Genomic DNA, 71,401 nt, shown 5'->3' on the forward strand with positions numbered 1-71,401 from the left:
CAGGGAGCTCTTCTTGTGCGTGTGTGTTGGTCTTTGGGCTGGACTTATAATTGGGTTTGTTACTGAATATTATACTAGCAATGCGTACAGGTATTAAAATATTAACATGACCATAATTCCATCCCTTTGCTTCTAACCTTCATATATTGACCCAAGAATTTCCTTGCAGCCCCGTGCAAGATGTTGCTGATTCCTGCAGGACTGGAGCTGCCACCAATGTTATATTTGGCCTTGCTCTGGGATACAAATCTGTCATTATTCCAATTTTTGCCATTGCAGTGAGCATTTTTGTTAGTTTTAGCTTTGCTGCAATGTATGGCATTGCAGTGGCTGCTCTTGGGATGCTGAGCACCATTGCTACTGGGTTGGCCATTGATGCTTATGGACCTATCAGTGACAACGCTGGAGGCATTGCTGAGATGGCAGGCATGAGCCACAGAATCCGTGAGAGAACTGATGCCCTTGATGCTGCTGGGAACACGACTGCGGCCATTGGCAAGGTGCTGTGATACCCTTTAGAATGCGCTTTGGCCTTGTCTAGCATTCATGCTATGATTGTCATGAGAATTAGTTGTTAACATAAACTATTTAGGCAAAACTCAAAAGTCTTCCACCACTTCTCTTGTCTCCACGAATGTCTGTTATTTGAAGGATTACAATGTCTCAATTCTTTTGAGTAAAATTATAGTAGTTGGGATGTAGTGCCCATGTTACTCCCAAATGACTAGAGTTTAGCAGTTTCATTTTAATGGAACTAGTCTCATATAGCCTGGGAAGATTGCCTTGGTGCCACTTCCAACATGACTAGGGAGACTCATTTATGCAGCTTCCTGTCTCCCACAAGGGTAAAGGAGTTTTACCAATTTACATAAGCTAGGGTGAATGCTTTCGTTTCGTCTTGTTTGTTCTTTTACCTTGATCAGTTATTTTTAATTTGTTATGAGCTTCAAACTACAATTGTATCCCTTTATCATGCTTTTCTTCTCTTAAATGGATGTCACTGAGCTTCTTCAATTCTCATTTACTTATAGGGATTTGCCATTGGATCTGCTGCACTTGTGTCTTTGGCCCTATTTGGTGCCTTTGTGAGTCGCTCCGCTATTTCAACTGTTGATGTATTGACCCCCAAGGTCTTCATTGGACTGATAGTGGGTGCCATGCTTCCTTACTGGTTCTCTGCCATGACCATGAAGAGTGTAGGAAGTGCAGCCTTGAAAATGGTTGAGGAGGTTCGCAGGCAATTCAACACTATTCCAGGTATCATGGAGGGTCTTGCCAAGCCTGATTATGCTACCTGTGTCAAGATCTCTACTGATGCATCCATCAAGGAAATGATTCCTCCTGGAGCCCTTGTCATGCTTACCCCTCTTATTGTTGGAACCTTCTTTGGCGTCGAGACGCTGTCTGGTGTTCTGGCTGGTTCCCTTGTTTCTGGTGTTCAGGTAATGTTACAATAATTGTCCGAATCTCAAATTGTCACACAGATATTATAAATTGCCCAATAGAGCTTCTTGTGTTCATTATGGTTTGTGTATTTGTTTGGTGAGTTCATGTTGCTTTTTGGATTTGTTGTTTTACAGATAGCAATATCTGCATCTAACACTGGTGGTGCATGGGATAATGCTAAGAAGTATATTGAGGTAAACATCAAAGTCATAATATCTGAAGTTGGTAGTATCATTATTTGAGCAATATTGTGTAGCAATGGGATCAATTGTCATAATTTGTTTGGGATCCTGTTGTCAGGCTGGTGCTTCAGAGCATGCAAGGAGTCTTGGGCCAAAGGGGTCTGAGCCACACAAGGCAGCTGTGATTGGTGACACCATTGGAGACCCGCTCAAGGACACCTCAGGTCCATCACTCAACATCCTTATTAAGCTCATGGCAGTGGAGTCCCTTGTGTTCGCTCCTTTCTTTGCCACTCATGGTGGCCTGCTTTTCAAGATCTTCTAAGAAGGGGGATGGCAAACAACACTTGGGGGGAAGACGTTTATTTCCATTTATCTCTTTTTTGTCCGATGGAAGAGGTTTATTAACTTTTTTTTCCTTGTATCATTATCCTACTCCGCCCTTAGGTAGTGTTTGGATTCAATCGCGAACTTGAGTATTAATTTTGGGAAATGATTTCCCCAAATATGAGGGTCTTGTAGTCTTGAAAACTGAGCTTGATATTGGCTTTGCTAATTACATTTTGGAAAAAGTTCGCCTTCCTTCCTCAATCTATAATTTGCGTCAATGTCTCCCTTCCCACAAAAACAGAAAAAGTAGAAGTGTCAGCTTTCCCAACATCTCTCAAGTGATTAGGCGCGGATAGGATTTGAACCTGCAGTCTTCTGGTCAATGGGCTCGATGACTCAACCAATTTTTCCATTCTCAATATTTTTTGAATAAGACAAAAATATTTTTATAAATTTGAAAAAAAAAAACTAAAAAATCTAAAAACTAATCTATCTTTTTTTAAAGGGAAAAATGGAAGTTGGATCAGCAGTTGGTTGAAACTTGAGTCACCGTCCCAGCCAAATGGGAGCCACTGGCCATGAGGTAACTGAAGTTTATTGACAAGGCCATGCAGTCTCTGTGGCAGCATACTTCCACAATCTTCTCAAACTTTTGTAGCACTGATTGATTATTTGTTCAAGAAGAACAATGAACAATGGCCTTAGAGGCTAGTTGTATTGTTTCTAAATTTTCTCATATCTTCTTTATCCTCCCTAGTGTCTCCTCTCATAATCTGGCACACCTTAAACAAAAAAGTAAATATACTTAGACACTCACAAAACAATAATACCAACAATTTGAAAAAAATAAAAGATACAAGAAAAAATTATTAAAATTTTCTTTTCTTTTCTATTTTTTTTTTCTTCTTTTTCAAAAAAAAAAATAAATAAAAATGGGAAGAACTAGCACCAAAAATTGGGGGAAAAAAAAAGGTCAATAAATAAAAAAAGAACAAATATTTAATTCCTCTTATCTTTTTTTCTTCTTTTTCAAAAATGAAAATATTAATGAGAGAACTTGGCTAGTCCATTTCCTTTGAAATGGAGAGGATCCTTTTGGATCTGTTTGATCCTCTCTAGTGTCTCCTTACATTTGATGAATATCAAGGTTTATAGACTTGACAGATGGTGATGCGCCTATATGCCTCACCAAGTTGCCTTTTGGAGATTTGTGTGGGTCAAGTAAGTTTATTTGGAGGGGCCTTAGAAGGCTTGAAGCTATCTTTTTGGATGTTTTTGGCTTAATTTATCAGAAATTGAATAATTGTCTCTTCATTTCTGGGATTCTTTTAGTTTGGAAGCTATTTTCCTGGCAAAGTAAGGATCAACATTACATTGTTCCACACTAGATCCACATAACATAGAAGCATCTCCAAACCTGCAGCCTAAGCCACAAGTAAAGGAGTATACAAATGAATAATGCTAAAACGTCTCTCTTATGTCTTCCCTTTGTTTCCTTAAAACTAACTTAATTATCACAAATTTAATGATAATTTTAAAAACTACATCAATTTAAAAAACACAAAAAGGACGTTTAGCATTACTCGTCTACAAATTATTTACATAAAGCACAGATTATCAGAGAAGTATTATAGGCAAGAGAGATGGTAAAAACCCTAAACTTTTGCCACGTGGAGTGCTCTGGTTCCTCGCTGGTAGTATTCCCAGTGTATATCAGCGTAGTCTTTCACCTTGTTGAAAATCTTTGGTCTCTCCTGGTTGACCAGGCCATCTTCTGGTCCAATCTCTTTGTTTGGTTCGGGCGTATAAAACATAGCCACAGAAATCCTCTCCCTCTCCGAGTTGGTCACCACCCTGTGCACCGGGCTCTGGAACACTCCATTAGTCATTATCTGTATCATAGAAAACCAATTATAATTGCCACCATATATAGGTGCAAATGAGAGAGTAGAAGTAGATTCATTTCCCCTAGCTAATAGGCCTTCGCCTTCCTATGCTATTGACTTACCATTTTGGATTTTTTTTTTGGGGAAAGTTTTACTAAACTCGATGTCCCACATGCCACAGGTGACATCTATTGCAATGTTAATCTCGAATTATCAAAAATTACGATGTAGGTATCCTATTTTTCAGCCCCTTTTACTTTTACCACTCGTTAGCGTTTTTGCAGCTAACATGTGAAATGTCTCTTATACGATCTGCAATTTTTGATAATTCGAAATTAAAACTGCAAAATCTGTGACACATGGGAGTGTAAAATATCCAGCTGCATTAGTAACAGAAACAGATGTAGCATATATACCTCCATTTGATCGCCCATAAGGACAAGGAGAGCATCAGAAATGGTGGGAACTGTAAACCATTGATTATCTTTGAGGATTTGAAGGCCTTCTACATCATCCTGCAAGATAACGGTGTATCCTGATCCGTCTGCATGGGACTTCAGCCCCAGAACAAGATCCGGCCTTTCACTGCACGAGTAGTAGTTAAAACGCGCTTGCAGCGGGCCTCGTTCCCCAAATTGATTCAAGAAACAATTTTCTTCTAAGCTCAGTGACTTTGCCATGGCTTTAGAGACTGTCTCTGTGAACTTCTTCATCTTCACGGTGTATTCTTCCAGAACATTTCTGCACAATTGCTTGCAAGTAGCTCAACATATTGATCATATTCTCAAATATGTCACATAGAGGTTGCATTTTATAACAAACAGGAAAATAATAATAATAATAATAATAATAAAATACACATACCATTTGAAATATCATGCAATTTTTAATATACCTTCAAACTTTCAAATGAAGTACCGTTTTTTCCAAATTATCAAAACATTGCAATGTTAACCCCTTTTGTCCCACAAAAAGATAAGAATGTCCTTAAAATGATCAAAAAGACAAATACTCATATAAATTTGAAAATAAAGCACAAACAAAACCATGGTCGTGGACGGCTCGGGTGATGACCCACAGTTGCAAGAATATTGCTTTAATTGAAAGTTTGAAAGGATATTATAAATATTGGGAGATAATTTGAGATGGTACGTTGTAATTTTTTCATAAAAAAAAAATACATGATGGAAGTGTATCTACAAGTATTTCAGTATAGTATAATTGTTTGTTTAACTAATAGTTGATCACATTGATAACTTATGAACACTTATTATAGCAAAACAACTTGATGTAAGGGCAGGTTTATTTGAACTGGATAATATCTACTTAGTTATATTGGTAGAGTATTTTTGTTCTTTTCACTTTTTGAGGGGACAAAAATATTCTTCCAATATAACTAACTAGAGAGGATCCTAATTTTCTCATGATTTGATTTTCCTTACTACTTTTTTTTTTAGCTTAATTGGACAATATCTTGGTCTTTCTCTCCAATTAAAGGGGTAGAGTGGAAGCACCTGAAGGATGGCGGGCTTTCAGGCCAGAGTTTTGGCTTCCTTCGATCTTCTGGGTACGCATCAAGGAACAAGCGATCAGACCAATCAAGGGGCTGCCCTTCTTCAGGGACCGGATCAGCCCCATACCCTTCAAAATCTGCAACTCCTTTAGCATACTTCTTCTTCTCTTCCATTGGCTGCTGGAAGAATTCCCTTGCAACTTGACGTATCTCGTCTAGAAGTGAACTTGAAATGCCATGGCCTATTGCCTGCAAAACCAATTAAGTACTACCGAAAGAGTTTCAAATTCGTAGCATGAACCATGAACAACTCAAATCAAATATTTGAACTGCGAACCGATACAAAATTAACTAGTTAGGGTTGAGGAGTTTGACTCGTTTAATTAAATGGGTCGGGTTAAGGTTAACCTATATAATCTTATACTCTTGTCTTGACACGACCCGAACTTGAACCCAACACACGGCATTTCGGGCTATCAATTTTTTACTCGATTTGCGAAATCGACATAAACCCATCTCGAATTTAGCAGGTTAGAGTTGATTGGTCTGATCCATTTCATCAAAAAAAATGTTATGTTAGGGTTAACTTATATAGTCTTATACCCATACTTTGACATGATTTGAACCCGACAACAACACTTAAGACTAATAATTTTTAACATGACCAGCAAATCCAACATGAACCCAAAACGATTTTAGCAAATTAGGATTAATGAATCTGACCTGTTTAATTAAATTGGTCAAATTATAATTGACCTATATAGTTTACACCCATGACTCGACTCGACACGACCCAAACTCACAACCAAACACAAATTGTTACCCCTAATTTAGACATAGGACTAATGAAACCTCATGACACATCTAGTCATCTCTGATTACTTTTCTGGACTTGCTATCAGTTGAATTGCTTTCTGCTACACTGAACATATATAAAGGGAAAGTAAAATGGAAACCATATTGCAAACTTCAAATTTTGTATTTGATAATCTGATCAGGCATAAGATCTTTTTATTTATAACCTTCCAGTTTCCATCACCATCCAAACAAGATCTAATTATACAACCAGTAAACACCCATACGATTGCAAACTTGAAGATTGTTTTAGATTATTCTGAAGGAGAAGTAAAAATAAAAATTGAGTTGAGACCTGAAAACAGCCCCATGAACAGAGTGCTGATCTAAGCTGCTCTAGTACTTCTTCTTCTTCTTGTTTACTGCTTGGTGCTGAAGTTGAGAGGAGACTAAAGTCGATGATGGGAATCGAAGATAATGTAGAAGAAACCTCTTGGGTTGCATCACCCTCTCTACAAACATATAGATGTGGTGGTTCCTCACCGTTGAGGACCATTTCCTGGACACGCTTTGATAGCAGTACATCCGCCGGGAGAAGCGGAACTCCGGCCATGTTTTCAGTTCAAGACTAGGATTCAGGCTGAAATTATCTTTCTGAGAACTTGAAAATGTTACTAGGCACTTAAGCTTATCACTTACATGTGAATGGTAGTTGGGAAAGTTTGGACACTTCTGCTGCTAATGGTCATAACAAGACACACACTTGTAGGACTGCATGTCAAGCAATTTGTTAATATTTGAGTGGTCTTTTTTAGTTGAAATAAGATTCCGTACAATAAGTTTATTCTATTATATTATACTAAAGTCAGTCTTATGTCAGAGTTTGTTTGGATAGCAATCGGAGCAAGTGGAGCCCGGACGGGCTCTTAGGCATACATGAAGGGATCTAAGTCCACTTGTCAACTAACAAACTAACCTGCTTAGAAAAATGCACTGAGGATTTTAGTAGCAATTGTATTGTTAGTTATGTGTGTGATATACAGCTAATTGGAATTGATATGCAGGCATAAAAATTCCTGAAATCCCTTTGAATATATGATATATCCCTTCATGTGTTCTTGAGGATTGTTGGTCTTATAGTATTAATACCAGGGTTGGATAAGGTTAGACTCGGCACTTTTGGGATAAAGCTTAAAAGATAAGCTGTATGCTTGGCTTATTTTAGTTGGTGGCAAGGTGAGCTTCATCAAGCTTGCAAAATTTTTCCCTACCTTCTTGGACAAATATCCTTTTCGTTTCACTTAAAATGATAATGAGTCATGGTCAGAATTTAATGTAATTTCATCTAATAGTATAAATAATGTTACATTATTAAAAAAAAATTGAATGAAGTGTCAATATAATTATCACATATACTATTAAATATAATAAAATTAAATTTTGACCATAAAATAATTCATCTTTATTTTACGGGCGGGGTAGAAGATATTTTGAAACAGGCAAAGTGGAAATTAATGAAGGAGTAGAATGATGGTAAGTAGTGGTGAAAACCTATCCCATTTCTCGATTATTGGCTGTTAGTTCTTGTGTTGGCTTAATTCAGTTCTAAAATGCAGAGGTTACTGTTTACGGACTCAAACACTGATATAGAATGCTCAGAATCAAATCTCCACCATTCATAATGTAGATTCATGTGTCATGAACGTCTCTGCAAAATTTAAGCTCAATTGGACTACAAACGCCCATCGATCGGAGCTGTTGATCAAGACTGGACAACATTTTCAGAATACTGTTTTCTCCCCACTGCAGGCCATGTCCGGACAGGGTGTTAGGTTGTCCAGATAGGCTTTCCAACAAGCATATTTGCTTTGCAAGGCCCTGTCCGGGCAGCCCATTAACCTGTTCGGACACCCTGTACCTATTATGCCCAAAAACGTGTTTTTTGTAGGCCTAAGTCTAAGGTTTGATGTACTGATATATATATATATATATCATTATAGAAGAGAGATGCACGAATTTTCGCCCCCAGAGAGTTCGTTGGAGGCTGTGCTAAGAGAAATCATACGTGGTGAGCGTTAAATTGAATCTCTTAGAGTTTTAGTTATTCATTTGATAAATCTACGGTTGAAAAGTTTATCGAAAGGGTCCGGTAAAGGAGAATCACGTTGAATAAGATTGTGAGAAAGGAAACGAGTTGTAGGCTTGTCGATCTTATAGAGCCAAGGTCTTGCAAATGATTGTAAGTGTTCCTAATGTCTGTAATCTCTGGATAATCTTTTGATAGTGATTTCCTGGGTTTGGCTGCCCCGGAAAGGTTTTACTTTTAAATCGGTTTCTAAAAGGTTTCCTCTTCGTAACCAAAATATGTGTGTCTGTCTCTTTATTGCTTTATATATTTGAAGTGATTGAATTGTTTATTGCTTCATAGTATTAATTCCGTATAAATTGTGATAAACAAGTTTTTGGAGTTGGCATAGCGTTTTTCATTGGCCAAAACCGGGAACCAGAACAGGGGTAACTGGTTTTTTATTTTTGAAAACTGAAACCGGAACCAGGTACTCGATTAATCGGATATACAATAACCGGCCAGTTTCGGTCCGTACCCAGGTAACTGGTTTTTTTATTTTTATTTTTGTATTTTGGGCTTATTTTAGGGTATTTGGCCTAACTTTTAAGCTTAATTTAACTATTTTGTACCCATTAGAAAAAAAAAAAACAATTCAAAAATATTAATAAATATATTAAATTCAAAAATATAAAGGTGATTTATGATTTTTGTGAACCTTAGAGTAAAAAATAATAATAATAACTATACTAAATTCGAATATATATACCCAGTTATAACTGGGTATTAAAAAACCCCAAAACCGATAACTGGAACCGGACACCCCGGTTATCTGTTCTTTCCAATGAATTTTCCCCCCCTTTTTTTTTTTACACCCCTAATGATAAGTGACATCACAGAGTAGGTCTTATTAAAGACAAGCTAACAGAAGCTGGTTTTGATATCTGACTCAGCAATCCATAGAAAGAAATAATATTTCAATTATTTTGACCGTAACACGATAAGGATTTTCTTGCAAAATTTTTTCCAAAAACTCTCATATTCTCTTTTGAGATCATTGGCTAAGACTTTATGAGTCATCTATGGACAAAGACATGTGATGCATATTATTCATGAGTAGTAAATTACTAAGGCCCAGAAAGCAGTGGCCACTTAAGAATTACTTGTCAACTTCAAGAGGTGAATATGCCAAGTATTTATGACCTGTGCTTCAATCAGAAAATGCTATTATAGATAAAGAATGCCATCAACTCCCACATGTAGAAATGCATTATTAAATTTCATTCATTCTTTCTATATTGGGAAGATGATTAGTTGGTGTAGAGTCAATAGATTAATTATTAAGGAGTTTATAGGTGTTAACTCTTACATTAATTTTTGGTAAAATGTATAATAAGTCTCAGAATCAACTCTCCAAAATTTAAAACTCCATGAGGTTTTTTTTCTTTCGAAAATTTACTCTTTAGGTCACTTAAAATGACAATAAAATTCATGCTGTCAAAAATTTTTAACAGCCATTAAGGCCACTCAAAACGCACCGTTTTATCTAATTAAAATATTAATTTTTTTTATTAATTTAATTTAAAAAATTAAATCTAAAAATTAAAAAAATAATAATAATTGAAAGGTGGTCAGGGGTGGCGCCACCCCAGGGTGTTTGGGGTGGCCGTGAGCCACCCTAAACCACCCATGGGGTGGCCGCTGGCTACCCCATGGGTGGAAGGGTGGCTCGTGGGCCACCCCAAACCCCCAATGGGGTGGTCACCAGCCACCCCATGGCAACCCCATAGGGGTTGATGGTGGCCAGGCTTCCACTCTTGGGCGCCCTTCAATTTTTTTGGAAAAATCATATATAAAATCTTTAGGTCAACGCGCTTTTATTAAAAACTTTTTGGGTATTTTTTTTTTGAAAATTTAGTCTCTGGGTAACTCGAAACTTCCTACCGTCAATTTTTGTTAACTACCGTTAGTCCACTCAAAACTCCCCGTTTTATCTTATTAAAATATTAATTTTTTATTAATTTAATTTTAAAAATAAAATATTAAAAAAATAAATAAAAAATTGAAGGGTGGACAGGGGTGGCGGTGCCACCCCTGGCCACCCCCCAACCCCTATGGGGTGGCCGTAAGCCACCCCAGGGGTGGATTGCCCACCCTTAGGGTGGCTCGCGGCCACCTCTTTCCACCCATGGGGTGGCCGCGAGCCACCCCATGGGTGGAGGGGTGGCCCGCAGGCCACCCCAAACCCACAATGGGGTGGCCACGGGCCACCCCAAGCCACCCAAGGGGTGGCTCGCGGCCACCCCATTGGGGGTTGGGGGTGGCCCGCAGGCCACCCCAAACCTATGGGGTGGCTCGCGGCCAACCCATGCGGGCCACCCCCTTGGAGGTTTGGGGCGGCCTCCAAACCACCTGGGGGTGGCCACAAGCCACCCTAGGGGTGGGCAAACCACCCCTGAGTTGGCTTACGGCCACCCCATAGGGGTTCGGTGCCACCCCTAGCCACCCTTCAATTTTTTTTTTAAGATATAATTTTTTAAATTAAATTAATAAAAAATGAATATTTTAATCAGATAAAATGGGGAGTTTTGAGTAGACTAATGGCAGTTAACAAAAATTGACGGTATGGAGTTTTCTAGTAGTTTCGAGTTACTCAGGGACTAAATTTCCAAAAAAAAAATACCCAGGGAGTTTTTAATAAAAGCGCGTTGACCTAAGGATTTTATATATGATTTCCCATTTTTTTTTAAAAAAAATTAGATTTAATTTTTTAAATTAAATTAATTAAAAAATAATAATATTTTAATAAAGTAAAATGGTGCATTTTGAGTGGCCCTAACAACTATTAAAAAATTTTTATGGTAGGAATTTTATTGTCATTTCAATTGACTTAGAGAGTAAATTTTCGAAAAAAAAAAAAAAAAAAAAAAACTCTAAGAGTTTTAAATTTTGGAGGGTTGACTCAAGGACTTATTATATATTTCTCCTTATTTTTTTACTAAAAGATATTGAACTTTATACGATATCTTTTGGAATAATAGCATAGACGTACATAGCTAGCATTTTTTTTTCTGATTTGTTACACTATAGGTATCTATTTTCAGGTTTCAAGATTTTTTTATCTATTTAGGGTTGTGCAAAATCACCATGTATTGCTTGCCGTCCAAAAACTGATTGTTACCACCCATCACCGCCTAACCGACTGTTGGTAAGCGGTAGGTTGTTTCATTTCCGACAAAGTTGGTTCGGTAGGGGAAATGCTGTTCAAGAAGTCGGTATTTTGCCCGACACTAAACCGACCTTACCTTTTTTTTTTTGTGTTTTTTTTTTTAACAGCATTTACACTTCCCTTTGTCTCTGACATTTGAGAAGTTTAGGGGCGCTATACAGAATAACAAAAAAGAAAAACACATAACTTGTGTTATACTCTGATCGACAAACCTATTGTTGTGTACGAGAAACAACTGTCATACCACCATGAATTGAGATTCACTCAAATTTTTAAATTTGAGCTATCCATTGTAACTGTCTAAATAAATATTGAAGTTTGTGTGTTATCGATGTGAGAAATTTTAGTTTTCAATATATCAGACTAACTTGGCTCGATAACACATTAATTTTTATATTTGTTTAGACAGTTAGATATAATAAAATGCTTAAATTTTAAAATCTTTTCATATTTTATAAAATAGAATCCAAATCCTACCAGCATTTGTTTTGTTATGCAGAAGTTATTGTTACGAGTTTTTTATTTTTTTTTATTCAGTTGTTACAAGTTATTTACTGCTTCCTTCATCCACTTCCCCAGAATTCGCGTCTCATTTTCTCTTCCCTACTCTTCTCATCTCCACCGTCCATAAATTCTTCTTCATCTCCACCGTCCACTCTTTCCTGCAAAAGTCACCTTTCACACGCCTCTTGCTAAGCTATATTCTGCCACTCGTGAACTGTGAAGGAGGATGGGATGTGAAATTTCACTGACAAACCTACAATGATTGTGGGACTATAATCGCATATTGTTGCTTTTGAATTTACATAATAATATAGAAAATGCTATATATACGTATGCTCTCAGCAAATTTGTTTGTCATGTTTCATCCCGACAAACTACAAAGAAAGAACTTGGTCATCACTCATCAGGGTGGTCAGAGGATAAGACTTCCACTCTAAAAGAGGCACTTGAAGGTTCATTTCCATTAGCGGTTATTAGAGCACTAGTAGTAATTTTTCTTTAATTTATTTTTTAAGTTTAGGGTATAAAATTAATTTTTGTTTTTATATGAAAAATATATTTCACAATAATTTTTTTCATCTTTTCATATATTATTTTTTTACAAAATACAAGTTTCCTACCTATCATCACTTTTTTTCACATAATCCCAACATAATCTCTAATTAAAGATAAAAAGATGAAATAGGAGGAAGAAAAGATAAATGTTTATATTAAAATAATGTATAAGGAACAATTTTTGGTTCCCTATACATTGGGAAACACTGTAGCAACTATTGAGAGTTGATTAAATGTAGAATTTAATGTGAGTAGGTTTTTGTTTTAAAATTTTCCTAAACATAAGGAAGTAAATGACATATAAGGCATCTGCTGCTAGTACTTTACTAAAATCATTAATCGAAATCGGGATAGTCAGTTGGTCAATTTTAAAACATGAACCAGTAACCGACTACCAGTTACCCGGTTATGTAATAATCACGGGTTACATGTTGGTAGCTGGTTATCCGGATCAGTAATTGGGTCTTTTAAATAATTATGTATTTTTGGTATTTGGCCTTTTTTTTTTTTTTTTTTTTAGCTTAATTTAGCTATTTTTTAAAAACAATTATAACTTTTTTAGCCCAATAAGCTACGCTTTATTGTGGTTGTTCCAAAAAAATAAAAAACTTAAAGTAAACGACATTGTTTTACATTTATATACATCCAGTTACCAATTATAATCTCGTGTATATAAATACAAAAATTGGTAACCGAACCAGTAGGACAGGTTACCGGTTATTTCCAACTCCTTTTAAAAGCGGTCAACTGGTTATCAGTTTCTGATTACCGGTTGGTGACCAATTATAACATGTCAAAGTTACACTCCTACTTGAAATTAAAGAAGTTTAAAATATATATTATAACTAAATAATTAAACTTATCCATTTTTAAGCTTTTAGGAAACACGTATAGTTCCCTATTCCATTGAGCAAGGAGTGATACCTCCATTAACGTTGTTTTATCCACGAATTCAACTTCAATTTTTTTTTTTTTTTAAAAAAAAAAAATCCTCAAAATCTAGACGAAAAAACAACTTTTGAGAATCTTTGAACTTATCTCCACGCAAAGAAGATATTGTAAGAATTCCATTACAAATATATTTGAACACACAAAAAAACCTGGCCTCCACAAGATAAGTACATAAGAAATGAACAAATTTTAGTGGACAATGCTGCTACTGTTTCAACTTGCACCGGAAAGATGAAGTAATAGGTAACATGGAAAAATGGAGTTTTTGCACACAATTTTTTTTTTTCAGTTGTGAAATATGATATCCATCCTTTTCGAATTGACAGCTGGGCATTTGGACAATTTTGATGATTTCTCTAAGTGGGTCGGCCAAGACTATAAAAAGAACGAGTACGTTAGAAGGAGGATTAGAGTTTTTCTTGTGTCTTTCAAATGTGATGTGCCTTTTAAAATTATTAATAGATCAAAATTTAATAATGATCATCTTAAATTCAATTGTAATTTTAAAAGCCACATTACACTTGAGAGAATATAAGCGAATATTACTCGTGCAAGGAACTAGGGCCAAAGGGAGAGCATCCAATACTTAACTTAAGATAATTTTTTTGTTCTTTTCCTAATTTAAAAAGAGAGACTTAATAGAGTGTCTTTTAGGCTATTGGATGCCATGCCTTTTTGGAGTTTGATGATATCTTTCTTATGCGAATTCTTTGAGGAGTTCCTGGATGATTATTTCTAATTTTCTGCAACACAGTGTTAAAGATTTAAAATTAATATGTATATATATTGAGAAATGCAACTCAGCATTCTTAAGCAATATTTTCTTAGCATTATTGTCTGTGTGGCACAAACAATAAAAAAGACAAAGAGAATGTTACTTAAAAAGAGAAATACTATTTCTCGAGGTACTAATTCTTTTACTAATAGATATTGGAAATAATTTTGGATAGTGCACAAATTCTCATTGATATAAAATAATTACAATTTGAATATTAACAATAAAATAAATAAAATACAAGAGATGAAAAGTAGAGTATAGAAATATCTCACAATATCCTATAGAATCACATAAGAGCGTTGTCCTTAGAGATTGATTCGTGCCTCCCGGAGTTTATTATTCGGTGCGATCGGATCCTTTGACAAGCAACCTCCCAGGATTAGATTATAGCGTCTACCTTCGTTAAAGACACACTTCCAAGAATAAAGACTAATAGAACAACTCAAATCTTTTCTTGCAGAAGAACAATTCCATTATATATATATATATCAAGTGCTCTTTTTTTGTATGTTTTATAGACAAGAAGGTTGGCTTAATATATAAAAATGAAGTCCCTAAGGGGTAGTTCAATCGACTGGAAATCATGCCTCATAAAGCGGATGTCACTTGTTCAAATCTCCCCTCCCTATTTTGTGTGGACATGTCAAAATATATATATATAGCTCACGTTTTCCTTCCTTCTTAAAGAGAATCTTTTAGTATCCAAAGCTTTGAATGACTTCATGACCAAATGGTCAAAATGCTTGAAAACCATAAAAGCTTGTTAATGTCAAAGGTCAAAACTGTCGAAAAATTAAAACTCATGGAATTGTTAATGGCAATGGTTAGAAACAATAAAAATGAAAATCAATAGATTTGATGACTAAGGGTCAAAACGTATGGAGAAACTCAATGCCCTTAATGACCAAACCGTCACAAAAATTATTTCTCAAAAAAACCACTAGCAAATATCAAACAAGGAATAAAAGGGCTTATAAAGAAAGAAAAGAAGAAAACAATTAATTTGTTTGTAACACACACATATTACAACAACATAGTATTAACATGATATGGAGTTTATTTATTGGTATTCGTAGCATTTTTATTTATTAATTGTTTTGATCATCTTCAATGAATAAGCTCTACATCATGTTAGTAAAAAAGTCAGTATCCTTAGCTTTTCTCACTTAAAAATGCTCAGTAGCATTTCTCATTTTTTTTCTTTATTCTCCTACAAATTCAATAGATAAATCATTAAGGTTAAACCATTGATTTGTGTGGAGTCCGCAAATCTAATGGTTAATTTATAAGATGAGATGAGAAAAATATTGAAACCAAGGATTTATCTTTCTTATATTTGTTTAAGAATGTTTTAAATGGAAGGTAGACTAGGATCCTCTCCCATTATGGAGAAAATATGAGACCCTCATATTTTCAATCATAGCCCTTAGATTAATCTAAGAGTCCACATTATCTCAATCTCAAACTCTCAAAATAAACACAACCACATTCAATTGTATGTCAAATTTGAATAAAAAAAATTAATTAATTTTTTTTTTTTTTTTTTTTTTGAAGAGAAGCCACCAAGGGGCGGCTCGCCCGCCCACTAGGGGTGGTGCGAGGCCACCCTATGGGTAGCTAGGGGTGGCCACGCAGCCACCCCATGGCCTAGGGGTGGCCTTGCGCCACTCCCATGGGTGGCTAGGGTGGCGCAAAGCCACACCTAAGCCATGGGAGTGGCCGTGCACCACCCCCATGGGTGGCTGGGGGTAGCCTCGCGCCACCCCCAGTGGGCGGGGGTGGCAGCTCGCTGCCCTTGGGTGGCTTCTCTTAAAAAAAAAAAATTAATTAATTAAATTTATTATTCAAATTTGATATATAATTGAATGTGGTTATGTTTATTTTGAGAGTTTGAGATTGAGATAATGTGGACTCTTAGATTAATCTAAGGGCTAGGACTGAAAATATGAGGCTTTCCCGTAATGGGAGGGGAGGGGATCCGGATCCGTATTAAAAAAGAGAGTTCACATGAAAAAAGAGAAAGTCAAATTGGCATTTATGAGGTATTAGCTTCTCCATCAAACTCTTTATATTTAACATTTCTCTAAATTTTTAATAAAATCCACAAAAAACATCATTTATCAAACTCTTTATGCAAAGTTAAATTTAACATTTATTTTAATTCCTCTCCAAATATAAAGACACCAAAAGCAAAAGCTATTTATTTTTTAATATTATTTTGGTTGTTGTGGTGGCATTTTCGGTAAATCTCTTACATGGAATCAAAGTGAGTGAGTTTCATGGCAATTACATTTATTAATAAAAAATAATATTTAGTTAAAGTAGAGAAATATTCAGAGAGTTTGATATTTGGTAGTTTTTAAAAGTGGCTAGTTAAATAAATAAAAATACAATTTCAAAGTTAAATTTAAATTTTTTTTAAAGAGTTTGATATGAATGCTCTAAAAACACACTGAGCAATAACTTTGAAGTAATACTTGGTTGTATGCAGTTGTATACTTTAATACGGTCCTAAGCATCGGACTCGTACGTACACACCCATGTGGACATGTGGTAGTGAGCTATAGTGCACTTAGCATGAAGCATCAAAGCTCAGATCGATCAGATCATAACCATTTAGTTTTTGGCAGTCATGATCGTATGATCTGATGGTTTGCTTTGAACCATAGAATGCTTCTAGGGTAGATCTAATGACTGGACCGTTATTAGAGTCAACTATAAGGTTAAATTAACTTTAATATAGTACTTAAGATTAAGTGATCATTATTAACAATTATGATCTAATGGTTATAATAAAAGATAAATAATATAGTTCATTTTATTTTTAATCATTTCCATGGTAAATGGATGAATTTACCATTGAAATTGTGTGGGGTCTACAAATCTAATTGTTGATATATTAAATTTGTAGAATGAGAGGTAGAAAAAAATGAGAAAAATATTGATGCAAAGCATTCCTCATAATAAAATAATCGTTAGTAATAATTTAATCTAATTGTCAAGATTAAGAGCCTATTTGGAATTGCGTTTAAGAAATAGAACTTTTGGTTAAAAACTTCATTTTTAAGCTTTTGCCAAAAATGCGTTTTGGTCATTTTTAGGCTATTTGGACTTTTAAAAGCGCTTTTAATTTTTTTATCAAATGTGTATTTTTTTTTCTTCTTTCAAACAGACTTTTTGAGTGTTAAAAGTACTTTTAGACCTATCAAATGTAATCTTAAACAAGCGCTAATTGTCTATTAAGATTTGACTGTCAGATTTTAATGCTGGTTAGAATAGCACAGTAACCCTAGAGATGATAATATATATATATATTTTCAAATAATGTTGAAAGAACTTTTAGCGTAGTTTACAAAAATGTCAAGTGTTTATTTACATGTGAGAAATACTTTTTTTTTTTTAATAAAATTTCTTTAAATTTTATCATTGCAAAAAAAGTAATTATTTTTCACATGTTTATAAACTAAATTAGAAAAAATTCAATGTCGAGAAAATCTTTGTCTAGAATAACACCCTGCACATGTTTCAAAGGCACATTTTGTTTCCAACAATTCAAAGAACAAAAGTTTTTTCTATTTCGACAAAATATTCTCTTTTATATGTTGTTTCCAGCCCAGTCTTTTGACTGGGCCAAAATCTGCCGTCCCGGGTCCAAACACTCCAACTCACCAAAACTCCTGGTCCACCAATCAATTCTTCATCTGACGGCAGAGGAAACCGGAAGAGCATACAGTTCTGAAGTGCAGCGAAGCATGTGATAATCAGCCTCCCATTTGGGAATAAAGCTAAAAAAAAGAAGCATTCCGTCGCGCCCTATATCCAAAAAATGTCTTTACTTTAATGCTTCGATGATGACAAGGGAAGCCCATGTCTATATTATCTTCTGCTCTTGAACCATTGCCGCCCGCATAGCAGCTCGGATTCTCAGGTGCCTTTCCCTTCTTTACTTTCCCTTTGTTTTTCTTTCTGTCTGCTTAGAGACCCTGTTGTTTCCCATGTTTATGTGCTGAATCGTTTTCCAAGAAATGAATGAATATATTCGACAGAACTATGCCTGATGGTTGTGTTGACTTTAGTTGACTGAAGCTTTTTCTTTTTCTTTTTCTCAATAATGAGAGTTTAAAGATTAGAAGGGAATTCAGGGTTTTTTTTCCTTCCTTATTATGGTTTCTCTGCAACCAAGCTTTATGTAATTGTGTGATTTGGGAATGAAAACTTTGTGTAATTTTGATTTTTGAGTTACGGGTATTGTCTTATTTGGGTAGATGATTAGTGGGTATTTACAGTTTGTGGGAATTTGTTGTTATATAGTGAAAGCCAATGGGGAGCGCATCATCTACGCTAACTCAATATGATATTGAGGAAGTGAAGGGGCACTGCAATAATCTATGTGGGTTGTCTTTATCCTTATATATTTTTGAGTTTTTTTTTTTTTTTTTGGTTTTGTTGTATAGTTTTGAGTTTAATGTGTTTTCTGTGTGAAATTCAGTTTCCCAGCAAGAAATAGTGTCATTATATCAAAGATTTTGCCAACTTGATCGCAATGCAAAGGGTTTTATCTCAGCTGATGAGTTCTTATCAGTTCCTGAGTTTGCGATGAATCCGCTTTCTCAGGTATTTCATCAGAATGTTTAAGACTAATTGATGGATAATACTTATTGGGTCCTTCTTATGCTTTTGTTGTTTCTTAGTGATGCATGATGAGATGTGTCTTACTTTGAGAGCTTGAATTTGTGATAATTAGCAGAGGCTCCTTAAGATGGCGGATGGTTTGAATTTTAAGGACTTCGTGGCTTTCTTGTCAGCATTTAGTGCTAAGGCTAGTATGCAGCATAAAATTGAGTGTAAGTGCTTGTTACTTTACAATTTAACAGGATTATTTCCGCTTCTTATTAAATTTTGTAAAAAGGTGTTTGATGAACTATATAGGTTGTAGCAAGTGCATGATAAACTATATAGGCTGCACAGATTAACATTCCTTAATAGTTTACTGAGAAATGCCGCGGCTTGAACTCTGAGAGAGTGAAAATGTTTGGTTCTTAATTTAATATCATTGTTCGTCTCTTTGTCTAGTTATTTTCAGAGTATATGATTCAGACAGTAATGGAAAGGTGTCTTTCAATGACATGTTGGAAGTGCTTCGGGATTTGTCTGGTTCATTCATGTCTGATGAGCAAAGAGAGGTATTAACAAGGATCCCACATTCTCCCTTTTTGTTTCATCATTGAGTCATACTGGCACGGATAAAAGTTGATGACTTTGAAGAGGAATGTGTAAGAAATGGGATTGTTACATGAGTTGTAAATGAAGACATTAATGCAAAGACATCATGATTGGGTGACAAATAATTGTAGGAGTGGTGTTATATGAATAAAGAAACTTGTCATCAAGGGATGAAGTGATCCAGTTAGGTATACTAGTATTGAAGGAAAATATTCATAAAAAATAATTCTAGATTGAGGAGATTGACCACATGTTTTAAACTTCAAAATGTTGAGGTGGCTGTCCTATAAAATTTCTTGCTAATTCATATGAGCTGGTCCTACATTAGTTATCAATAATTTCTAAATATTTAAATAATCTGTTAACATGTCTTGAGTTTTGTTTTCAAACTGTATGTTGATGGCTATAGATTTGATACTGATTAAATCAAGCCCCTTGGTCTGATATTTATACTAGTACAACCCATGGGAAGTATTGTAAGTGGTATTTTTCTTCAAAAAAAAAAAAAAAAAAAAAATTTGAAGTTCGTTGGAGATCACTTTTTATACCTTGTTGTTGCTTGGTATGCTACATAGAACCCGGTATATGTGTATGCTTGGGTGTATCTGTAGGCGCGTGCCTTGATGTGGGATTTATCTGATCGTATGATATTTGAGATGGATAAAGTATTGTTGTCTAGTTTTCTAATTTCCTACTCTCCTAATGTAGCAATAATGGCTTCATTTGGCTTGTTTGAAGTGGATTTACTCAATTGAAATAATTCTAGTAAACCGGAATATCTTTTTCTTAATTTGTTGAACACTCTTGCTGAGTATGCTTTCTGCATTGGGATATTGAAGAGACTTTTATTGTACTAGTACCCATGTTACGTGGGACATTTCCTAAGCAGTTATTGACACATTTTAAATCCTATGTACTGTTTTTTTGCTGCTTTCAAATCAAATTCAAAGTGCTTGAGTATTTCTCCATGCATGGTTTGGAGTTGAATGTCTTGTGATAGTCGGAAATTTCATATATTTTTATTAAAGAGAGGAATCACCTGGACAAAAGTGAAGTATGTTATACTGGAAAAGATAAGAGCAGAAGAGAGGTTTGTACCATGGATTGACGTGATTGTGATTCCGATTAATTGCAGTGGTTAAGGTGTACGAAGATAATCCAAAGATTAAAAGTGTTAATGAATGGAGAACCTTTAAATATAGGTAGCTTGATGTGATGTCAATTACTTGGAATTTCTAAATAGACAGATTATGTAAGTCTATTTTACATTTATTAAATGGCTGATATCTTCTGGGCACTTGCAAATTTTGGTGCCCAATCTAAGATTCTTGAAACTATTCCAGTTGTTGCATTCGCCCTATGGTCTATAATAACAGATTCACATTCTACTTGAAATATCTGATTGATTAAATCCAGTGGTTCCCAGTTATCCTTTTGGGTCCTTTAATTTCAAGTTTCTGCAATATGATTTTTGGGTAAATGAGATAATTTTCCTAAAGCTGAATGAAATATTCTCCATTTGCTTCAATTACCTATCAGAAAAAGAAGTCCAGTAATTACTTCAATGAAAGCAGCATTTATTGTCTCCTTTCTTTTACAATCACCACTGTATTGTTTGCGCATAACATCACTTGATTATCTGTATCCAAATGTAAAATTATACTATTTGGTTTAAGTTGTACTAAAGCATAACGTGGCTTGCACACGCTGTTCTTTGTTCTGCAGCAAGTATTGAGCCAAGTTTTGAAAGAAGCAGGTTACACTCGGGAATCTTATTTAATGTTGGATGACTTCATTAAGGTACTTTGCATTCTTTACATATTTCTTGTAATGATTCAAACCTTTGTAGCATAGGAAAGTAGAAAGTGGAAGAAAATGAATACACTAGAGTTTACTCTATACAATCCAAAGTGGTCTTCAATGTGTTGTCCTGCCTAACCATTAGATGGCCCTTGATATTAGGATTTTATTCATTTTTCCCTTGCTAGCAGCTACTCTACTTGAGATTCGGAAAAAGAAAGGAATACCAATCCAGTGTCTCAAACATTTCAATGCATCTTGCAGTAAGCATAATTGAAACTCCATGGGACACCTTGCCCTCCTTCATAATAAGTATCATGGAGAGGCTTGAGCAATGATAGTAAGAATCTTCTTCTTCTCATCTAAATTGCCCTTCACAGTCTACGAGGGGGCCTGATTTCATTTGGTATGAATTGTTTAGTATCAGCCCAAAAAGATGTTGATTAGTCTTATGAAATATATCTTGTTGCCCATCTATTTGTAGCGAGAATCGATGGTTCACATATCCCCCAAACCAACACAATTACACAGGAGAAAAAAGGAAAAAGACATATTGAATCATCCTTCTAAACATTGTAATGGGTGAGCAAACGAATTTCATTTTTTCTCTAATCTGGGCCATTTCACAAAATTTACTTGGACAAGGTCAATCATCTTAACATAGACTAACAGATATTGAATTTATACGTGACTGTTCCCCTTGCTATTATATTAGCTTTACCGTAAATCTACATAGTGAACCTCCCAAGCCAGTAGTCCTAAACTACAAAGAGCTTGTGGGTCATAATTATTTGAAATATTAGGAGCTTCCTCTTTGAATAAGGTGATGAGAAATGCCAAGGGTGCTAAATCTTTTACTAACAAAGACTTATTAAACTATGTGTAGCTTATTTATTAGTACTCATTACATTTTTCTTAATTAATTGTTTTGTTTTTCTCTAATAAATGAGTTAAACATTAGGTTAGTAAACCTTTGTTGGTAAACGATTTAGTACCTCTAGCATTTCTCTAAGGTGATACATCATAGAATCCTTCTGCCAAAAGAAACAATTCTGGTCAAAAAAGTGTCTTTGTCTCAATTGCTGAGGCCTTTAATAATTTAAATGAGGATTATGTAGTAATTTGTTAAAGAAGGCCGCCACTGCCACCGTGCCTGGAAGATAAGCAATTACCTCTTAAAACTAAGAGATAAGCCTTGACCATGTTTTTTTTTTATAAGTAATAATCAAGTTTTATTAAAAGCGTAAGGCACCTCTACGTACATTGGAAATATACAAGCGAAAATACCTAACTAGAAAAAGAAAAAGAAACAAAAAAATCAGCATAACTAATCGACTATGTTAGCAACAAGTTCCCATACTTCTTTCTATATGAAGGCCAATGATATCATTCCACCAAAAGCTTTAGAATGGACCCCAGGGCATTGTCATCCATATAAAAATTTATACACAAACTAATATTTAGTGCCATGAACCAATCCAAAACATTTTATTTCTCACTGCTAGTTTTTGGCCACCAAGATTACATTTTAGGGTTTTACAGCCTTTTAGTAGTGGTGATTTTTCCCCGGTTTTTCCAGAGCTTGTGCTCCTCTCCTTGCCTTCCAGTATATCTTTAGGCTCTTTTCTGTATTAGTTCCATTATTGAACGAAAAAGGGAGAAGTCCGAGATTAGATGATGCAAGCGACTATATATTCTGTAATTTCTGATAGATGGAATGAGTTCATTTAATCATTTAGTTTAGATTCTTTTACGTGATCAATGTTAGATATGTCACATGAGGGAGGCTCTGAACTGCTCACCTTGTTAAATTGTCTTGTTAAGAAATCAGTGAATTAGATAGGTGCCAAGGTCAGATCATTCAAATTAGCTTGAATTTTACATGCAAAACCTATCTTCTCGTCTTCAACTTACCATTTGTAATCTGTCTATCTTCCTTTAAAGAAGTGTCACAGGATGAATGTATACCTTAAAAATTTGATGTGTATTTCCATGGTTATGTTTGTTTCTTTGAGTTTTACTTCTTTTTAGCCATTTTGTCCATCATTACTTCATATCTGTTACAGGTTCTTAACAGTTCTGGCCTAAAAATGGATGTTGAAGTTCCAGTTGACTAATTTAAGCTAGCCCTGCTGTCTTATGCTACAATTCAAGATGAAAATCCGAAAGCTGGATAGTCAACCGGCAAATGCGTCCTTGTACAATTGGAACCACACACCTGTATTTATATACATTTTTGTTTTTTTACTAATTGATTTGATAGACAATATAAAATAAAGGAAAAAAAATTTCTACTAACTAGGTCGTAAGAAAATTTTTCCGACCCAATTTCTAGAAGTGTCATGTATCCTTTACTATGTGAGAAATACATGTTTTTTTTTTTTTTTTTAATAACATATGCTTTTTTAATGGCATTAATAAAAAAATGTTTCTCACACGGATATATCATAGATGACACTTTTAGAGATTGAATTAGAAGAATTCTTACGACCAAATTTTGTGAGAAATTTATATCCTAAAATAAAGAACATGTGTATTTGTTTCAATAAAATATCAAATGTTTCATTATCATTTTGTCATTTATAAATTTCCCTTATATATATATATATATATATTAAAAAAAAAAAAAAAAAATTCTCTTAGATATGTGATTGTTAACGTAAATGGTATTCTGTTTAATAGCTTTCTCGCCTATTTTTCAAGCTGGGAAGCGCTATCATATTGGCTTTTCCTCGATTTAAGTAAGTTGTTGGTTGATTCGCTATTGATTTGAACAAATGTATATATATATATTGGCATTGGTATGCCTAAAAATTATGGTCAAATCACTAACATTTTTGGTTGATCAAATAAACCTCTTTAATTTTTGTAAAATGGTTTATAATTTTAAGCTTCTTTTTCTCAAATTGTTAAAAGTTTGCTAGACCACCGTCAAAAGCTGCTGGACCCCATCGGAGTTTGTCAAATCTTCGCAATAGGTTGTTAAAAGTCACAGGTCGTTTTTTGCTGTCACTAATTTTTTGTACGAGTTAAATACGAAATTTTTTTTAGGGATTTTTTTGTTGACGTCGAAACAAACGACGTCAACAAAAAGTTAAGAGTTAACTTCATAAAGCGCCCTTAAACTTTCATGCGTTTTGAAAAGAATTTCTAACATTCAAAAATTCTTAATTTCACCTCTTCGAACTTCTAATTTAATACAATCTACCTCTTTCATTATGATTTGGCATTAAATCTTAATGGAGGATACGTAAAATACTAAAATATCCTCAACTTTTTTTTAAAAATGTGAAATAAGGGTAAATTTGAAATTTTATAAAAGTTTTAAAAATATAATAGTCATTTCATCCATTTTAATGTATGTTTAACGCAAAACCCTAACGAAAGTGGATACATTCATCAAATTAAAAGTTTTAGGGATAAAATTAAGAGTTTTTAAATTTTGTGAAAGTTTTCTTAAAATGCGTAAAAGTTCAAAAAAACCTTATGAAATTTTCTCTCAAATTTAAAAGTGTTTATTTTTTTGTGTATACGCTATCCCCGTTAATATTTTTATTTTGAGAATCGAAAATAAATAAAAGACAACAAAGTGGAGTGATTTCTAAGGAACCGCCTCTTTAGTTCTACTTTTCTTTTATTACACATAAATAAATAATAAAAAAATAAAAAGAAAAGGTTTCTGACAAACAGTATGATAGTTTTGAACTGTTTCCTCTCTCTCTCTCTCTCTCTCTGAGCTTTCTTAAAGGTGAAGGTTTCTATTCTTTGAATAGTTTCAAAATTCAAATGGATTTCTAAAGCCGCAGCACAGCATAGATGGAGCCAAAATTTGCCTGCTAAAAACCAACAACCAACCAAATCTAATAAGCGGCTAAATGCACATCCTTTTTATAACTAGAATGGACTCTTTTAACTTGAGGTCAAATTAAGCCGGAACAACCAACCAATAACAATCCCCACAAATTTATTGTAAAGACAATGTCTACGCAAGTGCTTAGCAATTTCCTTTGTGTCCTTGAAAATACTCCCACACACTCAAACGCACGAGCAAAGAAACTTGCTCTCAACTTCTCCTGCCCTCATATGCTGCAAAAAATACTTTTCCATCACCCCACATCTTCCTTTCACGAAAAGCAAAGAGTGGATGGTCTTGAAGGGAGTTCAGTGCAGTGTTTTTATGAACACTGCAAACTTGTCAGGCAAGAAATCATCATTCTGTGTCAGTAATTTGTTCTACAACCAACTTTTCTAGTTTCCCAGTTTTAAGATTATTGTTTAAAGTCCTTCTATTTGTGAAATATTTTCTTTATGTTTGTTTTGGTTCGTGTTGATGTTATGCAGACTCGTGTCAGAATTCAGAAAATCTGTATTTCTCACAAAAAGTGTATATACTTTTGTGTAGGAGGGAAATGGAGATCTTCTCGCTTCAGTTACAAATTCATTCTTCATTAAAGGAGCTTTCAAGATTCAAGAATTTCATTTCTGAAAGCAGTTGTAAGCATATGAGTGATGATGGATACATATTCAGAAATGAAATTTTGCAGGATTTCTTCAGTGACTTTCAGAAGCTGTGCCTCAAGGCAGATGCAAGGACAGGAAAGGAGAAACAGCTGAATCAATGCAATTTGGAAGTGAATAGTTCAAGTGGTATAAAACTGTTGACAGATTCAATGGCTTCAGCTGCAAAGAAAATTGTGAGTAGTTCAAGAGGTAAGCTTTCCATCAGTTCTTGCAAGGGGAAGGGAGTGCTGCAGGCTGGTGTAGTTGAGCAGCTTAACCACCGATTGAAGATCCTTGAAGAAGAAACTGAAACTATGAAGAAAGACATCTTTGGGGCTCTGGAAGAAAGGAGAAACCTAGTGAATGAGATAATTGAGCAGTTTCAGATCCTACAGCATCACCTCTGCCTTCAAAATCAAGTAATAGGAGAAACATCCTGTGATGAAACATCCTGTGATGATACTTTGATCTCGAACTCTCCAAAGGTAACTCTTCTACTTTGCACTTGAATTTATTGGTTTGCAGACACATTGCTCTATCAATTTTCAGTACCTCTATTCTTACCTTTTATAATGCATGTGGTGTGTAAACAGGGTGGAAGAATGGAGACTGGTCTATCAGAAATCGTTTGCCAAGAACCAAATTTGTCTCTTGTTACCAGAGATCTTAGAGCTAACATGTTAGCATTCCAAGAACCAGCTTAAGTAATGCATGTGCTCTCGGATCAGATATGGATGATTCCTTTCATTTGAAATTTAGAGGAAGTTGTCAGATTCCTTTCTCAGACAACATTACTGTATTTTTTGTTCTTGAGTCCACAATAACTTTCAGTGTGATGATTTACTTTTTCTGGGAAGAATATATACTAAAGAATCAACTTTCTAGTGCCATATGCACATCCATTGGAGAATTACATAATAATTTATATGCAAATGTCTTTCTGGTCATATATCTCACCATGAGATTTTACTAAAATAAATTCTCCCCATGAGGAGTTGGATGTACAAACATCTAAGAAGTCTTTTTTTCTTTTTCTTTTTTTAACCATTTCTTTGATTGGCCTAATCTCAACTCTTGCATGTTCATATAAATGACATCTGTTGATGTAAATTAGGATTGAGAGGATGTTTTGTGACCATTAAATTCTTATAAATGTGGTTTCTCAAGATAAGGAATAGATGGATTTTTTTTTTCTGCATTAAAATATGAAAAGAACCAGCAGGAAACAAAAGAGAAAAGGGAAAAACTGAATGAATCCAGGATCTCTCTTTTCTATATTCTAAATTGCCTAATTACTTCTCTGTGATCTGAAGCTATATGTCAAATTTCTAAGCTGCCTTTCATAATTTGAATTGGGAAATTCTCCTCTGCTTGATATACACAAACTTGTGGGATGAAAGACAGACTTTGATTCACAAAGAAAAATTGTATTTTTTATTGTTTTGCTTCAAATACAAAGAAAATTGCAAGTTTTGTTCTTAGTATATCCTGGTCAGTGGATGTTTAGAGAGAAAAATTTCACCTAACTGTGAGTATATCCTCGTGACAACAAAAGCAAGATTACAAATATAAAAAGCAAAAAGTTGCTTGTAAAGGGTCTTTGGAAAATACATTAATTCAACCAAACCTAGAATATTCTTGCTGCAAACCATGAAGCTGATGATCATGGCAGTTGCAGCTCGGCCATGGCTGCAGGCTGCTGCTCTCCATGAACAGAAGTTGGTGGCGCTGGTGAAATCTTCACCCTTCCTTTGACTATATGAAAGCATGAAAATATAGTGAAGAGAAGAGAAGCAAGGGCAAAAAGTACAAAAATTGCAATGGCAATTCCAGCCCACAGCAGTTCTTGAGGCTTGGGACCTTGGTGTATTGTATCTACCATCTCTTGTGTGAAATATATAACTAGGACAAGGAAAGAACAGGCCAAAAATGCACTCAACAAAAACAATAACGCTAGCATCGCCACTTTTTCTCTCCCACACTGCGCCATATCTTTCTCAGCCAAAGTTAATAGTTAGGCAGCTAAGAGAATATATAGAGAAATAGCAGAGAGAAAAACAATTGAGATAGGATGTTTAAAAAAATACTATTTAGTAGACTCTCGTACGGTAGCCGCACTGCCACATCATCATGGCAGTTGTATAAGAGTCTACTAAGAGTGTGTTTGGGATTATGATTTTATAAGAATAATTTGCGTTTTTAAAAGATATTGTAAAACGTAAGACGTTTGGCATTGCGATTTAAAAAACTTAATTTAAAATAGGAAAAAAAACTGCCATTTTTAAAAGCAGGCTAGGGGGTACTTATTTGAAAAAGCGCGCTAAATTCACAATTTCGCTTAACAAATATCTGATAAAAAATGACTTTTTAACATGTTTTACCAAACAGTTTTGTGATTTTAAAAACCCAATTTTTATAATCGTACTCATTGAAACCGCAATTCCAAACAAACCCTAAATAGCATTACTCGAGGTATATATACATAGTAGATTGGCATACAACTGCCATATAACTAGGATGACGTGGCATTGAAAATGAGCCCTTAATTTTTTTTTTTTTTTTTACGAGGACTAATCCAACCGTTGATTGTTACTGCCACATCATCAAGTTATATGACAATCAAATAACAATCTACTAATTAAATAGAATTACTCATATACCTCAAGAGTTAGTAATAAGATATGTTTATATATAATTAGGATAGTTAAACAAATAAATTGGCCTTGAAGACCCCTCAATAGGCAAAGCGAAAGCCACCACATGTCCATTTCAAAATCTTGAGAGCTTGTATTACATAACATCATCATCATAGAAGGAGATTTCCTGATAGTCACTCATGCTATCATGAACCAATAACGTACCCAATAACGACAAATTACTCCAATCATACATGATATTTCCCTTTTCTTGAAGAAGATGTCTTCTTAGATTGTCAGTAGAGTCCATTCTAACAACAAATCAATGAAAATAGCATTAAGTAATGGTGATTATAATACTAGTCAAAGTTTTGGTGGATCCTGAATCCAATGAAATCATGGATTGTTATTTGAACAATATATATATAAGAGCACACTAGAAAGTGCTTCGAAAGGCGCCGGCTCCGTGAAGTTGATCTCCTAAGTTTGATAAATGGCAGTTTAAGATGTCACTTATGCATTCTAACGTGACACTGAGCATAGGAGAATAGAAATATACTGAATTTCGACCATTATAGTTGCAGTCCCTTTCTCAAGTGGGAACCAATTATATTTTTGTTTTCTGTCAAATAGCCTATAACCCTTTTATGGTGTCCAATAATTATATTTCTCCCTAGCTACCATAAAGATTAACCTTCGGTATTCTTTAAAGGGGCGAGCTAGCATAAGATTAACCTTTTGATTTTCAAGATGTTTAATTCTTTAGGTAGCATTATTATTAACAAACAATTAAAAATACTAAACATTTTTCACATATATATGGACCTCATAAAAAAAAAAAAAATAATAATAATAATAAAAAAAAAAAAAAAAAAAACATTTATCACCTTTATATCACAGAAAAAAAAAAAAAAATTCCAATAAAGAAAAACACTTTTCAAAACCATTATTGATCACTTAAAATATTTAAAGAAAGGGATATTATTATTGTATAATTGCATGTCTAACTTTTAGCATGTTGCCTGTTATATCTTTGGAGGCTCTCTTTCTGCATTAAAGGTTAGAGAAGCCTTGTACAAAGATAACTAACGCCATTTTCATACACCTCTTAAACATTTCACAATGTCCATCTTCATATTTTTGTCATACTATAAAAAATAAAAATAAAAGATAGTTGATTTTTCAAAATCAGGTGTGAAACTGATCCCTTTCCCCTTCCCCCGTATTGAATTGAAAATAATAATAATAATAATAATAATAATAAATAAATAAATAAATAAATAAAATTGTGAAACAAACTCCAAAGAACATTTGTGAACAAACCCCACAAAGAGCAAGTGCTTATGAACCATAAAGTCAATACACCCTGACCCCCCTAGAAGAATTGACCAAAGAAATGAAGAGCTCCTTTTTGTCAACTTTTAGGGGGATTCGTGGGGCTTCCATAGAGCATATTGTCATATTCTACTTATTCTGGTCTAAGTTTAGAATAAGGTTGTCACCCTTTTGTCTGTTTACACAAAAACTCCTTGTCCCATAAATACAAATACAAACTCAAACATAACTACTAATGCATCTCCATATACGTAACTATAAACTGATGGATGGGTAAATAGACACAATCCATATGTTCCAAATTCTTCAGATGTTTGCTAACATACAAATATATTACAACACAGGTCATCCTACAATAAATTCAAAGATTCAATTCCATCAAACTCAATGAAAATATTTCTAGGAATTTATAATAAATTCAGATATTCAACTGCGACAAAGTTACTAGGACCATCTCCAGAGACAATGTCTCTCAGTACATCATCCATTAACATGCAAGTATGAAAGTCATTCCCGATCAAATGCAACCGCAAGGTGCAGAAAGGTTATGAACCACAGTGGCGATCGTGGGAAACGATCCATACATATATAACGGTTTGGCAAAGATCATATCTCCCCCCTGTAACCACCAGATCCAAAGTAATCCCTTCTGGAGCTGGAAATAGCCATGCTTTTCTGATGTTCCAATTTAGGGCAATCCCGGATACGGTGACCAAGCCCACCACAATATGCACAGCCCTTAACCCCGCTCGCATTGGCAATTGCTTCCGCATCTTCCATTGGATCATTTAGCTCAGCCAACACAGGTGGAATCCTCTGTTTTGCTTCTTCCAAGAGGTTTTTCAAATCAAGAAGTGTTGTCTCACTCTGGTTCTTGTTTATAAATGTTGTTGCTATTCCTGTCTTGCCACATCTTCCAGTTCGTCCAATCCTGTGAACATAGTTCTCAATTTCTGCAGGCATGTCATAATTAATGACGTGTTGAATATCAGGAAAATCCAACCCCTTGGAGGCAACATCAGTGGCAACCAAGACATCTTTTTTTCCTGCCTTGAAGGATGAAATTGCATACTCTCTCTCTTCCTGATCCTTGCCTCCATGAATGGCTACAGCTTCAACTCCTTTCAAGAGGAGGTATTCATGAATGTCATCCACATCAGCCTTGTTCTCACAGAATATTAAAACAGGAGGTGGGGTTTTCTGTAGACATTCAAGAAGATAAACAATTTTGGCCTCTTGCTTCACATACTCGACTTCCTGAATCACATCAAGATTTGCCGCTCCTGCTCTTCCCACATTAACAGTAACAGGTTTTACCAGAGCACTTCTGGCGAAGTTCTGAATCTTGGTGGGCATGGTGGCAGAAAACAAGAGAGTTTGTCGTTGAGCTTTAAAGTGGTCAAAGACCTCTCTTATATCATCTTCAAAGCCCAAATCAACCAATCTATCCGCCTCATCTAAAGTAAGATACCTGGAAGAGAAGTTCTAGCATTAATATTATAATTAAGAAAATCAATGTTGACATTTATATAATTGCAGAAAAAATATTTTAAAAAGAAACATGGTTCTCAGAAACATGTTACAGTACATACCGGCAGACATCAACTTGTTGCCAGGAAACATGAATAACTTCAATGATCAAAATTAGAAAATTATCCGAAACAAAAAGTGACTATATTGATAAACGACAATGTGTGAAATGAATCAATAGGGGAAAAGGAGAACAAATGAAAATTAATAAAAATAAAAAATAAAAAATAAAAAATAAAAAGAAAAGAAAAAAGAAAGAAAAAAGAAAAAAAGAAAAAAAGAGGAACAAGAATATCAAGTGACAGTAAATACTAGCAGAAATCAAAGATTTAAGTAGTTTCAGAAAGGTATCAAGCCAGCCCCATACTTTGCCTCCAAACAGAAGAAAACGGAACATATATTCCCAAATGATTATGCAATAAAGTACTTTCTATTCACATAAAATTTTCATACTGGATAAACAAGGATAAAAAATAAAACATTTCTGGCAGACAAATAAGACAGCTACATAGCTTCCATCAAGATGAGGATAGTGAAACATTATTTTGCTGCCAGATAGGTTCAATGTAGAGGGGAAAAATAGCCCCATCAATATAAAGGTGGTATCATCATAGATATAATAGCAGGATAAATTCTGCAAGTCATACTACTTGACACGATTCTATAGGAATTATGTAATTGATAGTGCTTACCTACAATTGTCAAGACTCATTTTTTTCTTTGCCAACATATCCTTCAACCTCCCAGGAGTAGCAACAACGATATGAACACCCTTCTTCACAATATCCAGCTGTGATCTCATATCTACTCCACCAATACAAAGCAAAGGCCTCAGTTCAGGGTAACCAGCCTCTCTCATGGGAGTCAAAAACTCTTCCACCACTTCAAAAGTCTGCCTTGCAAGTTCTCTTGATGGGCATATAATCAGACCAAATGGCCCTTCTCCTGGATCAATAGGCATCATAATCTCCTCTTGCAGCGCCACCATAATCATTGGCAGTACAAAAACCAATGTCTTTCCTGAACCTGTAAATGCGATACCAATCATATCCCTTCCAGTTAAAATCACAGGCAGACCTTGCACCTGAATAGGTGTCGGTCGTACAATTCCCTTGGCCTTTAGCATCTTCAAAATTGGTTCGGGAAATCTCATATCCTTAAAATCCTTAATTGGTGGGGGAATTTCTTCACCATCAACTATTATGTGCCACTGCTTCCTAATTGCATCACATTGCTTTTTCGATTTCCTTCTAACTGGCAATGGTGGCTTCCATCCCGTCAACAGAGGTTCTGAATAAGTAATCCCTTTTGCCAGCTCTCGAACAGACATTAGAGTTTTCCGATCCGATAAGTGCTCAATCATTTCCTTCTCTTGTTGCAAAATCTGCTGGGTTGGGCTTATTTCCGGTTGGTCTCGCTTCAGCTGCGATGCTTTTACAAGAAGGCTTGGCTTGGCCTCGGCAAGATTTGATTTCTCCAACTCTTCTTCAAGGGCGGAAGACTTACCCTTGCGTTGAAGAATCTTCTGCGCTTCCATGGCTCTACGCTTAGCCACAGGAACATATTCAACAAAATCATCTTCTCCTTCCATGTTTTCAGATCCTGTTACACCAAATATTCCTATAAATCACTGAAGCTTTTATTGCCAAGGAAACAAAAACAACAAATAGATTATAGAACAATCATGTGCAGCAAACAAACACAGAATTTTATTTCAACTGTTTGCAGCAAAAGAAAGGTGATACCAAAAACTGATTAACTAATTTCACAGACAGAATAAAAACAACAATAGATATAATTTGCAGAGAATATTATTTTAAAGCCCTAACTAGAAACGAAGTTTATATTTGCACATCAGCTGAGGAACGCCTTTTAAACTATCAAGATAAGAATTTGCACGAGTGACCAATCAGCATGGTACAACCGACATAACCAAAGTGCTAAGAATCTCAAATTTTATCAATCTAAAAGCAAAAGCCCTGAACCCAACTGAACATAAAACTAGTTCCTTTTTTGACTCAATTAAGGTGTGATAAGTGAGCAAAACATAAGATCAGAACTTTTCTTTACCTAATTTATTTGTTCCACAAGAATCAAACAATTTAGCAAGGCCATCAACTCAATATTTGTTAAATAATCAAAAAGGTGGTGAAAAGTTAATGGAATGGGCTTTGCTAAAGAGCAATCAAAGGGTTTTGCTAGAGAGCAAAAATGCCAAAACCACTAGTCTTGCTAAAACTTCTGCATTTGTCATCTGTATAAATCAAAGACATAATAGTTGTAAGAGAATTTAAAATAAAAAAGAAACGGTACAATAATCCTTTCCATCTCAACCCAAAACATAATAGGAGCAGACTTATCTGATTCAGAAGAATAACGAAGCCATAGGGGAAAAAAAAAAAAAAAAAAAAAAAAGTATTTGATTGTAATAAAAATGGAAAATTCGTACAGAAAACAAAATTCGAAAGCAGCAAATGAGATAGAAACTCTGTTATTTGGTTGATAGAAGCATTGTGTCAAACAAATGGTGGGCGTCTTCTGTTTCTCACTCTCAATGATTGGAAATTGATAAACATGCAAAGCTTTACGGAGAAACAAATAGGGTCTAGAAATTTCAGCGCAACCACGCAAATCAATTGACGAACTCTATTTGAAATTCTGACTGTTTCTGGGACGTACCTGATAGCGATGCTGAGCACTGAATGTGAAGCAAGAACTGCAATTCGGCCACCGGAACTCGGAAAGAGTGGCGAGTCACGAATCGGAAATATTAGTAGTTAAGCGATGTCATTCAGAACTAAATAATTGTCTGACTGGTGCACTCAAATCCACTTCTAAAAGTAGGGTTTCAGAACGCTGGAAAAAAAAACAATGTTTGGATGATCATCCTTCAAGAATGAACAATAGAAGATGTTTGCAACTTCAATCACTTCAGAGATGTATCAACATCATCAAATACATTTTTCAGGTAGTTAGATGTTCTATCAAACTTATATTATATTACCAATTGAGCCTATGGCCACAAATTAGACTGACGTGCAGGATATAGCATTACTTCAGTCTTTTTCCATTCATCCCACATCTCAAATGATTCGGATGAAAAAAAATACCCAAATCTTTCAACATTCTTCAAAGAACCTCAATAGTGTTCATAAATTAATATATATATATATATATATATATATATATATATATAAAGCAAAAGCAAAGAAATACCCAAATGCTTCGAAAAGCCCCAGATTTTGCAGGTGCTTTTATATTGTTCTCCAAATTAACCTAAAAACAAACCGGTGGAGGAGAGAGTGAGACTACTTACCGCCGGTGGAGCAAAACCCGTTCTTAGGGAGGGAGGAAGGTCGCCGGTGGCCAGAACCCTTGCGCCGGAGTGATAGGTCGAGTGAGCGACGGAGGTCGCCGGTGGCCGGAGTGAGAGAGAGGGTGAGCGAGGGAGGGAGAGCGGGAGAGGGAGAGGGGATTTTGGGATTTTTTATTTTTAAAATTTTCAGAAAACGATTTTATTAGGATATTTGGTTTCAATTTTTTTTTTTTTGTCTTATAATTATATCAATTCCAAAGACCGACTTGCTTTTATTCTCGAAGTAGATAGTGTTTTGTTAGAACATTCATATTGATTTATCTAAATTTTTTAGGAATAAATGAAAAATTATTTATTTTAGTTGGTTTAAATTACAAATCATTCATTATGATATATAAAATAATTTATAGGTTCATGTAATTAACCTAAATTATAAATCACTCCATATGATATAAAAAAAAAATTTATAGGTCCTCGTGCTCGGCCAAAATAATAGTTTACTCGCTGAAATAAAATTTCATGCTCTAAATACCAATGCCAATTTAATAAAAAAAAGTAACCCAACTTCTCCAACTTAATTTCAAGCAAAACTATCACAATTTATTAACTTAAATGTTGTTTTTATTTATTTTTCCATTGTTAGAAGATGTGACCGTCAAATTCTTGCAAAATATTCTCAAATCATGGTGAGGGGGATGAAAATGAGAGAGGGTTACGCATAGAGTCAAATTTTAGGGATATAAGGAATTAGGTTAATTTACTGAAGCAGTATGACTTAGAGTGATAAATGATGTGCAATCTTAATTGGTGTTTTAAAATAATGTGAAAAATCATAGTTATCATTTTTTAAAGTTAGAAATTAATAATAACATATGTCGCATTTTTATTGAGTATGACATGATAAAGCAACGGATTCTATTAAGTTACTTAACGAAAATTGATTTCAAAAAGTAAACTGTTACTTTGGCCTACCCTAATGACCTATAAATTATTTTTTTATACCAGAAAGAGTTGTTTGTAATTTAGGCCTGTTGTACAGTGTCTTGAATTTTTTCTCGAGTCACTTTTGTGTGGGACCATATATCTTTGCTTTCCCAAATTAGTGTTGGAGTTCACGTTTCAGCCATCCAGAATTATTCTCCAAGTTGTATTTGGATTTGTCTACACCGCCTATTTGACTCCTCTTAGGAGTTGGATTTGTGCCCACGTATGTAGTCTTAATTCTACTCAATTTTGGAGTCTTTGCTAACCGACTTTGTGACCTATAAAAGAAGAGCATGTCGCATAGCCACACTGAGGGGGAGAGAAACTTAGAAGCCGCATCTCATTAGGGTTTTCTCACTTATTTGTGCCTTATGACACTTAGAGAAGAAGAGAGTTTTCTTTGTCAATTTTTCTCTTTTTTTAATTTTTTTCTTTTGTGTGAGAGTGAGATTTGAGTGTATTGGGACTTTGAGTTTTGAGTGGTTTTCTCCCTACTCTTTTGTACTCTACCTTTTGTTAGTGAATTTCCTCCAGATCGTCTCCGCTAGTGGATGTAAGCTTGTTAAGCCAAACCACTTAAATCTTGGTGTCGTGTGTGATTGATCTATTTTCTATTATACTCTTTTCTGCTTCTTTGGGATCCTGTATTTTAATTTCGTGCACAACAAGTGGTATCAGAGCCTGAGTTCTTTATTTTGCATGATGGCTTCTACAAAATTTGAAGTAGAAAAGTTTGATGGTCAGAATAGTTTCAGTCTTTGGCATACTAAGACGCGTTCTTTAATGCGACAACAAGGTTTGGCGAAGATTTTGGATGGCAAAGTGCTATCATCAAGGGAGGAGCGTTTCATGTCACATCTATACTATTTTAGTGCGTTTGGGAGCATCATGTATGCTATGGAGTGCATTTGTCCAGATGTTTCACATGCAGTCAGTGTTGTAAATCCTAGCTAGGTTTATTGGCCAGCAGTGAATTTGATATTCCGTTATTTACGGGGTGTTACAGATGTTGGCTCAGTCTTTGACAGAGACAGTGGTATCAGTTCCAGTGTCATTGGGTATGTCGATTCAAATTATGCTGGTGATATGGTTGTGACACGAGCATGTATCATATTGAAGAAAATTGCCTCTAATGAAAATCCAGTGGATATGTTAACTAAGTTAGTTTCGGTTCTCACATCTATACTATTTTAGTGCGTTTGGGAGCATCATGTATGGTATGGAGTGCATTTGTCCAGATGTTTCACATGCAGTCAATGTTGTTAATCATAGCTAGGTTTACTGGCCGGCAGTGAATTTGATATTCCGTTATTTACGGGGTGTTACAAATGTTGGCTCAGTCTTTGACAGAGACAGTGGAATCAGTTCCAGTGTCATTGGGTATGTCGATTCAAATTATGTTGGTGATATGGTTGTGACACGAGCAGGATCATATTGAAGAAAATTGCCTCTGATGAAAATCCAATGGATATGTTGACTAAGCCAGTTTTGGTTCTCAAGTTCAAGAGGTGTTTGGCCTTGATTGTTATTTGTAGCTTGTGATTGCCCTTGTGGGTGTTGGAGGAGACGTCATGAGGAGATTTGCGTTGAGGACTTGATAGAATTCAAGTCAAGGTGGAGTTTGTTGTATGGTGCCTTGAATTTTTTCTCAAGTCACTTTTGTGTGGGGCCATATATCTTTGCTTTTCCAAATTAGTGTTGGAGTTCACGTTTCAGCCATCCATAATTATTCTCCAAGTTGTATTTGGATTTGTCTGCATCGCCTATTTGACTCCTCTTAGGAATTGGGTTTGTGCCCATGTATGTAGTCCTTATTCTACTCAATTTTGGAGTCTTTGCTAACCGACTTTGTGACCTATAAAAGAAGAGTATGCCACATAGCCACATTGAGAGGGAGAGAAACTTAGAAGCCGCATCTCATTAGGGTTTTCTCACTTTGTTGTGTCTTATGGCACTTAGAGAAGAAGAGAGTTTTCTTTGTCAATTTTTCTCTCTTTTGTGTGAGAGTGAGATTTGAGTGCATTGGGACTTTGAGTTTTGAGTGGTTTTCTCCCTACTCCTTTGTACTCCATCTTTTGTTAGTGAATGTAGGCTTGTTAAGCCGAACCACTTAAATCTTGGTATCGTGTGTGATTGATCTATTTTCTATTCTGCTCTAGCTTTTCTGCTTCTTTGGGATCCTGTATTTTAATTCCGTGCACAACAAGTGGTATCAGAGCCTGGGTTCTTTATTTTGCATGATGGCTTCTGCAAAATTTGAAGTAGAAAAGTTTGATGGTCAGAATAGTTTCAGTCTTTAGCGTATTGTTGTGCAAATTTATTTAACTCGCAAGTGTACGAATCGATTGTAGTTAATGAATTGCAAGTGCGAGGTTGATCCCACAGAGAATTATATTCTTGAAAGAGCAATTTAAATCTAAATTAATTAAATTCTAACCTAGTTCCAAAAAGGTTTTGAATTTTGATTTTTGAAATTAAAAGACAAACATAAACTAATTAAAATAAACTAAGAGATAAAAGACTAAGGTTTAAGAATTCACACTCACCGAATCATAACAACATATTCCCATGTTTATCAATATTAATCTGAAGTTCTCACAATTAAAATCTTAGATATGTTTTACTATGCTTCAACAATTAATTGAAATCATCTCGTGTATCCATTCATTGCACAAATCACAAAAGGAATCCAATATCAATTAAATCATCAGATGTATCCGTAAATCATAAAAGATACTCAATCTTAATTGAAACACCAAATGTATTCGTAGAACAAATCACAAGGGATATCCCATTATTTAGGCAAATAAAATCAAGCAATTAATTATGTGAAATTATCTTAAATTATCAAGTGTATCCTTGCATCACAAAAGATATCCAAGAATCACTCCACACATTGAAAAGAAGTAAAACAATTGAAATATTAAACCCAATAAAATCAGATAAATAAAGACTCACATGAAAGTATTGATGTTCTTCATCAGTGAGGCTTCATCTTCAACCTTAGTTGGAAATTAGCTCCATATAAAAATAAAACCTAAACTAAAGAAAAACTAAACTAAGGCATCGTTTGGTTCGCGGAATGTTTAGTCCATTGGAAAAGGATTAGCTTCTACTGAAAATAGAAGAGTGTGGAATAGATTAACTATTCATATTCCTTTGTTTAGTTGTAAAGCTGGGATAGACTAGCTAATCTTATTCATTCGTTTGGTACAATACAATATGTTGGTGAATGGAATCATATTGTGATCAAATTTCCTAAAATACCCTTATAATACAAATATAATTTATATTATTAAGGACTTTCATTCTTTTTTTAAAATATATATATATAAACAACTTTACTATAATTTCTTTTTCTTTTTGGTTTTTGATTATGTCAGGTATGTAGCCTTTTTTTTTTTTTTTTTTTCCTTTTTGCAATTATGCTACAAAATTATTTATATAAAAAAAATATAGTTGGAGAAAACAGAATCAAACCCAATCTTGAAATCAAAAAAAAATATAGTTGGAGAATGTAAAGAGAATCAAAAGAAATCAAAAAACATATTATATATTTGTATTTTATAAAAACCTTTCAGATTTTGTTTCTCCGTCAAAGAAAAAAAAAACTGAGAAAAAAGAGATTCGGAGAAACAGAAAAAAAAAAAAAAAAAAAAAAAAAAAAAAAAAAGAAAAAAAAGAGAGAGAAACGAAGAGAAGAAAATCAAAGAGAAACAATACAAAGAATCAAAAGAAATCAAAAAACATAATTAAAAAAAAAATTCGTTTGCACTTGCAGAAAAACTGTACCAGGAGAATCAGAGAGAAAATAGAAAGAGAGATACAAAAAGAGAGAGAACGAAATATAGAGAAGGGGAACAGAGAAATGGAGATATATATATATATATATATAGAGAGAGAGAGAGAGAGAGAGAGAGAGAGAAATATAGAAGAATCAGAGAGAGAGAACGAAATTTAATCCCACAAGTGGGGTTTTTTGTGGCAATTTACACAATTAATTTAATCCCACAGGAAAGGATTAGCTAAGCCACTCATTTTTTAGTGGCTTAGCTAACCATGTGTGTATAGGATTAGTAGTCCCATAGGAATAGACTATTTCCAAGAATAGAATGTTACCAAACAGAGGACTAGCTATACCTAGTGTTAGCTAGTCCAATCCAAGGGTCTATTCTACAAACCAAACGGGGCCTAAAAGAAAAGCTGTGGATTACATTCTGTCTTCAAAATTGTATCCCAAAACTCGTCTCTGGAATTGTATATCTTTTCTTGAATGCAAAGAGGCCTATTTTATAGGCTTAGGAAAGTCCTAGAAGCCCTATTAAACCTAGATAATTCGGAGGTCTGTCTCCTAGTCAAAATAAAAGTCTGAAATCCAAATAGGATTCGTCTAGATTTGTATCCTTTTATTTGGGGAAAATTTTGGCATAGTAACCGTCCGAATTAAGAAACTCCTATTACACAATTAACTGTAGTATTTTGAGTTAGCTTTCCAATGCTGCTTGAATCACTTCAATACGATATTTGAACGGAAGGTTATGGTCAAAATATTGAGATATATGTAGAATCTAAATTTGAATTCAATCTAAAATTTTATCCAATCTAAACTTTAATCCAATCTGATCTTTAATCCAATTTAACCTTTTCTTGGATTTAGTTAAACTTAACCACATCATCTAGGTCTTCTCAAAGTATGCTTTCTTCCAAACTTTGCATTTTTTCTTTTAAAGCTGTAGTTTTTCTTCAATGACCTACAAAATACTAAAAACACAAAACTAATACAAAACATTAAATAACGACACAACTAAAGGATTAACTAATGTAAATAAAAAGGGGTCCAAGTATGCAATATTTGGCACTTATCACGAACTAAGACACGTTCTTTAATGCGACAACAAGGTTTGGCGAAGATTTTGGATGGCAAGGTGCTATCATCAAGGGAGGAGCGTTTCATGTCGCATCTATACTATTTTAGTGCGTTTGGGAGCATCATGTATGCTATGGAGTGCATTTGTCCAGATGTTTCACATGCAGTCAGTGTTGTTAATCCTAGCAAGGTTTGCTGCCCGGCAGTGAATTTGATATTCCGTTATTTACGGGGTGCTATAGATATTGGCTCTGTCTTTGACAGAGACAGTGTTATCGGTTCTAGTGTCATTGGGTATGTCGATTCAGATTATGCTGGTGATATGGTTGTGACATGAGGAGATATCATATTGAAGAAAATTGCCTCTGATGAAAATCCAGTGGATATGTTGACTAAGCTAGTTTCGGTTCTCAAGTTCAAAAAGAGCTTGGACTTGATTGTTGTTTGTAGCTTGTGATTGCCCCGTGTGGGTGTTGGAGGAGACGTCATGAGGAGATTTGTGTTGAGGACTTGATAGAATTCAAGTCAAGGTGGAGTTTGTTGTGTGGTGCCTTGAATTTTTTTCTCAAGTCACTTTTGTGTGGGGCCATATATCTTTGCTTTTCCAAATTAGTGTTGGAGTTCATGTTTCAGCCATCCAGAATTATTCTCCAAGTTGTATTTGGATTTGTCTGCATCACCTATTTGACTCCTCTTAGGAGTTGGATTTGTGCCCATGTATGTAGTCTTTATTCTACTCAATTTTGGAGTCTTTGCTAACCGACTTTGTGACCTATAAAAGAAGAGCATGCCACATAGGCACGGTGAGAGGGAGAGAAACTTAGAAGCCGCATCTCATTAGAGTTTTCTCACTTTGTTGTGCCTTATGGCACTTAGAGAAGAAGAGAGTTTTCTTTGTCAATTTTTCTCTTTTTTCTATTTTTCTCTTTTGTGTGAGAGTAAGATTTGAGTGTATTGGGGATTTGGGTTTTGAGTGGTTTTCTCCATACTCCTTTGTACTCTTTTTGTCAGTGAATTTCCTCCAGATCGTCTCCGCCAGTGGATGTAGGCTTGTTAAACTGAACCACTTAAATCTTAGTGTCGTGTGTGATTGATCTATTTTCTATTCTACTCTTTTCTGCTTATTTGAGATCCTGTATTTTAATTCCATGCACAACAAGGCCAACTACAATGACCTATAAATTATTTTTATACTACAATGAGTGATTTGTAATTTATGTCAATCACATTGACCAATTTTGCATTAATCCCAAATTTTTATGCAAAATAGTTAATCAAAATCTACCTTATCGAGTTTGGCTAATGGATTTTGAAAGGCACTTACTGATCTGCTCTTTTCTCTCTCTCTCTCTCTCTATATATATATATATATATATATATATATATGCCAATTCAGCAAATAAATTACATTTACAGATAGAAATTGCTGCATCCATGACCCAAGTCCAATGTAAAGAAGACATCAAAGATCTATGCAGAAACCTTCTCCTTAAAGCTGAAGGTATCGAAGACCATGGAGAATAAAGCCCAACTTCGTCCTCCTCTTCTACAAACCAAATACAGCTGGTTTACAACGAAGCCCAAGATCCTTATGATGCTTAAAATCGAAGCCCAAATACCAGTGTGCAGTTCCCTTTTAGATGCTTTCTCCCTCTCCCTATTTGCCTCCATTAGAGCCTGTTTTAACAAAGACTTTGCCTCCTGATTAAGCTCACTGATGAACTTCAAAGGTGATGGCCAGACAAGAGGCTATACTGATGAAGGATTCAGCAAGGCTGCACATGCTCCATGCCTGTGCTTCATAGCAACACATATGGTATTCTCTCAGATGCATCTCTTTGAACACGATCTACACCCCATGCCAACAATTCGCGGATGCAATCAATATATATATATATATATATATTTCTCTATTTCATTTCCAAGGATTGTATTTTTTTCGACCGTATTTCTTCCAAACGGTTTTTTTTTTTTTTTTTTTTCAAGATTGAGACTTTGAGAGCCAACATTAGTTACATATAATAACACTCACGTGGTCCAGTTCCATACATTATAACCACGCCAACATATTAATTATAAATCTCAACTTCTGTGATCAAGATAGATTATTATGATTGATATGTTATAATCATATAAAATGAAATACTCAATTTTATTACTAACTATGAACTGTAGTTTATATGTTCTAGTCTTATCAAATAACTTTTTTGGCCATTTGAGAGTGGTCGAATCACCCCATTTGGTAAAGGGTTGGCTCGGCACACTCTCTTCGGCCTTTTTTTTATTTATTACTTTTTGTTGGGGATAAAATCCACTGTGGGTCCCACTATCTCTCAACAACCCTCAATTATCTCATAAGATCCTACATTATCTCAACTACCTCACATTATCTCTCAAGTATTTCAAATGATCCCTCAATGATCTGAAGGGAGAAGATCGAGGAAGCAGTTATATAGATAATACCCTATAAAATGGAACACCAGGCATCAGTAACAGGGATCGATCATTTATTTCTCAATACATTGCTAGCAACGGCTACATTTAGACCCCATATATGACTGCTAAGCATCAGAGGGTCTACGGGGCTATCCCCGGAGACCCCTTTAACGCTCTTATTATTTTGTAGGAGCCCGAAGGTCGATGATTGGAGACGCCTTGAAGAACGCAAAGATCACACCAATTGGAGACTATTAGACCAAAAAAATGTGGGAACGACTATGTTCTTACAAAATCAAAATCCGTTATGGTGGTGATCAAGCGCTTGGACGACACATCAACTAGCAGGAGTCAGATATGCCCAGATCTATAACTACAGATCCCAAATCAACCTCGTGAAGAAACATGCAGTGACGGAGGTCATTCTATTTCGAAATCAAAAATTTTCAAAGAAAAAAAAAGCTGTGGAGAAACTATCTCTAGCATGTGTCCTTTTAGAAGAAAAAAGAAGAGAGCTAAGCGGTGGGTCTCCAAGCAAGCTTACAGCAAAAGAGAACCTTCTACAAGATTTGAAAAAAAAAAAAGAAAGAAAAAAAAAGGTAGTGCACATTCTCTCTCTCTGCCAAAAGTCTTCACGCCTAGCGAGCCTAGCAGACTCGTCGGTGAACTAGCACCCATACAAGCCCAACCACTAGTTCCCCTAGTAGGCCTTCCGACGAGTCCCTCTATGACCGTCAATGCCGCAACCTCGCTGAGATTTGCTCAACTTCGCCCTCACCGACTAGCCTTGTCGCCGACCATGACTCGGACCATTGGTCATCGACCATGCCTTGTCGCCGAGTCCGCCTCGAATGACAAACTCGGGTTTGTTGGCCTTCTTCAGCATTGACCCATACTCAGGTTCGCCGACCCTCTTCAAAGCTGACCCATTCTCAGACCACCGAGACTGAGCATCTAAACAAGTTCCGACGCACGCTTGGTTTCACCTGACCGACCCTCAGCACCGACACCTTCCCATACTCGTGACTTGGAGGATCGCCTCATCTCACCTCACCTCACGTCCAATGGCGACCAACCCAAACTCGGCTTCGCCAAACCGACCCAGACTCAGTTCCATCTAAATGACGAACCCAGCTTGGGTCCAACGACACATTCTCGGATCACTAAGCCCGAGCCTCACAATCCTTGGATAAATGAGACCAAGCTCTTACCATCCTCGGATTGCCGAACCTGCCAAGTATAACTGACGACAATGTCGCCAAACCCCCCAGGTATTGTCACAGAAACCTACTGTCCCAGCATCTTTAATACAAAGTGCGAAACAAATAAATTGGCCTCGGCGACAAATAGTGAAGAAGGAGAAACTGAGTTGACGCCTACACAAGGTCGCTAGCTACACCGCTATTCAGTCCCACTAGTGAGCCTAAGGGTTCACCGGCGAGTCTGCAGCACTGCTAGCAACCCCGTGGCCTCCATCAATGAATTCTGTAGCAGCCTCCTCGGCGAGCTCCAGACAAGCATCCCCGTCCTGCCTCGGCGAGCTCCCTCCAGAAACACTACTACTGCCCTATAGAAATGGAGGTACGTATTCTATATTTTACATGTATCTATCACCAAATACATGCAAAGGAATGGTAATCCAAGAGTCAAAACTTTGAGGGAAAAAATTTCCCGAGGAAAATTTCTGAGAGTCAAAATTCCAAAGGGACAAAATCCGAGGAACAATCCCGAGAGTCACAACTCTAAAGGGAACAATTCCGAGGAAATATCTCGAGAATTACAATTCCGAGGAAAAAATTCCGAGAACCAACTACTCTGTGAGCACCAAGTCCTAAAGCTTCAAGGAACCAAAATGGCAACAAGTCTCTAGGTTTATTAACGCTCAAATCGTTATGACTACCTCTGTTAATCATGTTTTACTGAGTTACTTCCATTGCTCGAATACATGCACTTGTTTGGTTTCTTTCTCATTTTGTGTTGAAAAAAAATTCTCCGAGGAAGAAAAATTCCGAGTGTCCGAGAATTAAATTCTGAGAAAAATTTTATGAGGAAGAAAAATTCCGAGAGTCTAAGAATTAAATTCCAAGACAAACTCCAAGAAATATTTTCCGAGGAAGAAAATTTCCGAAAATCCGAGTCATATTTAAGGAGCAAAAAATCTAAGGAGCAAATCCGAGGAAAGCAAAAAATCTGAGGAAAGGTCATCCCGAAAAAATCCGAGGAACAAATTTTCCAAGGAGAAATATTTCGAGGATCATTCCACCTCCCAAGGGCCGAGGATCACTCCACCTCCTGTGGCCCGAGCATCACTCTGCCTCTCGAGGGTCAAGCATCACTCTTCCTCTCGAGGGCCGAGCCTCGCCCCGTCAGATAAGTCCCTGTGAACTTATTTTATTGAGTTATGAAATATGTGATTTTTTTAGCCAACTATGAAAAAACATATTCACCTTTTGCATAGGTTTCACGTGAATATATATATATATATATATATATATATATATATATATATATATATATATATATAAGCCTAGCTCTTTATTCCTAATTCGGCTTTTTGCAAGCTTTGTTTAAAAACAAAAGCTCATTGCCCTCATCAAGTTGCTTCCCATGGGATTCATAAGAAGAAGATACCATTTGTATATAAAACCAAAAATGATATTTCTTTTTTTGTCAATTGTCACGAATGAGTATATGCATATATATGGTTATTAAATTCTCTTGTCCTTTACTAGAATCAAAGCACAATTTACAATTCTGAATACATATGCTCATGGCTCTTGATGAAAAGACAATAATGTAAGAATATCTCTGTTGAAGATATGCTTTAAATGGATCAAAACAAACCAATGGCAACTCAAAAATGATTGGGTATCGAGTTTGTCTTCTTATAATAGGCATGCTCCTCTCATGAGACTAGCATTGTCATCTCGATGGGTGACAATTCACACCATCATGAGAGACCTACCATTTGCGTTGTACAGATTCATAGTTTTGTACTACACATTTAATTAATGCCCATTTATTTAATACAATTCTACATCCTTAGTTCTGATTTCCTAAGATTATGATTGCTTGGGCTTGATAATAGTCAATTGTGTTTCATACACCGTAAAAAGGCATGTTGTTACTCGATTTTAGTGCAACACGCTCTATGTTTCTTCTTTCAACTTTTTGTAGTAATCATGAATAACAGAGAGGAAAAAGAGCACAATGTGGTTTAGAGTAAAAAAGCACTTCGTGTCACCACGGGGAGCATCACTTCGCCTCAACATGGCCGAGTCTTGCTCCGCCTCTACATGGCCGAGCATCGCTCCACGTTTACATGGCCAAGTCTCGCTCTGCCTCTACATGGTTGAGTCCCACTTCGCCTCTACATGATTGAGTCTCACTCTGCCTCTACATGGCCGAGCATTGCTCCGCCTTTTCATGGCCGAGTCTCACTCCGCCTCTACATGGCCAAGTCCCCTTCCGCCTCTACATGGCCGAGCATCGCTCCGCCTTTACATGGCCAAGTCTCGCTCCACCTCTACATGGCCAAGTCTCGCTCTGCCTCTACATGGCCGAGCCTCCCTTTGCTTTAACATGGCCGAGCCTCACTCCGCCTCAGCATGGCCGAGCCTCACTCCGCTTCAGCACGACGAGTCTTGCTCTGCCTCACCATGGCTGAGGCTCGAGTGTCACACCGCCTTACCATGGCCGAGGCCCGAGTCTCACTCTGCCTCATATGGCCGAGTCTCGCTCCGCCTCTACATGGCCGAGTCCCGATCTGCCTCTACATGGCTGAGTCTCCCTCCACCTCTACATGACCGAGGCCCGAGTCTCACTCCACCTCATACGGCCGAGTCTCGCTCTGCCTCTCTACATTGCCGAGGTTCGAGTCTCACTCTGCCTCATACGGCTGAGTCTCGTTTTGCCTCTGTATGGCCGAGCCTCACTCCGCCTCAGCATAGCGAGCATTGCTCTGCCTCAGCACGGCGAGTCTCACTACGCCTCACAATAGCCGAGGCCCGAGTCTCACTCCGCTTTACCATGGCCAAGGCCCGAGTCTCACTCTGCCTCATACGGCCGAGTCTCGTTCCGCCTCTACATGGTTGAGTCCCACTCCGCCTCTACATGGCCAGTCTCACTCCGACTCTACATGCCCGAGCCTCTCTCCACCTCACACGGCCGAGTCTCATTCCACCTATACATGACGAGTCTCACTCCGCCTCAACATGGCCAAGGCCCGAGTCTCACTCTGTCTCATATGGCCGAGTCTCGCTGCGCCTCTACATGGCCGAGTCCTGCTCCGCCTCTACATGGACAAACTTTGCCCCACTGAGTCCATGATCAGCTCGCCCTCGCACACTATCGTTGGACCTCACCAAAAGCTCACATGATCTCGAGATTTCCTAGGAATCCAAACAAAATGATCCTGAGAGTCGCATATCCAAGAATGGGGGGTATCTAGTTTGAAGATCATCAATAGATATTTGAAGAAACGACTTGGTGAGCGCAAGGGAAGCAGTCATCTTAGCCAGGATTGGATCGAGAAGCTTCCACGTAAAGACCTTTTGGCACAAGTGCAACGATGAAGGCCTCAAACTACACCTTCACTTGCTAAAGGAGAAGCAGGACAAATCCCAAGTAACCATGGCAGCACACTGGGAGATAGCGGCTCGGCACTTCAGTCAGAAGATCTCGTCGCTTTGGAGAAAAGCCAAAGAGCTTTCCCGAGATCAAACTTAGGAAATATAACTAAGGCACTCTTCCAAATTTAACCCGTCAAGAACGTAGAGCCTCTAAAGTAGGATTGTTCTAAAAAGGTTAAACTATTTTTGAACATAAAGCCTCTGAAGTAGGATTGTTCCAAAAATCAGTCTCAGAATATACAGCCGAAGACGCTTTCCCGAGTCTTAAATTCATTCTCGGGATATACAGTCGAAGAAGCTTTCCCGAGTCTAGAGGAGACACAACCGAAGACGCTTTCTCAAACTCAGCACAGCTGTGCCTTTTGGAAAGAAAAACCTAAGAGTTTTTCTGAGACTAAACTCGGTGAGACATAACTATGGTATTCTTCCAAATTTAGCCTGTCAAGAATGTAAATCCTTTAAAGAAGGTGTATTCGAAAAAGGTTAAACAGTCTCAGAAAAAATAACTTGTCAAGAACGTAAATCCTTTAAAGAAGGTATGTTCGAAAAATGTTAAACATTTCCTGAGGCCTAGCACTTAGCCAAAAGCACTCTACTGAGCAATCACAAGTAATTCATAAATTATTGTCAAGATTGCTAGGAGTGATGCATAAATAATATCATTGCAAGCAAATGAAATGACTAATAGTTTGATCAACCAAAAAGTCCTATTATTTAAGGATTCCAAGAATATAATTACAAAACAGAAGGGCCAGCTTCGGGAGCTCCAAGGCTTCGGTCGCAAATATGCATAAGATTCTTGATGTCTGACCAGCTGGACAAGCCAGCCATGGGAATGGGGTAACTGGGGATAAAATCCACTATAGGTCCCACTATCTCTCAACAACCCTCAATTATCTCATAAGATCTTACATTATCTCAACTACCTCACATTATCTCTCCACTATTTCAAATGATCATTCAATGATCTAAATGGAGAAGATTGAGGAAGCAGTTACACAGATAAAGCCCTATAAAAGGGAACACCGGGCATATCAATCATTTTTTTTTCAATACATTGCTAGCTACGGCTACATTTAGACCCTATATACGACTACTAACTTAAGCATCGATAGCCCAGTAGACCCCTTTGACGCTCTTATTATTTTGTAGGAGCCCGAAGGTCGATGATTAGAGACGCCTCGAAGAACACGAAGACCACACCAATTGGAGACTATTAGACCAAAAAAATGCATCAACACTTTTATTTATTTTATTTTTTTTATTTTTTTTAAATTATAGATATATTTTGTCTTATTAAAAAAATTTAAGGTCATTTAAGAAGTATATGCGTAGTTTTTTCATATTAAAATGACAAAAATATTAATTAAAATAACATATCTGAAATGCATAAACAAAATGAAGTTCAAATAAAACGCACGCTTCGTCCAATATCTTATCTCTATCAAGCGCTTGGCCTTCCCGAACCCATTTTTGTCCATCTTCTGTATCCCCCATTCTCCCTCCCTTTGGTTGCTTAGCACACGCAGGAAAACAACACAAAACGAGCATTTTATCTCCTTTCCCATATTTACTCAGCAACCAAACAACACCCCCTCCTCAGTCCTCCCCCCACCCCAACACCAACACCAACACAAACACCAACACCATGGAAGTGGAGGTCAAGCTCCGGCTCCCAGACTCCGGCTCCTACCAAAAGCTCTCCTCCCTCCTCTCCCCCTTCCACACCAAAACCCTAATCCAAGAAAACGTCTTCTTCGACGGCTCCAATTCCGAGCTCTCCTCCAACCTCGCCGTCCTCCGCCTCCGCTTCTCCAACCTCACCAACAACAGCACTAACAATCCCCACTCTGTCCTCTCTCTCAAGGCCAAACCCGTAATTTCCGACGGCATCAGCCGCGTAGAAGAGGTCGAAGAGCCCCTGGACTCCACCCTCGCCCGCGCTTGCATCGCCGAGCCCTGGCGCCTCTTGTCGGTGGACTCGTCGTCAATAATCCGGAGAGTGAAGGAAGAATTCGGGGTCGCAGGGCTCGTGTGCTTGGGCGGCTTCAGGAATGTGAGGGCGGTGTATGAATGGCAAGGATTGAAGCTCGAGATCGACGAGACGGGCTACGATTTCGGGACGTGCTACGAGGTTGAGTGCGAGAGCGCCGATCCGGAGAGGGTTAAGCTGTTGATTGAGAGGTTTTTGGAGGAGAATGGGATCGGGTTTTCGTATTCCGAGATGTCAAAATTCGCGATTTTTCGGTCCGGGAAGTTGCCGTCGTAACCTCCGTTAAAATTTCGGTTGCCATATTTTGATGGGAACTAGTAAAAAAGGAAAACAAATCTTCCCTACTTCCTATATCTGTTTCTTTTAGATGTGAGGTCATACTTTGGTGTATCTTTTAATGGTTGTTTCACCTTATATTATTCAGCACTATCTTTTTTTTCTTCTTTCTTTTTTGAGAAATTATATATAAAACCCGTAGGTTAACGCGGTTTTTTAAAAAACTTTCTAGGTATGTTTTTTTAGAAATTTAGTCCATGAGTAACTCGAAACTACTAGAAAACTCTCTACCGTCAATTTTTGTTAACTACCGTTAGTCCACTCAAAACTTTTCATTTTATTCGATTAAAATATTCATTTTTTATTAATTTAATTAAAAAAAATTAAATCTTAAAAAAAAAAAAAATTGAAGGTGCCACCCTTGGCCACCCCCCAACCCCTATGGGGTGGCCCTACGGCCACCCCAAGGGTGGGCAAACCACCTCCAGGTGGTTTGGGGTGGCCTGTGGGCCACCCCATTGGGGGTTTGGGGTGGCCCGTAGGCCACCCCTCTACCCATGGGGTGGCTCACGGCCACCCCATTGGGGGTTTGGGGTGGCTGATGTGCAAATTTAATTGTACTCGCAAGCGCATGAGTCATGTGCAGTACATCGTGTACAAGTGCGAGGTCAATCCACAGGGAATTGTGTCGTGAAAACTAATTCTTATCTAAACTAATCCTATTTTAACCTAGTTCCAAATGATTTTGATTTTTAAAATAAACAAACATAAACTAAATAAAATAAAAATAATCAAAAGATAAACGACTAAGGTTTTAGAATTCACCTCACCAAATCAAAGCATACATTCTCATATTTTCATTCATGCATCCGACAGACAATTAAACCCTATATATGTTCTATTGTTTTTTATAAACCAATTGAATCATTCGATGAATCCATCTGTATTATAAATCACAACGAATATCCAATTGAGATCAAATCATCCATTGTATCCGTAAATCACAATGGATATAAGCCACAATCAAATCATTCGATGTATCCATTAGATGAAACACAACGAATATCCAACGTTTTGACGATTTATAAACAACAATCAATCACAATTTTGTCACAAAATTGAATTGAAACGAACATACATTACATTAAATGACGGATTTGTACGAACAAAACATAAAAATATAAAACTAATCAATGGCAAGGCTTCATCTTCAACCTTAGTTGAAGATTTAGCCTCTCATGACAAAAGAAATCATAAAGAAACTAAATTACTTCATTAAAATTAAAAACTTACAAAAGAATTCGAGTTCCAAGCTACAAAAACCTAGAAAACACGAAAAGCGACCAAGATCGGTGCCCCCGACGCATCTCCGTCTGGTTTACAATGAAAAAGAATCATATTTATAAGCTAATTTTAGGGTTTTAGTGCTGCCAGGTCAGCCGAGTGCGCTCGATCGCACTCGTGCAACATGTCTCCTATGGGCTGGATGTGAGTGCGCTCGAGTGCACTTCCAGTCAGAATTTGCCTACTCTTGTGAAATATGAATTTGTAGATCTTCAAGTTAGCTTTCCAATGACACCAAGATCACTTCAATCCGAGCTATACAACTCAAGATATAGCCTTTTTAGTGAGACTCGTCGGGTAAAAATCATCGCTCAATCCCAATTTGCTGCCAATGCTCCATGAAGTGTCTTAAGCTGCAAATATCACCTTAAAGCCGCATTTTTCTATTAACAACCTGCAAATCACTAAAACACTAAAACTAACCAAAAACATCAGAAATTAACACAGCTAAGAGCTTAACAAACATAAGTTAAGGGGCCCAAATATACAATATTTGGCACTCATCAGTGGCCCGCAGGCCACCCTTCCACCCATGGGTGGAAAGGGGTGGCCGCGAGCCACCCCAAGCCACCAAGGGGTGGCTCGAAGCCACCCAAGGGGTGGCTCGAGCCACCCCATGGGTGGTTTGGGGTGGCCGCAAGCCACCCCAGGGGTGGGCGGTGCCACCCCTGGCCAGCTTTCAATTTTTTTTAATTAAATTAATAAAAAATAAATATTTTAATTAGATAAAACGGGGAGTTTTGAGTGGACTAACGGCAGTTAACAAAAATTGACGGTAGCGAGTTTCTAGTAGTTTCGAGTTACCCAGGGACTAAATTTTCAAAAAAAAAATACTTATGGAGTTTTTTAAAAAAGCGCGTTGACCTAAGGATTTTATATACGATTTCCCTTCTTTTTTTCCTTTTGCAGTAAGTTATTTATTTATTTTGAAAAATGATGCGGAACCCATTTGCCCGACAAGATGGGGTGGAATGGAATTATGAAAAATAGAATTTAAGGGAAACTTCACAAAAGACCTATGAATTACTGGGCGTTTTGATAAAATCTTCCAAATTTTAAAAACTCTCAATTTCATCTTTCAAATTGTCAATTTGATGCAATTTACCCCCTCCGTCAATTTTGGCAGTTAAAACCCTTAAAAAGACAAAATTACCTTTCAATTTTCTTTTTTAAAAAAAAATGGTTACAAGGTGGTCCAACCGTGGGTCAATATACACTTTTTTTATAATAATTTTTTTTTTTTTAAAAAAAAAATTAATTTGAAATTAAGGATAAATTTGAAATTTTATAAAAAAGTTAGGGGTATAATAGTCATTATATCACTTTTAACGTTTAAAAACTAACGAATGGGTTTAAATTGATTGCAGTTGAAAGTTGAAGGGTTCAAATTAAGAGTTTTGAACTTTAGGGGGTCTTCTCAAAATGCGCGGTAGTTCAGGAATCGAAAATGAAGTTTCCACTAGAATTTTATCATCTATAAGTGCTTTGTATATTTTCTTTTTTTGTTGATACAGTGACCACATACGTTGAGTTCATGATGTTAGAGTCATGCAAGCGAACTAAAGATCAAAATGGCATGTTGGTGGTGAGTGTAGAACCACCTACAATGCCCAAGTTAGTGAGAGAATATGAGTAATACTACATGCTCATATGTCATCTCACTCTTATATAATTTGGTTGATGTTGTAGTACCCATAAGATTTCAGATCAATCTTTATTAAGAAAAAAATGAAAAATTTAAAGGCGGATGAGCATTGAAACATTAGTCCAATTATATATTTTTTTTGATAAGTAACATTAGTCCAATTATATAAAAAGGATGAAAGTTGAGTATTTAGTATTACTAAAAAATATGAGCAAAACAATCGATTTTCTCACATTGTGTAGATGCTATACATGCCCTTGATTGGTAGGTATGCCAAGTACAACAAGTGCCTTGTGACATGGGATCGCTTGTTAAATGTGGTGATTTAATTTCTCATGGTCATGGAGCCTTTAATTTCTTATGGTCATGGAGCTGTCAACCTTTATCCTTGTTGGACAAGTCTCGAAGAACAAATTATCTAAGACTAGCAACTCTCAATTTTAAATGAACTAGATAATATCCAATTAATTATAGTGGAGGAGTATTTTTGTCTTTTTACTTTTTGAGGGGACAAAAATACACATTCACTATAACTAACTGAATATTATCCAGTTCATTTGAAATGAAGAGGATCCTAATTCCTTTCCTTAGGGGGGAGAACAGCCAATTCCTTTCTTCCTTGATTAGTGGGTTATTAATTGGGTCGATCTGTGGATATGGTTTACTTATATAACCTATTCTATAGAGAGTTCGTTTGGATGTACTAATTTTTTTTATTCTTTTCTATTATTTTTAAAATTGTGAATACCATGGAAAAAAAAAATTGAAATTATGTTTGGATGATTTAAAGAATTTAAAATAAAATTGTGAAAAATAAATATAAAAATGAAAAACAATGATTATCACAAAAACAAAAAATATAAAAAATTGGTGTGGTTTTTAAACCCCCCTAGGGGTGGCTAGGTCAACCCCAAGTGTTTAGGGGTGGATCAGCCACCCCCAAAACTAGAAAATTGCTTGGGGGTGGTCGAGCCACCCTTGAGGGGGTGGATCAGCCACCCATAGGCGCTATTTGAGAGCGGCTCGACCACCCCTAGACACCTGGGAGTGGTCCAGCCACCATCCTGGGAGTTGTCCTACCACCACCTCTAACTCTATATATTTTAAAATTTTTTACTAATATCAATGTCTGATTAGATCTTTGCATTGATTTGGACATTGAGACTATCAAGGGGATTACTCGATGGATAATGACAACTAGGGGTGTCAAAAATTACCGAGGAACTAGGGATTCCGGTTTCAGTTTGGAAAAACCAAAAACCATGTATATATATATATACTTTAGGCAATTAAATTAATATATATAAGAACCAGTTACCAGACCGAGTACAAACCAGACCAACCGAGGTCCTGGTTTCCGGTTCCAATTTCCCAAAACCAAGAACCGGGTATCCTGGTTCCAGTCCCCGATTTTGGCCAAAAACCAGGAAACGGACCAGGTTGACACACCTGGTGACAACCAAGATGAGTAAAACGTACATGGATACTTGTTATTTACATTTCTATATAACATGATTATTTTATGTATCAAATGTGCATTTTACAACTCACATGAAATTCATTTTAAAATAATTTGAACTCTATTTTTTGTGTGGAAATGATTGATGAATAAAAATATAATGGATAGGAGATCCAGGGGTTTGAAGCTTTTGCAACTCTCAAGACGCTCTCTACTAGGGTTTCATCTCTAGCAGAGAGCGTCGTCGGAGGGGGAGAACCCTTGTTCTCCCCCTCCCCCCTCCTCCCCTTCATCCTCTTCTCCCCCCACCCTAGAGCTAACTTATTTACTTGATGTCCATTGCTCTTTGGGCGTTTTCTTCCTCTCCCTCCCTCTCCGCTTCTTTTCTGATTTTAGGGTTTTTTGAAGGCTGATCTTCCGCCCTTCTCCATCCACCATGCCTGTTGTTGGGTCAGGTTTGGCTCTGGTTTGTGTCTTGCCCGATCGACCACCTGTTGCCTAGTCCACCTCGACGCGTGCTCCACCACCTTGCTACCCGGATCCGCCAATGCCCATCACACCTTTTGCACTGGATCCGTCTCTCCGGATGCGGTTTGATTTCGGTTCCTTCCAGCTGTTTTGTTGATTTCGTTTCTAGTTAATTTATTTCCTTTCCTTTATGTCTGTCTTTTGCAGTGCATTTTGGTGTGTTGTTTTTGTTGCCTAGCCTATTTCTCACACTTTGTGGGTGATGCTCTTGGAGGATTTACTCAAACTCTCCCCCAGTTTGTTTTGTGTGCGACGCCAATCTCCTCCACACCCGCTTTGCCGCTCACCGTCCGTTGTCGGGTCTTTCCTCGTGTCCCCCAACGTCAGTTTCCGGCCAGCACGTGATCGGCTTCCTTCTCGCTGCCATTTCCCGCTTAATGTGATTTTCCAATTTTTTTCCTGTTGTGTTGGTTTCTATTTGTTGTTTATCCGATTTTTTCTATTTTGTTTGTATTTCTGTTTTAGTCCCTTTAATTCCCTGTACGCTTTTATTTCCTTTTTTTTTTTTTTTTTTCTTGTAATAAGGCTTTGTCCCTTCTCGATCTGCACCTGTGATGCCCTCTAGGTTATTTGCTATGGTCTAGACCTTTGAGTTGTGGATGTGAACGTCATCCTGGCTTTCAGGTCGAGGAGGAAGAGTTTCCGTTGTGGGTTTTTCTACCCTCAGTTCCGAGGAATAAGCACTACCCATGCATTAGTTTGACACAGATCTTTTTTTAATATGTAAATTAGTCATGGGTTAGTGGATTGGTTTTGGGTTTGGAATGAAATACGTCATCTGTGACGCTTGTGACCTCGTAGCTTTGGCTATGGTTGCTTGTAAGAGCTTTATGCTCATGATTTCTATGAATGAGACTAATATGGATTCCCTTTCATATATATATATATAATGAAAATGATGCATTTATAAATGCATACATATAAAAGACTGTGAATTAATTTACATCGTACAACATGGTACACCGATACATGCAGACCGTCGCGAGCTTACAATTATACAAGTTAACCTTATAATCCAAGGGTTTTACTTTTATTGTTTGGCCTTAGATCCAATGGTTATTTTGTGATTGACGCAAGCCATGTTCGATTGATTGTCAACATTACGAACGTCATTAGTAGTGTGGGCCACTCGAGGTCGGACTCGATCGGGCGGGGTTCCCACCCGCTGTGGAATGTTCGATTTGAGCCATAACTACTGTCTGAAAAGACGAGTCCGTCACCACAGCCCCGCCAAAGTGCAAGTTGGTAAAGCTCCTTCTTAGTAGCATATGGTTCGCGGACTACTACCGGAAGCGAGTCTGAACCCGTGACCATTAGGAAGAAAGGAGGGAGGGAATTGAACCTTATCCCCTGCTACTTTACCAACTCAACTACCACCTTGGTGGTCTATGACATGTTTACTTATTATATCATGCACTATATTTATAATGTATACCATGACATTCTTTTATTTGACGAAAGACTTCATTTATATTACTTCTTGTGATTTACATCCTTTTGCTAAAAAACTAAGTTCATTGCATGATAACATATACACCATGTGTATTATTACTCTCTAAGTCGTAGACTTATAGTTGTATTTTTTTCACCTATAAAATAATGGTCGGGTTAACGCTTGAGGACTCATCACAGGATTTTAGAGGTCATTCATGCAGTTTAAAGTGAGCTAAAGTGGTATATCAAACTACCAAAGTCTGATAAAAATGCAACTTTTTTTTATTTATTATATTCTTATAATACCCTTATTCTTTAAAAACTGAAATAAAAATTTAATAAAATAAAAAGCTAACAATTTAATTTTTTTTTTTAAATCAGAAAATTAATTTTTTAGTTTTTTTGGTTTAATATATTTATATTTTTTTTATTAAGAGTGACATGTGTCACCATTTTATTGGCGTTGATGTGACATCTATCAGAATTCGTCAACTGTTTTGATGAAATTTGACTCTAGGAACTATCTTTTTTTTTTGCTCATCTTAGGGACCTCTAAGTTCACTTTTATACACCATTGAGTGATTTTTAATTTAGGCAAACCACATGGTATGATTTTGCATTTATTTGTATTTTTTATACTGTATGAGCGATTTGTAATTTAGGTCAATTACAGTGACTAATTTTTTATTTGTCCCAAAACAAAAAAAAAAAACTTTTTTTTTTTTTGTGTGTGTTTAAGACTGTTTAATTTAGTTTTTAAGATAATAAGGGTATTACAGGAATATAATAAAAAACGTTGAATTTTTGGCACACTTTGGTAATTTAACGTACTACTTTTTTTTTACATGTCTGCACAAGAGGAGGGAGAAGGGGATCGAATTAGTGACCTTCGCTTCATGAAGCGCGGTCTTTAGCCGATTAAGTTATCCCTTGAGTTAAAAATGGTTGTTAGTTGAGAGGGCTTTTTATATTTTTCAAAAATAAAAAATAAAAAATTACAAGATAAGTAATGTTTGAATAACTTATCATGCTCGCAAAACAAACTTTATACAAAACAACTCAAACGCCTTCTTACATTCCAAAAGCAATTATTCTTAAGTAGCTCAAAAAAAAAAAAAAATAGTAAATTGAAATAAGTAATGTTTGAATAACTTATCATGCTCGCAAAACAAACTTTATACAAACAACTCAAACACCTTCTTACATTCTCAAAAGCCATTATTCTTAAGTAGCTCTTCGCTTAAATAAAACCTTTTTTTTTAAAAAAGGGTAAATGGAAATAAGTAATGTTTGAATAACTTATCATGCTTGCAAAACAAACTTTATACAAACAACTCAAACACCTTCTTACATTCTCAAAAGCCATTATTTTTAAATAGCTCTTCGCTTAAATAAAACTTTTTTTAAAAAAAAATGGAAATGGAAATAAGTAATGTTTGAATAACTTATCATGCTCGCAAAACAAACTTTATACAAACAACTCAAACACCTTCTTACATTCCCAAAAGCCATTATTCTTAAGTAGCTCTTCGCTTAAATAAAACCTTTTTTTTTCTTTAAAAAAAAAAAAAAGTAAATGGAATTATTCAACAAGTCTAGGATGGCTATGTGTTTAGCCCCTATAAATAAGGGTTTTGCATTCAACTTCTGAATTACCTAACAATATTTTAAGGGAGGAAAAAAGAGAGGAAATATGAGGAGATGTGTGGGGATAATGATAGTACTTTTTGTCATTGTTTCAGTTGTCGAGGAAGCCAATGGCAATCGCCATGGCACTCTCCCTAACTCTCCACCATCCTATCGCTTTCTTGTTTCCAAACAAACGCATCCTCTCGGTTACGATGTTGCTTGCTATAATAACTGCATTAAGAAGAGACATTGCTGTAAATTAAAAAATATCCGGGCATTTACTTTGTCTACAAGTATTTTACTTTGCTCCAAGTTCAAGGATACGACTTTTGTATTTTTATATTTTCTTTTTCTCCAAGTATTTTGCTTGGAGAATACTCAAACATTATCCTATATAAATGCATGTCTGTATTATTATAAATTCAATTTTAACTATCAATTAAATTTAAGTCTCTCATGTGTATACAAAATCAATTGGAATGCAACAATTGTGTCTTGCCGTCAAATCCATTTATGACGTACTTACATAAGTTTAAGTAAGGTGTACTCCATACGGTGCCATCCAATCCATTCAAAAATTTACCACATACCTCAAGAGTCACCTTATTTATTTATATTTGTCAAAAATCTCCTTAATTTGTCAAAAAGAATTGTCATGCAGCGAAATTTCTCAAAGAAGTCCATCAAGATATATATATTAGTTTTTATAAAGAGGTGAAAATTCGGGGCCTTAATCCTTATAACATATTGAAAATTAGCTTTTAATTTTTAATTTTTTTTTTGGTCAATTTTTCATTCATAAAAACTTTAATTAATTTTTTAGTACCATTTATTTTTAAAATAATAAAAATGTCTGGGTAAAATTTTATATTTAGATTACCATTTTAAATTATATATATATATATATATATATAGATATCATACATTGATTTCAAAATATAAAAATTCGTGAAGAGACTCGAGACCAATTGAATAAATTAATGTTAAGCATGACAAAAAAAAATTGCAAGATACATTTATTTGTTTTAAATAATAATTAATTTTTTCTTTTATTATTTATTTTCTTAATTATATTTTTTAATATTTTTTTTTTATTTTTATTTTTTTAATCTTGGCCCCCCTAAACAAATTGCAGGCTCCAATACTGTCTTTGTGTATGTCTGTTCCGTATATTACGGACCCAACAATGGTAGAGGCTTATGCAACTTGAAAGGCAATATTTTTTTAAAGAGATTTGGACCTATAAAATGTTATTATGGAAGATGATGCTCTGAAAGTAATTCATGGTTTTCATACGTAAGACCAACTATTGCATATATATGGTACGTTAACTGAGGATGCGAAGTTTGCTTTGCAAAGCTTTCAGTCTTGGCGTGTGATGCATACAAGAAAATAGAAAATATGGCGACACACCTGTTGGCGAAAGGGGCACTCCATACACCAATAGAGAAAATTTGGACAGAAGAATATTCTGATTTTATTCATGATGTAATACTGCAGAATGTTGTAATCTTTGACGCTTTTGATTGAATGAATGAATGAAATTTCACTTCAAAAAAAAAGTCTTTCAGAGTTTGATGTGGTCTTTTCTGTTGAAATAATGAGGATGTGAAAATTATAGCGAAGCAATATAGAAAATAAACACAAAGAACTTTACAGGTGGTTCGGTGTTAGACGCCTACGTCCACCACTCGCAATACCCCTAAAGGTTACATTGTGCTCATTAACTTGATATGTCTACAATACAAATGCCCGAATTTATAGGGTAATGTCTAAATACACGTATAGTAATCAAATCCCCTTGATTTGATAACAATCCCAATATTTGATTATAATCAGCCCATAAATAGAGAATATTTGATATCAACATAATTATAGAATATACGAAAAATATTATAACATCCCCCCTTAAACTTAAGGTGGAATATTCTGGATCTTTGAGTTTGAAATCAGATAAAATGACGATTGTGGTGGCGGAGGCCGAGGACGAGCTGTAAATGGTGGAGGCTGTCGGAGGAGATAGAGGTTGGTGGGCGGCCAGCGACGACGGCAGCTGAATGCCGATTCAAAAGGGCCGACATGGGGCCAAACTCCGACAGGGGCCGAGAAACGGGCCAGGGCTGACAATGAGCCAAACTTTAAGAGGGCCGACGACAGGCAAAAATCCAAAAGGGGTCGACAACGGGCCAGAGCTGACAATGAGCCAAACTTCAAAGGGGCCAACAATGAGCCAGGGCCGACTTGGGCCAAAAAAAAAAAAAAGAAAATGAGCCCACTTGGGCGGTTATCAGATCGGTGCACCGAACTTGACTAGCGTGTAGCGCGCGTGATGTGGTCCACTTGGACCGTTTCTTCTTCTTCTTCTTCTTTTTATTTATTTATTTTTTTTACGGATTCGGATCTGGTGTGGGCAGCTACAATATAGGACTGTGAGCTTGGCTGATGAGCAAGGATTTAGTGCAGCTGTCTGCAAGACCAAGTCTTCGAGCTTCGTCTCTTGAGCAAGGATCCAATGTGGTGATGTACACCACAAGTTTGTAAGCTTGGTTTTGCAAGTATGATCCAGTGTGGGCGTATGCACCAGAGAGCTTGTGAGCATGGATGCAGATTGCACCGAACATCGTACACGGTGGGGACTGAAATGAGAGGATTGTCGGCGGCAGTGAAGAGCTCGGACTGATGACGACTAGCATGTGTAGGTGGACGGAGAGGCTGACTGGATGGCGGGAGTCCCGATGATGAGGGCCAGCGGTGGTAAAGATGACGGCCGACGGCGTATTTCTGGTAGTAGCGAGTGAAAGCGAGCTCCGCCGATATAAGCGACGAGTCAAGGCGCATCCAAGGCCGGTTTGGGCTGGTTTTGACGGGTTTGAGTAGATCAGCACCCTCTGATCCTGGATCTAGTCTCCTTATCTAAAAACAGCTGAATAGGGCAGTGCATGGAGCGTGTGATGTTTTTGGCATAAACTGCAGGTGGCGCATGGACCGTTGTATGGCAGATTTTCGGGCAGATCTGGGATGATCGCTAGCAGATCTATCCAATGGCATGAGTCTCAATGCAATTAGAGGACTGTGGTAGCGCGTGGCTGAACGAGCAGAAACTATGGGCGGTGCGTTAGTGGTCTGTTTGGGCTGATTCCGGTGGGTCTGGAACGAGCGGCAGAATATATAATGGATGGCGTGACTACCAGAGTAATTGGTGGAATGTGGTAAAATCGGCAGAAGCTTTAGGCAAAGCGTCGTGGTGGACTTGATCACCAATATCGTCAGACGGAACGTGAACATCACGAACGTTTAAGGCCACAAGAAAGTGGCCCCTATACCATGTTGAAATAATGAGGATGTGAAAATTATAGAGGAAGCAATATAGAAAATAAACGCAAAGAACTTTACGGGTGCTTCGGTGTTAGACACCTACGTCCACCAGTCGAAATGCCCCTAAGGGTTACATTGTGCTCATTAACTTGATATGTCTACAATATAAAGGTCTCTATTTATAGGGTAATGTTTAAATACAAGTATAGTAATCAAATCCCATTGATTTGATTACAATATATATATATATATATATATATATATATATATATATATATATATATATATATATATTATTTTCCGTATATTCTAACATTTTCGTTGTATTATTATTATCAATAATAAAATTACCACTCGCAATAGAATAAATCCTTATAGGATATGACTATATTGAAGGTGTCGAACCTCAAGGAATGCGCTGATGTTGTTATTAAGCTTGTCAAGATAAAAAATAACTCAATTCAAAGAAGATTGTTTTTATTTGTTTATAAACTAAATGCATAAAAGTAAAGGTACAGTAAATTGCAATGGAAGAAAGAATATAGGTTAATCATATTTTAATAGGAGAAATTCATTATATGCATGATAAGACTCGTGGTGCTCGAGTAGTCAAGAAAATATCATTATTAAGAAATAAGTATGATTCATCTTCAGTTGGCACAAACCAACTGCCTAACCTCTAGATGCGGTACGGTTCGTCTTCCATAGGTATTTGTAATACCCCGATAAATAACCACTTTTAAAAGAGAGTTAAAGATTTCTTAACCAACTAATAATTTCTGGAAAACAGGCCCAAAACAGAAATCCTAAAACCTTTATTTATGGGCCTAAGCCTTTAGGACTTTTTGCAAGCAAAATCCCAAGACCATCCTCGCTAGACGAGTGCTCGTCCAGGGGATCACACCGAGCGCTCGTCTGAACCTCACGCCACCCTCGTGAAATTGTACTCTGAACTCTTTTAGACTTTTATGAACAGTACACGAGTGCTCGTAGGAATAGTACACACGAGCGCTCGTTGACCATTTTTAAACCCTTGGTTAATACCTAAAACGCACGTCTAAAAAGCATTTTTGGCTCGTTGTGAACACTACATGAGCACTCGCCCATAGTACACGAGCGGTCGTTCCTTTTTGATAGAATTCCCATTTTGCCCTCCACTTCCCTCCCCTATAAATACTTCCACACCCCATTCGACTCAGCCCTCAAATTTGCCTTTGGAATTTTGAGAAAACCCTGCTACATTGTCATTTGAGATTGTGTGAGCTTTATGTGTAACTCGGAAGAAGGGAGAAGCACTCTTGAGGGACCTACTCGTTGTGGTATTCCCTACACCTTCTTATTATTATGTTGTTAACTTTCTTGTTTTACAATGGCCTAAACGTTTTCTTCAAGTTATGATTACTCCTTTCAATGCTTTAAGCCTTTTAGTGTTATGGCAAGCCTTTGCACCATTTTCTTGTTTAATAAAGACTTGTTTCAAAAAGTGTGCTTGAAACGAACCTATTCTTAAAAGCGAAGAAGTGTTTTCCAAAGCTTTAATGTCTATTGAATTCTTGTGTTTTACTTGCCTTCTTAAAGAGCTTAGGAAGTAGGAACCAACCCATAACTTTAGATAGGAGCTTAGAAGCATTTATGGGTGTCTTTGGCTAAGCCATAGCCTCTGGATGAACGCTCACCCTAGGGAATGAGCGCTCAACCCGAGGCCGGTCTTGTGTTCCTTAGCCCTATAAATGCCAACAAGGCCTTAACACCCTTTTTCATGATATGGACCCTCGTAGAATTCTCTAATACAGCTTATAACAAGGAGTTGTGTTTCGTTATAGTAGGGATTCATGATGTCGGAAAACTTAAGCGGGCGTACGAGGTAAATAACCACTTACGAATACTTTAATTAAAAACGTGGGATATGTCAGTTGACTGACCACACGCATGATATGAGCATGTCTACATTTTTGTAATAACTTGGTAATTTTAATAACTAGTTGATAAGATGCATTGTATGACATGGTACACCGGTATGTGCGGTATAATGACCATGAGTTTACTATATGAACTTGATTTTGTGGTCAAACGTGTATGTGATATATGGGCCTTGGATCCAATGGTTGTTTGTGACTGGCGCAGCCTTAATGAGTGGTCACTACAGGACAGATATCATTAGTAGCATGGGCCACCCGAGGTCGGACTCGGTTGGGCTACTAGTATTATGGATGGTAGCGTACAATGGTCGGGGTACCAGCATTGTATTACAGGTCCCTCAGGACAGCATCAACCCTGCTAAGATGGGAAAATATCTCGAGTAGACCATATATGATAGTTATGACCTATAAAACAATAGTTTTTCTGCATTAAAATACTTAGGCAATTGCCGCCGAGAGTACACCACCCTTTATCAAACTAAAATAATACTTTTATGGTGTATTAACGGTGACATCGCTTCTTTAGAATGTTTACTAAACACTACACCTTTATTTCTGCTTAATAATAATGGGAGAAAATTACAGTTTACCCCCCCAAAGTTGACAGCGTTTTTCAATTCGAACACCAAAGTTTCAATTTTTGCAATCCACCCAAACAAAGTTCCATTTTTTTTTCTTCAATTTGACCAATATTATCCCAAAATTCCCATATTGCCCCTAATTTTTATTTTTTATAAAAATAAATAAATAAATTTGGAGCTGCAAAAATGGCTGATGGCCAAAGAGCCACCCCGAATGTTTTTTAAATTTTTTTATAAAAAATAAAAAATAAATAAAAATTATGGGCAATATGGGAAGTTTTGGAAACAATTGGTCAAATTCCAAAAATTTTGAACTTTGGGGGGGTGGATTGCAAAAATTGAAACTTTGGTGTTCGAATTGAAAAACGCTGTCAACTTTAGGGGGGTAAACTGTAATTTTTCCTAATAATGGGCTCATGCCATTTCCTAACGTGAGGTTACTTATTAAGTTGTTAGGCTTACGCAGTTATTACTTTTATAGGAAGCTTGTCTCTAGAAGTCAAGAGTGGTGTGGATAACACTACAAACCTAGCCTAAATATGATCTTCATGCTGTTACCAAGTTTGCTTTACATTATTATTAGTTGCTCCATGTCTTTATTTCGAAGATTATACTTGCCCCGATAATGAACAATAGTTTTTCTCAGATTTATTTCACCTTCCTATACATTAAATATGATAATGCTTAGAGGGGCAATTCTCTATTTTGCCACCAGTTGGTTAAAATAAGGTAATTGTCAGTAACTCTGACAGGCTGGCCAAGGCTAGTTTTAGGGGCGTTACAGTATGGACTATCAAATCTCTTAATTAGTTACATGCAATCAAGGGATAATCATAACTCATTTTCAGTTAGTACGAATCGTTTACCTAAATTACAGTAAACTAGGGTGTAGAATGATTATCTTCCCTAAGCATGGCCTATCAAACTCTCTTGATCATATGTAAGTTATAATTTCAGAAAATAAGAATGATTGATTTTCAATCAAGATAAAAAGCTTTCTAAGACAAGATAAGAATTCCATCAAGATTGAATATAAACATTAAAATCAATTCTCTTAGTTATACAACCATCATAAACATTAAAATACAATCAAACCATTGTTACTTTGAAAGAGCTACATAAACACCTTGTTACGGATTTAGCTGCTCATGGTGATGCTAGAATGGCCACCTGCCATGTTCATCTTTTCTTCAACTCTTTAAGCCTCCAGAAAGATATTTGTGTGAATTTTCTCTAAGCTAAGCACCCCCTCCTCTTGAGAGATTTATGACATTTTTATAGGGTCTAAGGCAAACCCTAGGAGCCATTGGAGTCTCAGAAACGCCTCACTTCCGTCTGCTATTTGAATTAGGAAACCTAAAATTGTATCCATATCAATTTTGTGTTTCTGTCCAAAAGGTTTGTGCGAATGCACTCGAGCTCAGATGGTACGGTCGAGCTCAGATGTTTCACTCAAGCCATGTTGTGCTCGAGCTCAGATGTTGCGCTTGAGCCATGTTGCTTCAGCAAGTTCTTGTGGTGTATTTTAAGCCCAAAATCAATGGACTACCTTGCATCTTTATTTAGAACCTGAAAACACTAAAATAACAAAAAATCAAAAAGATAGCGACACTAAGGAATTATCAGATGCAAGTTAAAAGGCTTGAATGTGCAACATTCGGCACTTATTAGAGTTATTTCTTTGTGTGCTTATTTGCGGTAATTTGGTTCTTTCTCTTCCCTATTTGCTATTTTCTCTCTTCCTGAATTCTCTTTTCAATATTCAATTCTTAGTTTTTGCTGCTATCATACGCTATCAAAAAAATCTTAATTCTACCCGGCGTCAAAAAAAGAAAAAAGAAATGGCAAGACAAGAAAGAAAAATTGCAATAAAAAATATGAAACTAGTTCTTTAGAAACTCTATTATTGGTCTCTTTTTTGTATGTGTACATATTATACTCCTCGTGACTCCTTTTTATAAGCATAGAATCATAATGGGGGATAGTCATAAGGTAACATAGGCTCATGTCATTCATTTGTCACATTCATTTTTATTTTATGTATATTGTATTGATCAGGTTGTATTGGGGCTAGCCCTTTTTATATGTTTTGTTTTGGTGTAATAGTCACTTCCCCCTTTCCTTAGTTTTTGATGAATAAAAGATAGTTTTAAGTGAAAGGATAAATACACTTATTTATGATATGTACTATTTATGATTTAACTGTTCTTTCCATTATCATGTTACAAATTGTTTGAATGCTTCATATTATGGGATGTAGAGTTATATATCTAGTAAGAAAATGCAAAGGAAAGTGAGTATGTTTTTATTATAAACTTGTGGTTTGCCAAATAGCCATAATTTTATTAATCTTTTTGTGAAAACCCATCATATATGGTTGTTTAGTATATACACTTGCGATAGATATTTTTCAAATGATAAAATAGGGTTCAATCTATAAAATGGTCGGTATGCTTAAACTTGCAAGTTGTTAAGCATATAATATAAACTTCATAGTAGTTTGTGTCTATACCTCAAATTTAGTGCATAATTTTGCAAATAGATTAAGAATCATTTGAGTTACATTCAAGGGAATGAATATAAAATGTTACAATTAATAATGTTGTAACTTAATTTCTAAATAGATAATAATACAATGAGTTTGATTAGGATCATCATTTAGCACCTATTTTAATTAGTTATTGACTTACCTAGAAGATGTAAGTTCCATATAACCCAAATACCTAAATGGGTTTCAACTTTCAAGTATCTCTTCAAATTTTGAAGAGCTCATTACAAATTTGAGAACATCCATTCGAATACATATTGCCTATTGATTGTCATTTAATTTTCACACGTAAACTTAATAAAAATTTACAAAATAACATTTGAAATAGCTTGTCATGCTAGCAATGCAAACTCTATTAGGAAAATTCCATAACTCAATATCTTCCCAACTTTCAAAAAGCCATTTTTCTTAAATAACAATTTATTTTATTAAAAAAAATTGTTTGAATAAAATGTACCTAATTACAAAATTTATTCGACAACTCTAAGTGATTGTATTCAGACCTATAAATTTGGATATTGTTATTCAACTTCTAAATTGTGTAACTACATTTTTAGAGTGGAAGAAGGGTTATAGATAGAAATACTATGACCTTCATGGGGATGATAACAATGTTTTGCGTTATTCTTTTAGTTTTAGTGGAAGCGAATGAAGATTGCCATCCCACTCTCCCAGGCTCTCTACCTTCACATCGCCTTCTTTTTTCTGTTCATCACCGTTCTCTAGGATTCGATTCTGAATGCTTTGCTAAATGCACTAGGAGAAAGAAATGCAAAATTCAAAGGACTCAACAAAGACAAAAATGTGTGGATGGTTGCTTGGCAGAGTGCCCCGAATGTCGCAAGGGTGGATCCCACAAGGATGATGTCTCTCGTTGCACTCAGGGTTGTGCAAATTTCATAAGCTCAAAGTTTGGATATCATACAAACTTGTCTTATCGCTACTGTTTTTTTTTTTTTTTTTTTTTTTTCATTTTATAAATTATGTAGTAATATATTTCTCCATTAAACCTGAACTTTGAAATTTAGGTTTTTGAAAACTCCAAGTCCAAAATTTATGATAATTTTGTAATAGTATTTTCTTGTTAACAAGATAAATTAATATTGGAACTCTATAGCATTTACAAGGACAATCCTTTTCTCCTCTTCCCATTTTCTCTCTTCTCTCTGCTAAAACTTTCCCTTCAGAATCCGGCAGCCTAAGAGGGAGGGAGTTACAGCTCCCTCCTCTCATATTTTCCCCTTTCTTTTTGTTCTTTCCTCCTCTATGGAGGTCTTTTCTGCCTCTACGGAGGTCTTATCCACCTTTTCGGAGGTTTTATCTTTGCTCAGCAGCTTCATCAACCCATCCTCCACCTCTCATCGCTCGGTTTCAACCTCCCTCCATCGTCCACAGCCCCGGATCCGCCACCTTCATGAAGATTTTGGTTTTGATTTTTTCAAAATTAGATCTGTCTTTTTCAGGAAGCTTTCCCCACAAACACACCCCTCCACCATCATCCTGGGCTTCCCCGCTTCCAAATGCCCCCAACACTGTCTCCGTTCGACCACCACGCATTAGCGCGTGGACCACACGCGCCCGATAGTAGATCTTACTCGCGGGTGCGTCAATCACACGCGCCGACACGTGGAGTGCCCTACGCCGCACCTGCTGCCTTCCTCCACCCTTCCTCACGGTCGTCAGTTGTTTCCGTCCCTCCCTTGCACTCCATCGGCAACCTCTGCTAGTGCGTATGTAACAACCTCGATGGGTAAGTCAATTAACTAGTAATTGATCCCATGGTTCGTCTCCCAGCCCTATCCCTCACGAGACAAGACTCAGGGATTTCAACCTCTCATAGATGAGAGACCTCAGCGGAAGACCTTCTAAACTATAGGAATAAAGAGCATTACATACACAACCACACATTCATACACCAAAGTAAATAAAATACCTTATAATATAAAGATAATCATGAAATGTATCGGTCATCAGACCATCATCAAATAACGTTACAACCCATAATATAATTGTCTTAACAAAAGATCAACAGATCAAATCCTAAGTTTAAGTAAAGCTAGAGAGATAACAATCTCGATCATGTTTGAAATACTGTCCACATAGAGTGTAACCAGACTGGGTCCAAATCCTTAAAAATTACTCGGATCAAATCCTGCGAGATCACCCACATTAGCTCCGAAGGCATCTTTGTCTAAGCTAGCTAATCCGCGCAATTATTCGTAATGGAGAGAGAAAGACATAAAATAAAGGGGTAAGTCTAAAGACATAGTAAATGTTAACACATATAATGCCCATGTCAATTTTTGTAATGAACTCTTGTTTTTTATAAAGTATGCAATAGTTCCATCATGACAGTTTAACATAGATGTGATATAGATATATGATATATGCATATGATATAAAGTAATAGTCATAGTTCAATAGTATTCCTCCGAGTATTCCTTCAACAAGTTCAGGTTCTCCAAATCTGTGAAAAACCTTCTATTAGTCCTAGGTTTGACTAAAACAACCTTTGAGCATGAAAATAGGAGCTATCGGATGGCCGACCAAAATAGTGTTCCCTGTAACACTTCTGACCGTACGTCCGGTCCAATGCCGTACCTTTGCCCAAAACGTTTAAGGTAGAACCTTATTTTGTCCCTTCGTCCTCCTATCCTCCCAAATTGATTCTAAGGCTACCAAAAAGGCTTACTAAGACTACCTATCTCAAAACAATGTCTCCATGCAATAGAAAACATAATGGTTTGATAAACCCAATTCTAAACAACATCAAAGGTATAATATGTCTAAATCTCAAACCAACATCTAAGCTACTCTAGAAAGCATTAAAAGAGCATAATGACTTAGAAATGAAAGGTTAGGTGCAGAAGGTTACCTTCAAGAAGCAACCTTCAAGAAAACACATTTCCTTCTCTACAAAACACACAATCTCATAAGAACACACTCACAAAAGGGTTTCAGGGAGTAGGGGGGCGAGTTTGAACGAGAAAATGGTGAGGGTAGGGTTAGTATTTATAGAGGAAAAAAGGAGACGTTCACCAACTCTTATAAAAAGTAGCGGATGTCCAGTACTACTGGGGCGTACGTCCGGTACTGTTTAAACAATGGTCCAAAGGCTGTAGTGTACGTCTAGGTATTATCCAGAGGTTTTTCAAAAAGTAGCGTACGTCCAGTGGTCCCCTATCGTATGTCCTTGTACTATTAGCAGAGTACGGCGTACTATTGACAACGTACGTGCGATGGTCCCCATGCATACGTCCTCTACTAAAAACAGGAGCGTATGTCTTGTCAGAAAGTCCAAAATACCCAAAGTGCCCTTCCAGCTGTTCCTAGTGACCCAAAACCCAAATTAACCCTCTAACTAAGCGACCTAAGCTTAGTTGATTATTTGGGTCACTACAGCGTGGCCTTCGCGCGCCGCCGGCGTGTGGCCTCCTCTGACTGAGTTGCTACCCCTTTGCTGTTTTTGTTGTCTTTTTAATCTTTATTGTAACTTTCTGTTCATAGTGTTTATTTTTTTGGCTAGATCCTTGATTTGACCTTGTTTTCTATTTTTGACAATGATTTTCCTCTCCTTTTCGTCTTATGATGGTCGGCTTTGTTGTTCTTTTCTGACCACTGATGGTCGTGTTGGCAACCCTTTGGGATTTTATTTCGTTTACGAAATTTTACCATTTATAACAGCCTTTTTTGGCCGTTTTGGTTCGCTTGATGGGCCGGGTCATTTATTTGACCCATTCCTGACAGTTACTATGATTTCTCTGTCATTTTTGTTTGTGTTCTTGTAATTTCCCTTTTACCTTTCCCTTTTTTTTTTTTTTTTTTTGTAGACATGTCTTCACAAGAGGGAGGAGGGGGATTCGAACTAGTGACATCCGCTTTATGAGGTGTGGTCCCAGCCGATTGAGCTACCTCTTGGAAACCCCTTGTACCTTTCCCTACTTTGCATTAAAAAAAAAAAAAAAAAAAAAAAAGGTAAATTAATATTGAAAATTCTTAAACTATAAGTTCAAATAAAATCTCACCTCAAAATTCCTGATTCAAGCACTATATAAATTATTTGGTATTGTAGGCAACACCTACACCATAAATTAATCCCTCAACTAATGCAATTATGTAAATTTTGTATAACCTTATGGGCACATTTAATTGTTGTTTAAAATAGCATTCATCTTATTTTTTTAGTGTATCACTTAACCCCTCCTAAACTTTCATTACTTTTGCATTCTCTCCCTCGAAGTTTAAAAACTCTTAATTTAGTGTATCAAACTTTAAAAAATTTACAATTTCATGCCCTATTAGGATTTGGAGTTAAATTAGACAATCAAATGGTGAATAACTATTATACCTATAAACTTTATGAAATTACAAAATTACCCTTAAATTCCAATTTTTTTTAATTAAAAAAAGTGAAAAAAAAAATTGTTGAAAATACATGGGTATTTTGAGAATTTCTCAACCTTGCATTAGGATTTAATAGAAAATCCTAACGGAGGGGTGAGATTGTAAATTTTGTAAAGTTTGATACACTAAATTGAGAATTTTCGTCCTTCGGGAGGGAGATTGCAAAAATAATGAAAATTCAGAGGAGTTAAGTGGAATTATTCTCAATGTTTTTTTATCCGTTCTTAACTCTAACCATAAAATTGACTTTATTCTTTTTCAATTTTACCAACTTACTTATGCAAGTAATTTGAATCAAGTTGGAATGTGATCAGCAACTGATAAGTGCCAAATATTGCATATTTGAACCCCTTTATTTACATTAGTTAATCCTTTAGTTGTGTCGTTATTTAATATTTGAAAAAAATATAAAAAAGCCCCCAAATTATCAGTCGTTTTCGATTTAGCCCCATAATGTTCCAAAAGTGATAAAGTAGCCCCCCAAACTACCAAACTATTGCATTTTGGCCACTCTGTTAGTCAAAACCGTTAGTTTGGACGGAAACTGCAAAACGACGTCGTTTTGTTATGGGTAAGTTACTACAATGCACTTTTATGAAAAAAAAAATTTTGGAAAAAATATAAAAAAGCCCCCCAAACTACTAGCCGTTTTCATTTTAGCCCCTAATGTTCAGAAAGTGATAAAGTAGCCCCCCAACAAAATGACGTCGTTTTGCAGTTTCCGTCCAAACTGACGGTTTTGCCTAACGGAGTGGCCAAAATACAATAGTTTAGTAGTTTGGGGGGCTACTTTATCACTTTTGAAACATTAGGGGGCTAAATCGAAAACAACTA

The 71,401-nt window shown here is 36.3% G+C and overlaps 5 protein-coding genes and 1 pseudogene across 10 annotated transcripts in view; 4 read left to right on the forward strand and 2 right to left on the reverse strand.

Annotated features, from left to right (window-relative positions):
- AVP1 (Inorganic H pyrophosphatase family protein) overlaps positions 1–2,210 on the forward strand; it is a 6,260-nt gene extending 4,050 nt beyond the window's left edge. The window contains exons 4-8 of the mRNA XM_059602132.2: positions 4–90; positions 170–500; positions 1,032–1,442; positions 1,581–1,640; positions 1,747–2,210. Of these exons, the coding sequence (XP_059458115.2) occupies positions 4–90; positions 170–500; positions 1,032–1,442; positions 1,581–1,640; positions 1,747–1,953 (1,096 nt within the window). The 3' untranslated portion in view covers positions 1,954–2,210. The remainder of the gene's footprint in view (positions 1–3; positions 91–169; positions 501–1,031; positions 1,443–1,580; positions 1,641–1,746) is intronic.
- Positions 2,211–2,477: 267 nt separating this feature from the next.
- On the reverse strand, positions 2,478–6,886 carry LOC132187721 (codeine O-demethylase). 3 transcript variants are annotated; one of them, XM_059602134.2, is made up of 5 exons: positions 6,508–6,886; positions 5,359–5,606; positions 4,261–4,585; positions 3,620–3,850; positions 2,478–2,731 (listed from the first exon to the last, which is right to left on the reverse strand). In XM_059602134.2, the coding sequence occupies exons 1-5, from the start codon at positions 6,763–6,765 to the stop codon at positions 2,660–2,662; spliced, it is 1,134 nt and encodes a 377-aa protein (XP_059458117.2). In that variant the 5' UTR covers positions 6,766–6,886; the 3' UTR covers positions 2,478–2,659. The 3 variants fall into 3 exon arrangements, with proteins under 3 accessions (XP_059458117.2, XP_059458116.2, XP_059458118.2); XM_059602133.2 differs by having other exon boundaries at positions 2,478–2,740; XM_059602135.2 differs by lacking the exon at positions 2,478–2,731 and having other exon boundaries at positions 2,927–3,850; positions 6,508–6,884.
- An 11,111-nt stretch (positions 6,887–17,997) lies between these two features.
- Positions 17,998–23,825, forward strand: LOC132188451 (uncharacterized). 2 transcript variants are annotated; one of them, XM_059602904.2, is made up of 7 exons: positions 17,998–18,162; positions 18,546–18,624; positions 18,724–18,848; positions 18,979–19,078; positions 19,308–19,417; positions 21,183–21,257; positions 23,324–23,825. In XM_059602904.2, the coding sequence occupies exons 2-7, from the start codon at positions 18,555–18,557 to the stop codon at positions 23,372–23,374; spliced, it is 531 nt and encodes a 176-aa protein (XP_059458887.1). In that variant the 5' UTR covers positions 17,998–18,162; positions 18,546–18,554; the 3' UTR covers positions 23,375–23,825. The 2 variants fall into 2 exon arrangements, with proteins under 2 accessions (XP_059458887.1, XP_059458888.1); XM_059602905.2 differs by having other exon boundaries at positions 18,004–18,162; positions 18,982–19,078.
- Positions 23,826–25,100: 1,275 nt separating this feature from the next.
- On the forward strand, positions 25,101–26,684 carry LOC132187715 (uncharacterized). Of its 2 annotated transcripts, none has more exons than XM_059602121.2 (3): positions 25,101–25,456; positions 25,660–26,242; positions 26,351–26,684. In XM_059602121.2, exons 1-3 carry the CDS (start codon positions 25,236–25,238, stop codon positions 26,459–26,461), a joined length of 915 nt encoding a protein of 304 aa, XP_059458104.2. In that variant the 5' UTR covers positions 25,101–25,235; the 3' UTR covers positions 26,462–26,684. The 2 variants fall into 2 exon arrangements, with proteins under 2 accessions (XP_059458104.2, XP_059458105.2); XM_059602122.2 differs by having other exon boundaries at positions 25,389–25,476.
- A 3,337-nt stretch (positions 26,685–30,021) lies between these two features.
- On the reverse strand, positions 30,022–34,783 carry LOC132187458 (DEAD-box protein abstrakt). Of its 2 annotated transcripts, XM_059601773.2 has the most exons (4): positions 34,575–34,783; positions 33,938–34,114; positions 31,951–32,860; positions 30,022–31,199 (listed from the first exon to the last, which is right to left on the reverse strand). In XM_059601773.2, exons 3-4 carry the CDS (start codon positions 32,847–32,849, stop codon positions 30,335–30,337), a joined length of 1,764 nt encoding a protein of 587 aa, XP_059457756.1. In that variant the 5' UTR covers positions 32,850–32,860; positions 33,938–34,114; positions 34,575–34,783; the 3' UTR covers positions 30,022–30,334. The 2 variants fall into 2 exon arrangements, with proteins under 2 accessions (XP_059457756.1, XP_059457757.1); XM_059601774.2 differs by lacking the exon at positions 33,938–34,114.
- Positions 34,784–48,936: 14,153 nt separating this feature from the next.
- Positions 48,937–49,931, forward strand: LOC132187737 (triphosphate tunnel metalloenzyme 3 pseudogene; annotated as a pseudogene).
- Positions 49,932–71,401: the final 21,470 nt, after the last annotated feature.

The sequence above is a fragment of the Corylus avellana genome, chromosome 6 (genome assembly GCF_965113065.1).
Source record: "Corylus avellana chromosome 6, dhCorAvel1.hap1.2, whole genome shotgun sequence".
NCBI classification, from domain to species: domain Eukaryota; kingdom Viridiplantae; phylum Streptophyta; class Magnoliopsida; order Fagales; family Betulaceae; genus Corylus; species Corylus avellana.

Excerpts from the sequence above, each read along its gene's own strand:
- LOC132187721 (XM_059602133.2), bottom strand. The coding sequence starts at position 6,765 with ATGGCCGGAGTTCCGCTTCTCCCGGCGGATGTACTGCTATCAAAGCGT. Across the intron at positions 5,607-6,507 it reads GTTCATGGGGCTGTTTTCAG|GCAATAGGCCATGGCATTTC; the intron begins GTCTCAACTCAA and ends TTGGTTTTGCAG. Across the intron at positions 2,741-3,619 it reads GAGCACTCCACGTGGCAAAA|GTGTGCCAGATTATGAGAGG; the intron begins GTTTAGGGTTTT and ends TTTTTGTTTAAG.
- LOC132188451 (XM_059602904.2), top strand. The coding sequence starts at position 18,555 with ATGGGGAGCGCATCATCTACGCTAACTCAATATGATATTGAGGAAGTG. Across the intron at positions 18,849-18,978 it reads CGATGAATCCGCTTTCTCAG|CAGAGGCTCCTTAAGATGGC; the intron begins GTATTTCATCAG and ends TGTGATAATTAG. Across the intron at positions 21,258-23,323 it reads TGTTGGATGACTTCATTAAG|GTTCTTAACAGTTCTGGCCT; the intron begins GTACTTTGCATT and ends TATCTGTTACAG.
- LOC132187715 (XM_059602121.2), top strand. The coding sequence starts at position 25,236 with ATGTCTACGCAAGTGCTTAGCAATTTCCTTTGTGTCCTTGAAAATACT. Across the intron at positions 25,457-25,659 it reads GAACACTGCAAACTTGTCAG|GAGGGAAATGGAGATCTTCT; the intron begins GCAAGAAATCAT and ends ACTTTTGTGTAG. Across the intron at positions 26,243-26,350 it reads TGATCTCGAACTCTCCAAAG|GGTGGAAGAATGGAGACTGG; the intron begins GTAACTCTTCTA and ends GTGTGTAAACAG.
- LOC132187458 (XM_059601774.2), bottom strand. The coding sequence starts at position 32,849 with ATGGAAGGAGAAGATGATTTTGTTGAATATGTTCCTGTGGCTAAGCGT. Across the intron at positions 31,200-31,950 it reads ATGAGTCTTGACAATTGTAG|GTATCTTACTTTAGATGAGG; the intron begins GTAAGCACTATC and ends CTTCTCTTCCAG.